We start from the raw sequence: 72,089 nt of genomic DNA, 5'->3' as shown, positions 1-72,089 counted from the left end.
AAAAAAATTTAATTCAAAAATTAATTAATAAAAATTTTGATTAATTAGTATAATTGGATTGATCTAATCTAATTAGATTATGATTAGGTCAAGAGCCTGGGTTCACTACTGGCTAGATTTAGAATCCAAAGGGTCACATACTTTGAGATTTGATCTTGTTCTAATTTTATTTGAACTTATTGTAAGTTTTAAGGGTTAATTTGATATGCTAACACATTGTGTTAACGTAAGCTCTCAATTTGGTTAGTTCAAAGTGTTTGAGCTAGACTTAACCTATTGCCTTGAACCTAATTGGATTAGATCCATATTTAATTAGTTTCTTGTCTTTACATGGAAGTATTTCATGTGTGAAAGAGGTTCTTCTTTTAATACATCTCTTTATTTCCCACTTTATTTATTTCTTTCACACACCATTAATATATGATATTTATGGGTGTAGAAGAGAAATTTTTTTACACTTGGAACTCCTCCACACCATTTATTCTTGTATGAGGATTTGTTTCCCCATGTGAGAAGGTAGAGCACCAAGAGTTGGCACCCCTTAGGAGACCCATGCACCTCTTCATTTCTTATTTATAGGGGACACCTCCTATGGATTTTGGAGCAAATGTCCTGACATTTGGGCATGGGATAAGTGAGGATTAAGCAAAAACATTTTGAAAAAAATTAAGAAAAAAAAGAGAGAGAAAAATAGAAAGAGAGAAAAGAAGAGAGAAAAAGGCAAGTGAGGACTGCTTGATCTAAGATTTGATTTTTTCATATGTTGGAGTATAAAATCAAACTCTAGATGGTGAGATCTCTTGAGAAGAAGTTCTTAGCATGATCCTAGTAGAGGAATCAAAGGCAAATAGGTAGTGGTGTGATTCATTCTTGGAGAAAGATATCGAAAGCATTCTTGTGAAGAAAGGCTGTAGCACTATTTTGGTTGAGAAGGATATTGATCATCTTTCGTGTGGATCACCGTTGGAGGGTTTCTACTTTGGAGGCTTATGGAGATTATTTTGCCATTTGATCATCTTCTTTAGGAAGTATAATTTCTATCCTATTGCATATTTGAATGGTTTGATTGAAGTCTACAAGGTGATTCTAGGGTTTAGATTTCGGTATGCTAGTTTTAAGTGTTAAAACTCTTTCTATGCATGTTAAAAAATTTTAAAATCTATATTTCACTACATGATCGAAACCCAACAATGGTATTAGAGCCACTCTTGTTAGATTCAATCAAACAAGTGCTATTATTGTAGTATAGATGTGATCTGATTTATATGATGTTGAAATATTCTATCAATTTCTTACATCGATCTTAAAATCAAAATTATTTTTTGACTATGATTCAAGTATGATTTTAAATTTTAATTATTAAATTTTAAATTTATCATAATTTAAAATTTTATGATTCATGATAGATTGATATTTGAATCCATTTTATTAGGGAGTATTGTTTCTAGCCTATTATTGACTTGGTCAAGCCTAATATGATTAGGATTTGGAAGTTGATTCAATTTATTGACTCAAATTAAATTTGCAATGTGAATTGGACCAAAGGGTTGAGTCCAGATTATAGTCAAATGATATTAGCTCAAGTGTTGAATCAAAGTACACCCTTGCATGATTCTAGTAATCATAATTTTTGGCATAGTTATATGAATGATATTACAACTTGAATAGCATCTTATATAGCATGATATGATATGTGAAAATTATTTTTATTCTTTTTATATGCATATTACATATGATGTAAGTGTTAGAATGTGTTAGAAATCAATTTAAAATCCTCATTAAAAAGTTATATTAAGTTGTAGTGTCAGGATTCACTTGCTAACCGAATGTCGGATTCATTGATCAATTGGTGTGTAGAAAAGTGTTAAAGATGATTATTTAATTAAGTCTGTTTGCTTATCTGACCAAGTTGTTAGTGTCTAAGAAAAGCATTGGAGAGCCTCTCACCTACTTACCTAGCCAATCTGGTCTATTGAGTTTCGAGTTTGGATTACTTAGTGATATAGACATTGCTTGTGCCTTCCTTCATGCTAAGCCAATATTATGTCAAGAACTATAGTGAGTTTGTTGTGCTACCACAAGATTATGGAGATTGATGTGGGGTTGTCTTAGTGCATATTTGATGCTTACAGCATTTTGAATATATTGCTATGTTGTGCAACCATAAGGGCAGCATCATTCATATATGATTGTATGAAAATAAAGGGTCTAACTTAACTAAAATATTATAGTTTATTATGCAACCATAAAGATATGAATGTTTTAGAGGTAGGAAGATGTTGAGAGTTATATGAGATACAATTGGAAAGGAGTTTTCTACCTTTGAAGTTATGATTGTTTGTTGTTCAACTACAAGACCTATTGTGAGAAATTAGGATCTCAACCCTACTAAGAAAACCAATAGGGTTTTTCATTTATCATAGGAGAGGGCTATGGTATTCAATAAAATAATGGGAGTAATAATTAGATAAAAGACCTAATCTAGTTGTGCATGTCATCATAAGTTGTCCGCTTATATTGGTTCCTTGTTATTATAGATTAATATGCATAATGGCATCCTTACTTTCACTGCTAGGCATACTTGATGCCAATAAGTTGACCGAACCTAATTATGTAGACTGATTGAGAAATCTGAGAATTATTTTCACACAGAAGAAAATCTTCCATATTCTGGATACCCCTACACATGATATGATCGATGAAGATGTAACTAAAGAGGAAAGAGTCATATACAAGATATGACAAGATAACAGTATGACTGTCAAATGTGTTATGCTTGCCTCTATGAGCAATGAGCTTTCGAGGCAATATGAAGGTATGGATGTTCCTTCCATACTTCTTAATCTAAAGAAATTATATGGAGAACAAAGTCAGATTGCTAGATATGAGATATTTAAATAATTGTTTCGTGCTAGGATGAGTGAAGGCACATCCGTGCAAACTCATGTCCTGAAGATGATTGATCTGATCACTCGTTTGGGATAGTTGGATCTTGCAATGGATGGTGAGTTTAGTCAGGATCTGATTCTTCAATCGCTCTCTAATTCTTTTTCACAGTTTATCATAAACTATCATATGAATAAACTAAACTCCAGCCTACCTAAGCTGCTCAATATGTTGAAGATAGCAGAGAGCCATTTCAAGGGTGAAAAGGCTCTAGTTCTTCTTGTGGATAAGATCTCTAAGAAGAAGGGCAAGAAGGATTCTAAAAAAGTATTGAATCCTAAGGCTAGCATCTCCAAAAAGAAGGCGAAGAAAGTCTCCGCCAAGGGTACTTATTATCAGTGTGGCAAAGAAGGGCATTGGAAGAGGAACTGCAAGGACTACCTTGTAAATTTGAAGCATAAGAAAGCAAATGTTGCTAAAGATTTGTATATGATACAAACAAACTTATCATTAAGTACTTCAACTTTAGATTTTTGGATATTGGATACCATCCATGATTCACATCTTTGTTAATCACTGCAAGGTCTGTAAGATATAAGGAGTTTGAATGAAGGTGACTTCATGCTGTTCGGTACTAGTGGAGAGTCCATCCAGACTGAAGCTATAGGAATCAAGCTATTGAAGTTACCTGTTGCCCAGCTATGCAACCCAAGAGGGGGGGGGGTGAATTGGGTTTCTAAAAATTTTAAACTTAACTTATGACTTACAACAAATATTTAACAATAGCAAAATAAATGAGGAGAGTATAGTTGATTCAAGGCTAATGGTTGAATGCAAGAATGCAAGAGAATAAAGAAATTCTAAAGAAGAGCAATTAGGCACAACACAAACAAAAGGATTTATAGTGGTTCGGTGCCAACCTTGCACCTACATCCACTCTCCAAGCTCCTACTTGAGAATTTCAATCCACTAACTTGTATTCAACCTGAATACACTCGTCGAAAACTCCGACTCTAGCTATCCCAAGCTAGTCCACTTATTTTTCGGGTACAAACCAACCCAATACACTCTGATTCAAGGTTTGGATCAACCTTCTCTTATTTTGGAATCCTTCCAAAATAAAAACAATAACTCAAACAGAGTATAACAATCAATAGCTCAGAAAATACAAAAGAAGCTCCTTTAATGAGCGAATGAGGCTTTAAATACACTTTACTCAAAGAGAAGAAGACTCTTTTCGATTTCTTCAAGGTGGTTGGAGACTTGAATATGCACTTGAGGAGTTGGTGAGCTTGGATTAAAGGCTTCTTGAATGCTTTGAGTAAGCTCTTGCTTAGGGCTGAAAAGTTAGCTTGAAATTCTCTTTTCAAAATCTCTCTTCTTGATTCTTCTTCATGATTCTCACCTTTTTGTCCCTTTTATAGCTTTAAGAAATGGTGGAGAATAATCTGGGCTGAAATAGAGCCGTTAGACCACATTAAATGAGCATTAAAAGCACTTAAAATGGGTTAAAAACTAGCTGTTGTGGAATATTCCCGTCACAGGGGTCGACTCATGGGTCGACTCATGGGTCGACCTCTGTGGAAAAACAACAGAAAACAACTAGAAGACAAGGTTCTGTAATTTTTGATCTAAAAACAGCAGAGGTCGACTTATGGGTCGACTCATGCCTGGGGGGTCGACCCACAGACTGTGCCAAGCCTGTGCCAGCCAAAAAATCTGCATGCCATTCAGCTCATGGTGCCATGAGTCGACTCATGGGTCGACTCAAATTTTTAAACATGGATATCTTTCAAAATACAAGTCCAAAAATAATAAAATTTTCATCAATAGATCACAAATCTTTTATTCTATCACTTGATGCTTTCAAATCAGGGTTTTGGTAAAATTACAATTTTGTCCCTAAAAAGCAATAAGTCTTTTTCAAGCGAAAATCATTAGTACCCCTTCAAATATTTTGTAATCATCAAAATCAATCCAAGGAGCAATAATCTCCTCCTTTTTTATGATGACAAAATACTTGAGCAAAAGCATATATATGAAATATTAAGCATGAATTTCAAAGGAATAAGATGCATCATAGGTAGTTTGAAGACAAATAGAAAATTTGCTACCAAATTGAAAATTACTTATAAGTGCATTTGCTTGAAAAGAAGATTGATTCTTTGGCACGTGATACATGTGCCCATTTGCTTGTGTTTCTCATTTGCCTAACAATTTACCTATTGCTTAATAATTTGAAAATTTGCTCATTTGCTCATTTGAAAATATTTGCTTATTTAATTATGTGATTTTGGTATCAGAGCAAAATTTTTTGTTATCAGAGTAAAGCAGAATTTGCCTAAGAATTTTAAAAATTTGCTCTTTGCTCATTTGAAACTATCTTATTTGCTCATTTGCTTGTTTCTCAATTGCTTAACATTTTGAAAATTTGCTCATTATTTAAATTTGATATCAGAGCATGCCTTAAAAATTTGCTCATTTGATTATTTAAATTTGGTATCAGAGCATGCCTAAGAATTTAAAAATTTTCTCATATGCTTAACATTTGGCTCAATTTGCTTTTGATTCTTTTATCAATTGCTCAATTTGCTTTTGATTCTTTTAGCAATTTCTTTTATCAATTGCTCAATTTGCTTTTGATTCTTTTATCAATTTGCTTTTGATTCTTTATTTTCTCTCCCTTTTTGACAACATAACAAAGATTGTTTACTCCCCCTTTTCTGAATATATTTTTTCTATTTCTTTCTTTTGATGGAATTAATTTTACTAATGTTACTTCTTTAGTTTTTTTGTTTGTTCCTTAATTGCGTATTGTTTTACTCCCCCTAAATACAACAAACATAAAAGATATACCATTGGATATCATAGATATGAACTTGCAATTCATAGTATTTTAAGCATGCACATAATTGAAAGTAACTCAATTTGAAGGTCATTCATTAAAAGTCAAAGAGTAGATATATATCTAATCAAAAAGTACTGATACCATATAGTTGTTCCAATACATATACCAAAATGCAGAAGTCAATCAGTCAACATCATTACATGGCTCAAAAGATAGATCCTAGAAAAAGACTAAAGACAAGACTAACTACAAGGATCTAGTAGAGCTCATGACTGGATGGATCAGAGTCAGATGTATCGGAGATAGGGTGGGGAGATGAAGGATCACGACCAAGGGCTCATCCTCTACCCCATCTGCCTCTGCCACGAGTGGAGGTGCCGGCACGAGTGGGCGGGTGAGATGATCCTGAAGGCTGAGAAGCAACAGACTGAACTGCAAGAGAGAGTCTGATGGTGTCCAGAAGGTTCAGAGCTCTCGAAACAGACTGTAGCAGTGTAGTGAACTGGGTGGATGCATGCTCACTAGAGCCTCTGATCTTTCTCCTCAGAAATCAAATCCACTCTCCAAAACTCCTCTAAGTCTAGCTGCCTCCGTAGATAGGTCTGAGACCTCAGTGATGCACTCCTATGGCTATGGATGTGCCAGAGCTAACACTTGCCCTTACAGGTCAAGTACTCTCTCAGTCAGTCTCAATATATAACCCTCAAGCTGCTAAATGCGAACTGATTGATCTGAAATCATCTGAAAGATAGTGGAGATGTGAGGATCAAAATCTGATCAGATACATCATGTGATGTGGATCCCTGTGCAAAAGCTGAAGTGCCCCACTATTGAGAAAGTAAGGAAGCCACACGCTGAGAGATCATCTCAATCTGATCATCAGCCAATCTAATCTCTGAGGGATGTGCTCTGCTGTCTGGCTGCTAGACTGGAGTGTGCCTCCTAGTAGACTCTGATGGGCCAGTCTCAGGATCTGAAATGAACTGAATGTCTGGAGATGCTGCCCTGATATCATGGAGAGGTGATGAAAGACCTTCTTCCTCAGCTCTGTCCTCAACTCTCTCTTCTACACCCTTAGTCCAACCACCATTAGTCCTAGTAAATCTCATGCGGTGCAGAGTATGTTGGTTGATGGTGTCAGAGTGAGAAAGCCTAGATGCTGCCTCTCCCTCAAAACTAACTCCAAACCTCCTGAATACCAAAGTGAGGGCCATACCGAAAGGCAGATGTGCCTTGGATCTATTCAGGGTTTCCCTCATGACTTCTATCATTAATGCTGGGAGGTTTAAGGGGGTTTGGGTAATCACATAAAACATGATGCAGATGTCTCGGCCTGAGAGGAGGATATGTCTACCACTTCTTGGGAAGAAAAGCTTTGTTACCAGTTGATGTAGTATCCTCATCTCAATGGAAAGGATCTTGGCCTCTAGTTTATTTAGACTTTTCGAGAAGGTTCCTCCTAAAATCACATTAATTCCTTCTTCCTTGATTGGGAGTTCCATGTTTGAGTATCCCTCACAGGGTAAATGAAGAATCTCTCCCAAAAGTATAGGATCTAAACAGATATCAATACCCTTAACAGTGGATGTTACTGTTCCATTGCCATAGCTCAAGTTCAGATAAAATTCCCTAACCAAATCCACATAGGTAATTTCTTTAAGTGAGTAGTAAAATCTCCAACCTTGATCTTTGATTTTTGAACCAATGGAGAACCCCTCTTTTTCAAAAAATCTGAAGTCTACATTTTTCCCGAGTTCTACCTTTCTAACAGATAAGGAAATTTTACTGGGGCTTAATGGAGACCGAGAAGAACCTGGAGCAGATGCCGAAACAGGAATGGAAGCAGATGAGATCTGAGAAGCTTGTCTCTTCCTGCGCACGCTCTCTTCCAACTTGCGGACCGACTTCCTTCTTTGTGGGAGCTTCATTTTTGGAGCCATTTCCACACCAGAGCAAGCAAGGGGTCTTGGGAGGTCAAATGTGTGAAGAGATAGAGGGATTTTAGGGGATGGATAGGGATTTTGGAGGAAAAAAACTACAATTTGGAGGAGAAGGGTGGAAGCTAGGGCACGCTCCAACCGCTCCAATCAAGGGAGGAAAATGGGAAGAGCTCGGTTCCCAAGGGATGATTTGAGGTGGAGGGGGTGATGGGAGAAGGATCTTGGGGATAGACCTTGAATTTGGGAGAGGAAGAAGACGGTGGAATGGGTTGGCTCATTGAATGGGATTTTAATCAAAAAGAGAAGAACTCGTGGGATTTTGGCCAAAACTGCAAGTTTGCCATTGGGTCGACCCTAGGGGGTCGACTCATGGTTCACAGAAATTCAGAAAAATTGATGAACAAATTCTGAAAAATTTGAAACTCTGCGAGAAGGATATTTGCTCAATGAACAGTTATGAGAATAATAATTTTGAGCTTTTAAGCCCAAGAAAAATGATGAGAATTGAGTTCAAGGAGTTTTTGACATTGATCCCTTGTGATTGAAGAGACATTTAAGCAGATGGATCAAGGATTCCTAGTTCTCTCCTAATTTTACAGAATCTATCTTCACTTAGGGCCTTTGTAAAGATGTCGGCTAATTATTTTTCAGTACAAACATAGTCTAGAATTATATCTTTATTTTGAACATATTCTCTTATAAAATGATACCTGATTTCAATATGTTTAGACCTAGAATGCTGAATTGGATTTTTAGTAAGATTTATGGCACTAGTGTTATCACATCTTATGGGTGTTTCATTAAGTTTGATACCAAAATCTTCGAGTTATTGCTTAATCCACAAGATTTGAGCACAACAACTTCCGGCTGCAATGTATTTGGCCTCGGTCGTAGACAATGCTACCGAATTTTATTTTATGCTAAACCAGGAGATTAGGTTAACTCCAAAAATTGGCAAGTTCCACTAGTACTTTTTCTATCTAATCTACATCCAGCAAAATCAGCATCTGAATATCCTATTAAATCAATTAATGAGTCTTTAGAGTACCATAATCCTAGAGTTTGAGTACCATTTAAATATCTAAGGATTCTTTTAACAGCATTCAAGTGAGATACTTTAGGATTAGATTGAAATCGAGCACAAAGACAAATACTAAACATGATATTAGGTCTACTTGCAGTTAAATATAGTAGAGAGCCAATCATATCTCTATAATATTTTAAGTCTACACTTTTACCTTCTTCATCCTTGTCAAGCTTACATGAAGGGCTCATGGGTGTGCCAATTACTTTGGAGTTCTCCATTCCAAATCTTTTGAGTAATTTTCTTATGTACTTGCTTTGGGTGATGGAGATACCTTCCTTTGTTTGTTTGATTTAGAGTCCGAGGAAGAATATAAGTTCTCCCATCATGCTCATCTCGAACTCTCTCTGCATGAGCTTTGCAAAATCTTGACAAAGAGATTCATTAGTAGACCCAAAAATAATGTCATCAACATATATTTGTATAACTAATATATCATCTTGATTTCTTTTAATGAAAAGAGTTGTGTCTACATTACCTCTTAAAAACTATTATTTAGTAAAAATTTGCTTAGCCTATCATACCAAGCCCTGGGTGCTTGTTTCAAACAATATAGAGCTTTATTTAATTTAAAAACATGATTAGGAAAAGCATGATTTTCAAAACCTGGAGGTTGTTCTACATAGACTTCTTCAGCAATATATCCATTCAAAAAGGTACTTTTGACATCCATTTGAAATAATTTAAATTTCATAAAGCAAGCATATGCAAGCAGAAGTCTAATTGCCTCTAATCTAGCAACAGGTGCAAAGGTCTCATCAAAATCAATTCCTTCTTCTTGATTATAACCTTTAGCAACCAATCTTGCTTTATTTCTTATTATATTTCCATGTTCATCTAATTTATTTCTAAAAACTCATTTTGTGCCAATTATTGAATAATTTTTTGATCTTGATACTAAAGTCCATACATTATTTCTTTCAAATTGATTAAGTTCCTCTTGCATTGCATTAATCCAATTATAATCATTTTCAGCTTCTTCAATGGTTTTAGGTTCAAGATGAGAGACAAAAGCACAATGATTGAATACATCTTTAAGTGAAGAATGAGTTTTTACCCCATGCGTAGGATCACCAATAATTAGCTCCTTAGGGTGATTGTGAACATACCTCCATTCTTTGGGTAGGTCATTTGTACCTTGAGATTGTTCTTGATGTTCTTCACCTCCCTCATCCTGTTTGTCTTCATGTTCCTCATCATCTTGAATTATTGAATCTTTCAGAGTGATCTCCTTCATTCCTTCTATAAGAGGATCTGTATCATCAACACCTTCATTCTTCCTTGAAGGAAGATCGTTAGATTCATCAAAGATAATATGTATTGACTCCTCTACTACTAAGGTTCTTTTGTTAAAAACCCTAAAAGCTTTACTAGTGGAGGAGTAACCAAGAAAAATTGCTTCATCTGATTTTGCATCAAATTTTTTAAGTCTTTCTTTACCATTATTTAATACAAAACATCGGCAACCAAAAATATAAAAATATGCAATATTAGGTTTTCTTTCTTTCCAAAGCTCATAGGGGGTTTTCTTTAAAATTTGTTTAATCAAGGCATGATTTAAAATGTAACATGCTGTGTTAATAGCTTCCGCCCAAAAGTATCTTGGAAGGTTGCTTTCACATAGCATGGTACGGGCTATTTCTTCTAGGGTTCTATTTTTTCTTTCTACTATCCCATTTTGTTGTGGTGTCCTAGGTGTAGAGAAATTGTGACCTATTCCTTTTTCATCACAAAATTTTTCAAAGTCTTGATTTTTAAATTCGGTTCCATGATCACTTCAAATATTTTGAATTGAAATCCTTTCTCATTTATGACTTTTCGGTAAAATCTAGTGAAAACTTAAAAAGTTTCATCTTTGTGTGCTAAAAAGAAAACTCATGTAAAATGAGAGAAATCATCAATTATTACAAAACCATATCATTTTCCTCCTAGACTAGTAGTTCTAGTAGGTCCAAATAAATCCATGTGCAATAGCTCTAAAGGTCTAGAGGTTGAAACAATATTTTTAAATTTAAATGAAACTCTTGTTTGTTTACCTAGTTGGCATGCATCACAAATTCTATCCTTTTCAAAATTTAATTTTGGCAAACCAAGAACTAATTCCTTCTTAATTAATTTTGAAAGTGAATGCATGCTAATATATGCAAGCCTACGATGCCAAAGCCAACTAGTCTCATTAATCTTGGTATTCAAAGATACTAAGCATTGCATGTTTATCTTGGATAGATCATTCAAATCTATTATATAAATATTACCATGTCTATGTCCAACAAATTTAATGCCTTCATTAATAGGACTAGTTACAATGCAAACAGAAGATTCAAAAATAACTTTATATCCTTTATCACAAAATTGACTAATACTTAGTAAATTATGCTTTAAACCATCTACTAACAAAATATTTTCAATGTATTTGGAGGGAGTGATACCAATGTTATCTATACCGATGATCTTTCCTTTGCCATTGTCTCCAAAGGTGACCATCCCTCCATTCTTAGCATCAAGTGTGATGAATTGGGATTCATCATCAGTCATGTATCTCGAGCATCCGCTATCAAGATACCATTTCCTATTTCCTCCTTGGGATGCTAGACACACCTGCAGGCAAAAGTCAAGTTTTTGTTTTAGGTACCCAAGCTTTCTTGGGTCTTTTTTGGTTAGTCATAATGGTTCCTTTTGGAACTCATATTTTCTTTACATTTGAGTTTGCAGATTTGTTAGAGAAGCAAGTGTATGACTTGTGTCCTACTCTACCACATTTGAAGCAAGTAATATTAGACAACTTGTTACTTGAAGAGTTTACATAGATATTTTTCAGATACTTTTGTTTCTTCAAGGGTTTATAGCCAAGTCCAGCCTTATCATACACGGCCTTTTGATTTTCAAGAATCATATTAAGTTTATTAGAACTCAAGGTGAATTTTTTAACTATTGGTTTTAGCTTGGTAATTTCATTCTTTAAATTTTGATTTTCTTGAATCAGGGTAGATTTTTCAATTGAAATGCTCTCATTTTGTTTCAGTAAAGATTAATTTTTTGATTTTAGATCTTTGTTCTTTATCCCTAGTTTCTTTAGTTCATCAATTAAATCATAAAAAGCTTCATGCAGTTCTTCAAATGTAAAGTCACTAGGAGTTTTGGAATTTACCTCATTTTCATGTGCCATAAGGCACAAGTTGGCTTGTTCAGTTGAGTCTTCCTCTTCGGAGCTTGAGTCATCACTCCCACTCCAAGTGGCCATCATGGCCTTCTTCTTATACTTCTTGGGATCCTTCTTCAGTTGTGGGCATTCGAACTTGAAGTGTCCCGGTTTCTTGCACTCATAGCAGATAAGGGGTTGGTCTTTATCTTTTTCTTTGCTCTATTCTCCTTTTGTGAGTGGCCTCTTCTTCATTCCTTATTTTCTTTTTCTCAAAAACTTCTTGAACCTTCGGGTAATGAGTGCCATCTCTTCATCCTGTTCTTCATTTTCGATGTCATCAGTTTCTTCATCTGGTTGAGCTGTGGATTTGAGGGCGATTGTTCTCTTCTTTTTGACTTCTTCCTCTTGATGTTGTTTCATGCTCAGCTCATGTGTCATCAATGATCCAAGAAGCTCTTCCAAGGGTAGAATGTTCAAGTCCTTGGCTTCTTGGATGGCGGTCACTTTGGCTTCCCAAGTTTTTGGTAAGACCTGAGAATCTTTCTTACAAGCTCACTATTAGAATACGACTTACCAAGACTCTTTAAACCATTTATAATATCAGTAAAGCGAGTAAACATTTCAGTTATGGACTCATCATGCTCCATTTTAAACAATTCATATTTATGCACGAGCATGTTAATTTTGGACTCCTTTACTTGATTGGTTCCTTCATGGGTTACTTCTAACCTATCCCATATTTCTTTAGCAGACAAGCAAGTTGAAATGCGATTAAATTCATTAGCATCAAGAGCATAATATAGAACATTCATAGCTTTAGCATTTAATTGGGCCATTTTCTTATCAACCTCATCCCACTCTTTTTTGGGTTTGGTTGATTCCACACCATCAATAATTTTAGTGGGTGTGTGAGGGCCGTTCACATGATACTCCACATATCATAGTCAAGTGCTTGAATGAAGATTTTCATCGAGCTTTTCAATAGGTGTAATTGGACCCATTGAAAAGTGGAGGTCGGTTAGTGGACTGCTCCTCGGCTAGAGAAGTGCCGACTTGAGTTGCCATAGATCTTTGATTCTTTGATTGGTTAGATCAAAGTAGGGCTAGAGCACCGGGCTCTGATACCACTTGTTGCCCAGCTATGCAACCCAAGAGGGGGGGTGAATTGGGTTTCTAAAAATTTTAAACTTAACTTATGACTTACAACAAATGTTTAACAATAGCTAAATAAATGAGGAGAGTATAGTTGATTCAAGGTTAATGGTTGAATGCAAGAATGCAAGAGAATAAAAAAATTCTAAAGAAGAGCAATTAGGCACAACACAAACAAAAAGATTTATAGTGGTTCGGTGCCAACCTTGCACCTACATCCACTCCCCAAGCTCCTACTTGAAAATTTCAATCCACTAACTTGTATTCAACCTGAATACACTCGTCAAAAACTCCGACTCTAGCTATCCCAAGCTAGTCTACTTATTTTTCGGATACAAGCCAACCCAATACACTTCGATTCAAGGTTCGGATCAACCTTCCCTTATTTTGGAATCCTTTCAAAATAAAAATAATAACTTAAACAGAGTATAACAATTAATAGCTCAGAAAATACAAAAGAAGCTCCTTTAATGAGCGAATGAGGCTTTAAATACACTTTACTCAAAGAGAAGAAGACTCTTTTCGATTTTCTCAAGGTGGTTGGAGACTTGAATGTGCACTTGAGGAGTTGGTGAGCTTGGATTAAAGGCTTCTTGAATGCTTTGAGTAAGCTCTTGCTTAGGGCTGAAAAGTTAGCTTGAAATCTTCTTTTCAAAATCTCTCTTCTTGATTCTTCTTCATGATTCCTACCTTTTTGTCCCTTTTATAGCTTTAAGAAATGGTGGAGAACAATCTGGGTTGAAATAGAGCCGTTAGATCATATTAAATGAGCATTAAAAGTACTTAAAATAGATTAAAAACTAGCCGTTGCAGAATATTTTCATCATAGGGGTCGACTCATGGATCGACTCATGCTCATGGGTCGACCTCTGTGGAAAAATAATAGAAAACAACCAGAAGACAAGGTTCTGTAATTTTTGGCCTAAAAATATCAGAGGTCGACTCATGGGTCGACTCATGCCTGGGGGGTCGACCCCATGGGGTCGACTCACAGACTGTGCCAAGCTTGTGCCAGCCAAAAAATCTGCGTGCCAATCAGCTCATGGTGCCATGAGTCGACTCATGGGTCGACTCAAATTTTCAAACATGGATATCTTTCAAAATATAAGTCCAAAAATAATAAAATTTTCACCAATGGATCACAAATCTTTTGTTCTATCACTTGATGCTTTCAAATCAGGATTTTGATAAAATTATGATTTTGCCCCTGAAAAGTAATAAGTCTTTTTCAAGTGAAAATCATTAGTACCCCTTCAAATACTTTGTAATCATCAAAATCAATCTAAGGAGCAACATTACCTTCAGACAAAATTTTAAAATTGAAGAACTATTATTAAGTGTCTAACATTATTAGAAATATTATTTTTGTACCTATATTACTGGAACAAGATTTTGAAATAAGAGGAAAGGGCTATAGTTACTCTATTTATTTTTCTAATGAATGTTATGGAAATATTTTTATTGATAATGGTTTTTTATTCTTGTCACTTAATGATAATGTTTTTCATATTAATCAAATGAAGAAAAAAAGAGAGAAGATATAAATGTCATATACCTCTAGCACTGTTGACTTGGTCATATCAATGAGTCAAGGACTAACATGTTATATAAAGAAAAATTCTTTGATCTTTATGATTTTGAATCATATGAAACTTGTGAATCTTATCTCATGGATAAGATGATCAAGACTCTATTTACTAGACATAAAAATAGGGTGAGTGATATTTTAGGCTGAGTACATATTGATGTTTGTGGTCCAATATCGACTCAGGCTAGAGATGGATACTCCTACTATTGGGATGCGCAAGGGTTTCATGCGTGCATTTCAAAATTTTTGCAGTAAAAAAATATTAGATTAAACTATTTAATCTATAAATATATGCATAAGATCTAATCTTAAAACTCTTATAAATAGATCTATGATATGAATTTATATACATAAAAATTTGAATTTAAAATAACAAGCATGTGAACAAAAATTAGTATATTGTGATAGATCTAATCTACCACAGTAAGGGATCCAAACCCAATATATGAGTATGGATAGTTGAACTCTATGATTAAAAATATAGATCTAAAAGTCTTCTCTGATCGTTCGTAGCAGTACAAGCATCTGACCTCTACGGATGGTCCACATGAAGCCCTCAGATCGATTAGCCCTCTGTGGGAGTGCTAGCTAGCACAGTCGGCTTTTGATGATGGATTTGATTTGATGTTCTTCTTCGATCACCTCAAATTTTTTTGAAGTCGAAGATAAATCAGAGGAGGATACTAGATGGTGAAGAAAAATTAGATGAAGATTCTCTTCTTTTTGATTTTTTCTCACCCAGAAATCCTAGAACAATTCTATGTCTCTCACCCGAGAGGAGATTAATCTCCTCCTTTGCACATGCCATGATGGTATGAACCCACCCCAAAACTCATGACTTAAGAAAGATGTTCGGCCCCTCTTTTCCTTTGGTATCTCATGGTAAAAATTAGAGACTTGTTGGCACACAAAAATATAAGCTTTTTAAGGTTGCCGGCATCATCAGATTAGATAAGATAAGAGCTAGAGTTTGATGCAATTCAAATCATTTTAAATTTTAATTTAATCTCAACTTTTTTTTACCCTTATCTGACCTAAAGAGGGACCTACCAGAGGATTTTGGGTATGGAAAATATATGGGAGCTCTTCCTTTTTGTTGCACAAATCAGGATCCTTCACAAGGTGCTGGCATGTGGGAGGATAAGGATAAAGTTTTAGGTTTAAATTCAAACCTTTTGTATCCAACATAAAACAAACCTAATCCAATCCAAAGAGGGTGACAAAAAGGGTGTTAGCTTCTAATTTTTTCATGCACAAACTGATTTTGTGTGATGAGAAAAGATGTGAGTCTTTCTGGGTGGCGCAAGGGAGAGAGTCCCATTCATTTGGGACTCTAGGGTTTAACCAATTGAATTTTTTTTAAACCTAATCCAATTAGATCCAAATAAAATTTGATGAATCTAATCTAATTAGACTCCTATAATCTCAATTAAATTTAATTAAATCAATAAATTAATTAAGTCATAGATCCGATCAAATCAGGATCATTTCTCCCTTACCGATTAGGTCATCTCATAACGTAATAAGACTTGATCTGATTGAATTCAATTTAATTAGACTTGATCCAGACTCTAATGCTCAATCAAATTGAGCTAATTAGTGATCTAATTACTAACTAATCCTTTATTAGTGATAGTTTCAGTCCAATGGGACTCTTCATCAGAGTCCTAGTCTAGTGGGACTCTTTAGATCAACCATCCGATCGGAGAGAAATTTTTAATGTGTGTGTAACCCCGTAGGTTCAAACTTAAATCAGTAGCACATAATTGATTTCTATACCAATCGAAGTAACTATCAAACAATGATACTCAATGTCCGGATAGGCCGAATGTATACAAAGCAACACTCAAGAACTTACTTGGATGCAGTTACCATATAATTCATCCCTTTGACCTTTGATGCTAGGATGACTTAGAGTTTAAACTGTCAACTCTTAACAGTATATCCATTATGTATCTCAACTTAATAAATCTTGTGACTCCTCATAAGAACTGCTTTGGTTAAGATCTTACAAAATTGAAACACAAAGCATTCTCTTCAATCCCTTGGAGTGGTCAATTCCATCTTAACTCATGCACCGACTTCATAAGTATTTGACTGTATCCAAAATTTTTTTGATCCTGAATTAAAAATTCAGATAGTCTAATATTAAAGCATAGTGAGTTACTTGTAAGTTACCATGGTGATCTCAGATCGAAGGGATACTTATACCCATATCCCTTCGGAGTAACTCTTGATAGCAGAGTGCTCCAGAGTTGGTCATGTTCAGTGAAATGTACTCTACATTTCACTTGCATGCCATAACAGCATCTCTATGCTCCTTGATTAAGAGGACAACCAACTTATATGGCATATAATGATCTATACTTGATATATCTATCATCCCAATAATAGCATATCATTTAGTCATGAACACATTTGAGAATTAAATGATAAATCCTCTTTTATCGATTTAAAATAGTTCTAAAGACTTTCATCATAACATAGTAGTTCGATATAGAAGATGTACAAGCTTATGATAAAAAATATCAAATAAATATTTTATTAATATTTAATTTATATATAATTATATCAAATAGTACAATCGTCAACAAGCTGATGATTGATTTTGGGACATATTTTTCAATAACTCCCACTTGTACTAAAGTCAATCGGTACAGTATCGTATACCCATCTTCATTTTATGATCTTCAAACTCCTTTACCATTAGGGCTTTAGCGAATGGGTCAGTCAGATTCTCTTTTCCATCGATCTTCTGAAGGTCGAGTCATTTTGATCCATGATCTCTCAGACAAAGTGGTAGCGATGCAGAATATGACTTCGTCTGATGATGTGCCTTCGGCTCCTTTACCTGAGCTATGGCTCCAATACTATCGTAATAAAGTAGAACTAGACCATCAATGGAGAGTGCTACTCCAAGCTTAGGGATGAATTTTCTTAGCTACACAGCTTCCTTTGCAGTATCAGATACCACGATATACTCTGCCTCACATATTGAGTCGGCCACTGTATGCCGCTTGAAACTTTTTCAGCAGACAGCTCTATCATTTAAGATAAAGATATACCTCGATACGCTCTTACTCTCATCATGATTTAATTAAAAACTAAAATCAGTATATCCCATGAGTTTCATGTCAGATTCTTCATAAACGAGCCATTGGTCTTTAGTATTTCTCAAATACTTAAGGATGGTTTTTGTAATCTTCTAATCATTCTCACCCAGATCTGATTGGTATCTGCTCACTACTCCTAGTGAGTATGCTATATTTAGTCTCGACTATTGGATGTGTGCCCTAGAAGCCAATCTTGGCTGACACATATTTTTCTTTAGGATATGTTTTGTACTTGTTGGGCAATCTTAATAACAAATCATGTTTATGTGTCCATGATTTGTCTTAAAAATTAACAAAGATGATTTTGTATATTCTCAAGATGTTGAGAATTTGAGACATACATCATTGGTGGTTAATTTCTAAATACTCCTGATCGAAGGATCATCATGGAGGACAGTGATCAATCCATTCGAGATTGGTGCATGGATCACCTCCCTTTAGGATAGATGAGTCTATTGAAGCATGATCCCAGCTCCTCCCATGGACCTTGGGTGTAGCAAAACTAGCAACGAATAAATCTGGAGACTTCTGGACTCGATTGAAGGCCCTTGATGAAATCAGCCTGGTTGCTGTCTTCTTCATCAGCCTTTCGTTCCAGATGAAGAACGCCTCTAAGATCACCTCTAAAAAATTCAAGATCTGGTACCCAACCAGATCAGGCCTGGACCGAGGTCTTTCAATTTGTAGATCTCGAATCAGGGTATTCTAGATAGGAAAGAAGGTAGATAGAACCAGACCTTGTAGATCTATCCTGCTGCAGCCTTTCCTGTAGATCTGTTGATGGAGATCTCACCCGTGCCTCAAACGACCTCAGATCAACTCCAGATCTAAAAGAAACTTGTACCAACCTCATAGCAAGAGATTTCAAGTCTTAGACCTGATGTTTGGGTGGCTGCAAGAGAGGGAGAGGCAATATGATTGGCGGCACAAAGGGGGAGGGGCCCAAAACCGTAGCGCCTCCCCTGCTTTTCCTGCATTCTATGGACATGGCGGCAAGAAACCCTAGGGTTTCTTGCTCCTGGGGTGTGGAGAATAGCTGAAGAGAGAGGAAGAAGAGAAAGAGAGAGACTTAGGAGAAAGGGTTTTCGTATTCCTTGGCTTAATCAAACCTATACAGTGCATGTATATATAAACACAGGGTCAAGTGATCCAAACCCAAAACTCCCTTGACCAACTCTATGGGAGATTAGGTTAACCCAAGCCCATGTACACCCATGACTCGACCTAATCTCACCTATCCTGGGCCTAGACCTAACCCATAAAGAGTTGGTCCCTTGAGGCCCACATAACCTAGACCTCAAGAACCCAAAAGGCCCACAGCCTTTCAACCTAGGGCCCAACTAGCCCTAGAGCCTCCATGAAGCCCTCATGAATGATGGACCTTGGCCTTAGCCTTGGTCTCCTGGGCCTTGGGCACACCACCTGGATCACAATAATCTCCACCTTGATGTCCCAAGGCCTCAACCAGCTTCACTTTATCCATTAGCCGAATCAGCTCAACACATCTCTGAAAGCTGTCCCGTGGAAGTACCTTCGTAAGTGCATCAGCTGGGTTCTCCTTGGTGTGTACCTTTACCAGCTCCACCTCACCATCCTCCACAAGCTCCCTGATCTGATGATACCGAATGTCGATGTGCTTTGTCCTTGCATGATAGACTGAGTTCTGTGCTAATAGAAGTGCACTCTAGCTGTCACAGTGCACCCTAATGGCCTCCTGAGTAAGGCCCATCTCCGTCAACAAACTCTTCAACCAAATTGCCTCCTTAGCTGCTTCTGTCAGTCCGATGTACTCCACCTCTGTAGTGGATAGGGCCGTGATAGGCTGCAGACTCGATCTCCAAGAAATAGGATCTCCATACAGGCTAAAGATGAAGCCTGTCGTAGACCTCCGGGTATCCACATCTCCACCGAAGTCTGCATCTACATAACCACCAATCAGCCCCTGAGCCTCTCTGGACATGTCAGAGTGTCCCACTGCACCTCCTCGCTGTCCGTAGCAGATGCCAACTCCAACTGAACCCGCCAGGTATCTGAATATCCACTTCAGAGCTCTCCAGTGCTCCCTGCCAGGCTGCGCCATGAACCTGCTAATCTGACTCACTGCATGAGCGATGTCTGGCCTACAACAAACCATCGCATACATCAAGCTCCCAACTCTTGAAGCATAAGGAATCATCTCCATCTCCTGAGCCTCCATCTCAGTCTGTGACACCATGATCTTTGAGAGTCTGAAGTGACCGGCAAGTAGCAGCTCCACCAGCTTTGCTCCCTTCATCCCGAACCTCTCTAAGACCTTCTGTATGTAGCCCCCCTGAGATAGATGCAGCACCCTCCGGGCTCGATCTCTGAAAATCTTCATGCCTAGGATCTTCCTTGCAGGGCCCAAATCCTTCATCTCAAACTCCCGAGATAAGGATGCCTTCAGATCCTGCACAACCTTCCTACTCTTGCATGCTATAAGCATGTCATCCACATACAAGAGTAGGAAACCCTAGAACCATCCTCAAGAGACTGAACATAAACACAGGGATCAAACTCACACCTGGAAAGTCCAATGCTGCGCACATAGGAGTTGAACCGCTTGTACCATTGCCTCGACGACTGCTTCAGCCCGTACAGTGACTTTTGCAATAAACAAACCTTTCCCTCTGATCTTGGATCCCTGAAATCGGGTGGCTGCTCTATGTAAATCCTCTCCTCCAAATGCCCATGGAGGAACGCCATCTTGACATCCATTTGCTCCAGCTCTAAATCCTGAGCTGCTACAATACTCAGCAACACTCTGATGGAAGTATGTCTGACGATGGGAGAGAAGACCTCGCTGAAGTTGATGCCTTCCTTCTGAGAGTATCCCTTGGCCACTAATCTCACCTTGAATATGATACCTCCTTGCTCTAAAGGCCCTTCCTTGCGACTGTAGACCCATTTGCAGCCAATGGGCCTCTTCCCTTGTGGCAACTGCACCAATCACCACGTCTGGTTCTGGTGGAGAGACTGCATCTCCTCGAACATCGCCTGGACCCACCGCTCTCTATCCTGGCTCTCAATAGCCTCTTGATACATATATGGGTCTCCATTTGCTGTCACCAGGGCATATGACAGCGTCTCCTCGAAGCCATATCGGTCCGGTTGCCTGATGGTCCTCTTGGGCTTGTGTAGGGCAACACCGATATTAGTCCTCGATCCAGCTCGCTCCTGCTGGACCTCTTCGCCTCGATCATCTGTCTGAGTCCTCTCCACCTGTGGAGACACCTTAGATAGGTGCTCCACTGAATATCATGTCCTCTAGTAGTACCTGCAAGAGGCAAAATCAAAGAGGTAAGCTGTCCAGCAGCACCCTGCTGGACCTCCTCCTGCTCTTGCTGCTCCTCCATGCCTGCTCGCCTTCGTAGGACTGACTCCTCATCAAAAGTCACATCCCGACTAATGATGACCTTCTTTTCCAAGGGATCCCACAGTCTGTATCCCTTAACTCCTCACGGATAGCCTAGAAATACTGTCTTGCGTGATCTGGCGTCTAGCTTGCTCCGCTCACCAGCTCCAATGTGCATATAGGCCGTGCACCCAAATACCCGTAGATGGCCCAGCCCAACTGTCCTCCCAGACCACACCTCCTCTGGAAGCCTGCCATCCAACCTGGTGTGAGGTGACTGATTGACCAAGTAACCTGCTGCGTCAACTGTGTCAACCCAGAACGCCTTTGGAAGCCCTGCCTGCAGCCTCATGCATCATGCCTTTTTCAGAAGTATTCTATTCATCCTCTCGGCCACCCCATTCTACTGTGGAGTCCCCTTAACTAATAAGTGTCTCCTGATCCCACACTCCTCACAGTAATCCTGGAACTTTCTGCTGGTGTACTCCCCGCCATTGTCTGACCTCAGACACTTCACGCTCCTCCCCTGCTCCTTCTCCACCTCAGCTCTCCAAATCTTGAACTTGGTGAAAACCTCTGACTTTTCTCTCATGAAGTAAATCCAGAGTTTTCTTTAGAAATTATCAATCAGGGTCATGAAGTATCTGGCTCCATTCCTAGCTGAAACTGGGGCTAGTCCCCACACATCCGTGTGTACTAACTCTAGAGGGGCTGCACTGTCGGTTGTACTGATGTTGAACTGAACTCTCCTCTGCTTTTCCATCTGGCAATGCTCACAGATCTCTCCGGTAGCACCATCCTCTAGATCAGAGATAAGTCCTCTCCTGCTCAACTCCCTCAGCCCCTTGTCATCCTTGTGGCCTAGGCGGTAGTGCCACATCCTGTAAGCCCCCTGCTGGTCCTGTGCTATAGCTGCTGCATCAGACTATCCGGTCACCACAGATCCCTCCATGTGATAGAGATTATTGTCCAACCTCCTGCCTCTCATCACCACCATAGCTCCATTGGAGATGTTTAATACTCCACTTCTAGCCCTACTGCTGAAGCTGTATCCACTGCGCTCCAAGTAGCCTAGTGACACCAGATTCTTTTCCAGCTCTGGGATGTGCTTTACATTTGTCAATGTCCTCACAATCCCGTCAAACATCCTCACCCTGACTGTCCCTATCCCAGCCAATTGCAAGGATGATTGTCGCCTAGAGTCACTGATCCCTCATCTGTCTTGGTGTATGTTGCAAACCAAGACCTGTGTGGTGTGTAGTGATGTGAGCACGCAGAGTCTAGTGTCCACTCCTCTGTGTAATGCCTGTGATCATCTGATACCACAAGTAGATCATCCTCCACCTGCTGCCCAGCAACTGCACTCACTGATTCTGAGCCATTTCTTTCTCCCTTCTTGCTCTTCCATAGTGGACATTCTCGCTTGAAGTGCCCGAACTCATTGCACTTGAAGCATTTCATCTCTTTCTTTCCCTTCCTAGACTTGGACCGCCCCCTGGACTTGCTTCTACCTCTGCCTCTACCTGTCCTCTTCCCTACTGCCAAACCCTCCTGGGGAGCCCGATCTCTGGTCAACTTTTTTCTTTGCTCATTAGACCTCAGCACCAAGACCATATCCTTATATTCCAAAGTCTCCTTGCCGTAGAGCAGTGTAGTCACCAAAGAGTCATATGATCCTGACAGCAAACACAAAAGCAACAGGGACTTGTCCTCCTCATCCAGCTTCACCCCGATATTCATCAACTCCGTGCACAACTGGTCGAACCTCTGAATGTGGCCAATCACATCAGATCCCTCTTGCATCCGAAGACTGTACAACCTCTTCTTCAGTATTAGCTTGTTGCATATATTCTTCTCCATATATATGGTGTGCAACTTTGACCAAAGGCCCTTCGAGGTCTTTTCTTCCAGCACCGAATACAACACCGCATCCACCAAACATCCTCTGATCACCGAGCATGCTTTCTTCTCCAACGATGCCCACTGTCTATCTGTCATTCCCTCAGGCTTCTCATCCAAAGCCTGATCCAGATCTGCTTGCACCAGAAGATCCTCCACCTGGATTTTCCACATGAAAAAATTTCTCTTGCCATCAAACTTCTCAAAATTGACCTTCATATTGCTGCCCATGACTGGATCCAAGCCAAACAAGTAATATAAAATCAAGAAGTGTAGAATATACCTTGATGGTACTTTGCTGAAAATTTTCAGCACTTGAGATCTTCAACTTCTCATGCTTGGAACCACTTCCTCACCACCATGGCTCTGATACCAACTATTGGAGCATGATCCTGGCTCCTCCCATGGATCTTGGGTCTAGCAGAACCAGCAACAAATAAATTTGGAGACTTCTGGACTCGATCGAAGGCCCTTGACAAAATCAGCCTAGTTGCTGTCTTCTTCGTCAGCCTTTCGTTCCAGATGAAGAACGCCTCTAAAATCACCTCTAAAAAATCCAAGATCTGGTACCCAACTAGATCAGGCCTGGACCAAGGTCTTCTATTTATAGATCTCAAATTGGGGTATTCTAGATAGGGAAGAAGATAGATAGAATCAGATCTTGTAGATCTGTCCTGCTGCAGCCTTTCCTGTACATCTGTTGATGGAGATCTCATCCGTACCTCAAACGACCTCAGATCAACTCCAGATCTGAGAGAAACTTGTACCAACCTCATAGCAAGAGATTTCAAGTCTTGTACCTGGTGTTTGGGTGGTTGCAAGAGAGGGAGAGGCAATATGGTTGGCGGCACAAAGGGGGAGGGGCTCAAAACCCTAGCGCCTCCCCTATTTTTCCTGCCTTCTATGGACTTGGCGGCAAGAAACCCTAGGGTTTCTTGCTCCTGGGGTGTGGAGAATAGCTGAAGAGAGAGGAAGAAGAGAGAGAGAGACTTAGGAGAAAGGGTTTTCGTATTCCTTGGCTTAATCAAACCTATACAGTGCATGTATATATAAACATAGGGTCAAGTGATCCAAACCCAAAACTCCCTTGACCAACTCTATGGGAGATTAGGTTAACCCAAGCCTATGTACACCCATGACTCAACCTAATCTCACCTATCCTGGGCCCAGATCTGGCCCATAAAGAGTTGGTCCCTTGAGGCCCACATAACCTAGATCTCAAGAACCCGAAAGGCCCACAGCCGTTCAACCTAGGGCCCAACTAGCCCTAGAGCCTCCATGAAGCCCTCATGAATGATGGACCTTGGCCTTAGCCTTGGTCCCTTGGGCCTTGGGCACACCACCTGGATCACAACAGAGTCTTGAGTCTGTGATGTAGAGACACTGGCGTGAGAGTATAGGTGGTTGTTAGAGAATAACTTGCACTAAACGTGACCAACACGAGAAATCACTTGGATGTCTACTCACTCGTCAGTGATTTTCTCGATACTGTAATGGTGTGATTGATCCTTTGACCTGCAGTGTGTTGGCTATTCACAGTGAGGCTATATAGTTTGACTGCATATTTTTTTGGTCTCTAGCCATATGGATCCTTGCTGTGTATGTTGGCTATGTAGGTTCAGGTTTGCTGTTTGAAGTAGGATATATGATTGATCCTTTGACCTGCGGTGTGTTGGCTATTCACAGTGAGGCTATATAGTTTGACTGCATGTTTCTTTGGTCTCTAGCCATATAGATCCTTGCTGTGTATGTTGGCTATGTAGGTTCAGGTTTGCTATTTGGAGTAGATATACCAAGATAGAATCTATCGACTTTGGTAGAAAAAGAGAAATCCTATGCGATTCATAAGACTGAGTTCAGAAAAATCTCTAGTCAGAGTAAGTGTGAATATTGGAAAAGAATTTTTATAAAATTCATAAATGAACTCAAATCGAATCAATCTAGCATATGACTGACGATAGGATTTGATGAGTTCTTCATGACCTTCATCAAGTCGGGACTCTCGATAGACAGATTGCATCACACGATAATTGCACCTAGGGGTTCACCTTTTTATTTTGCTGGATTGTCACTACTAGACATCGCTGGTAGATTGTGAGAACTCACTAAGATCATTTTCAGATCAACGATCTTTGTTGAGGTGAGTTGGAATCGTTTCAGTCCATCGAAAAGAGTTTCGATGATACTGTGATGGAGATTATGGTATGTCTCACTACCAGACAGAATAGAATCTGAGGGATCACACACAAAAGGAGCCTGACTTGATCAGTGGCTTATATTTTATTTGAATTATCAATTAGATTGATAGTTTAAATTTTAGAAATTGCTAATTTGTAAGTGTTACAGTTTTGACAGCTGCTAATTGATAGCGCAGGGACTTCATTGCAAGTATTATAATTTTTTTGAAACTGATTAAATTATAAATTAAGTTTTAATTAATTTAAATTAGATTTAATTTAATTAAATTTAATTTATTTAATATTAATTGGGTTCAATTATTCAAATCAGATTTGGATTTCAAACCTTATTGGATCAGGCGTGACAGTGTTTTTGAATTCGACTCGTTTCGGACTCGATTTGAATCTGATTGAGGCTTTATTTGAACTAGATGAACCATGACTCAGAGAGCTTAAGTTTTCTAAGACTCTCTCTTTAAAAATCACTCCAAAAGAAAAAGTGGGATGTTATTTTTCTCATTCTTCTTTCTTCATGCGCATGAAAGGAGAGGGGGCGCCCATAGTTGGCACGCCTTATCTGGAAGTCTTTTTCATCCAATTTTTTTTTATTTGAATTTGATTTAAAATAAGATAGAAATCTCTCAGATTGAGGCATGGAAGCATTTTTTTGTGTGACAAAAAAATTGGAGAAAGTTGGGACGTACGCTAATTATGAGAAAGATTTCTTTCTTACAATACATCCTTATCCCAAAGCCCTTTCTACCCTTTGATTTGTTTTGAACGGCTTAGATCAAATGGGATTTGATCTCTAGGGCATTAAGAAAGATTTTGGGGCATGAGATATGGGAGGTGTGCACAAAAACTAAAAGGAAGAGAGATGGCGTGCGCTACAGAGAAGAAGCTCTTCTTTCTTACATTAAAAGTCTCCTTCCCAACACCTCCTTTCTTTCTCCCCTTCACATCTCCATGCCTAGATCTGATAGAGATCAGATCTAAGAAGAGAAAAGAGAAAGAAGAAGAGAAGAAGAAGGGTTCTTCTTCTCTTCATGGTGATCTGGTTCAGATCTTGTGAGATCTGTGCGAAAGAGTTCGCGCAGCGATCTGCTTCTTCAAGATCTAAAAGAAGAGATCAAGATCCATGGATGAGGAGCAAGATCTGGAAGGTGCTAGCACACAAGTGATCTCAATACTTCAATCAGATAGCTCCATATGGATACCAGTAGAGGTTGGATGCATGCATAGCTAGGATCAGAACCTCGGACATCTGTAGGATCTAAGGTATGGAGATTCGATCTCCGTTTTATTTTTTCTAATAGTTTATTTTTCTATTTAAAATATTAGATCATAGGTATATGCTTGTATCAAGATTTTTACTATGATTTTTAGATCTTCTTTGATACATAAATAAATTAAAATTATTTTAATTTATTTATTTTTACTGCATAGATATCTAGAAAAAGTTTTGAACTACACGTACGAAACTGTAAGCATCTTCTAACAGTGGTATCAGAACATAGGTTCTGATACAAATATGAAACCCCCTTAGATCTGACATCTGGTTTGTAAAAATTAGATTTGAACGTTAATAAGATGATCACATCGTTATGAAATAAGGTTGCCCTGGCATAACCCCTGTTATGCTGAACGATTGTCCTAGAATGATGTAGAACATCGATTAAAGTTAGATTTGATTTTTATGCATGCTGTAATATGATTATAGATTTATTTTAAATTTAAAATTATTTTAAATCTAAAATAAATCATGAGTTATTCAGATCTAAAATTAGTTTCAGATCTCAAAATTTTAATTAGGGTGTAATTTGGATCTAGTATGGTTGCTGAAATTTTCTTACATGCATAGATTCAAAGTTATGGTTCAAATGTTTGATATGTGAAAGATATCTTGATATAATTTTTTAATTGATTACATATGTGATATGTTAGATTAAATTTTTAGTATCTTAGTAATCAAATTAGGATAGTCACCATGGCCATCCGGTCATAAGATGATGAAGGGATCAAAGTCTCTCTCTTGCCCATTCGATGGGTTCTCTCTTATGATATGTAAGGATGCCGACTGTGATATTTTCTATGTAGATGAATAATAAATAAAAAATTATAATTATTAAATTTTTTAATTTAAATCAGATTATATATATATTTTTATATATTTTAGATCGTAAAATATTATATTTGATATATTATTTGACATCCGATCTAAAACTTAATTTCTGCAAAACTCTAGATCCAAAATCCTAAGCTTTGTTTGCATAAGAGCATGAAACTGTGACTAGTATGCCTGTGGAGTCGACTCGATTTTCAATTGAGTTGACTCGAGTGCTTGATGGGTTGACTCATTTTTGTTGGGGTCGACTCAAGACCTTGGTAGGTCAGCTCATTTGCTGATGAACTGACTCAATTGTACATTCTAGGTCTATAGATTTCTATTTATCTTAGTGTATACTAACTCACTATGATAAATTGATTCGTGTATCAAGAAGAATCGATTCGACTATGCAACCAATCATTTTGTATGGGATACAATATAAATGGTTTAGATTAGAAAATATTTTAAGATCTAAACCCAAATCCATGTACATAATGCACTTAATTAAGAATTAAGATTTAAAATTATAAGATCTAAATTTCAATGCATAAAATATGGGCTTTGGGTATGAATTGAACAAATTAGGTTTAGAGACTAAACTACAACTAGGGTCATTGATTAGATCAGGTTAGAATCCTTTTCAATTTTGAGCAGTTAATCGAACCTAATCAAGAGTTGATTGGGATTAGATCAAAGGGGCTCAAAATTGAATTTAGTTGTAGTTGATCAAAGGTTAATCTAATTAAATCAAGATCAAATTTGGCTTAGTGGTTCGAGCTCGGGTTTATAGGTTAATTTAATTAATTCTAATCAATCAATTTGGTGTCTAAGGCAAGTATTAGATGGTGGTTATTTAATTGGTTTTGTTGTCTGACCTAGCCAATTCATTGGTGTCTAAAGAAAGCAACGGAGGGACCCCAATTCATCTTTACTTATCTGGCCATCTTGGAAGATTATATTTTGTATTAGGTTACTTGTTGACTCGAGTTCACCCATGCTGATTAGGTTGGTCAGACATGAAATGTGTTGACCTAAACTAGATTAGTCATTACATCAGATATATGTGACTAATTAGAAGAGACCTGAACCCAAATCTCCTCACTGAATATTAAGTCTATTGATCTTCTACCATTGTAGAGATGCGGGTGCCTTTTTCGATGTTAATCATTCTCGACTAGTTACAGTAGTTTGGTTGCATTGAAAAAGCACAACCACTCTATTGGTATCAGATGCCTCGAGATAAAGATGGGGTTGGGCCCAATAACTGTTAGGTGAGGGACCCAATGATGGTTTTGCACTCGCTGGTGAATGGTGGGTCGGACTTAACTAAAGAATATACCAATAACTATTAGGTAAGGCCATAGGACTTAGAGATCAAGTCACTGCAATATGCTTGGAGAAGCATCTGAATAAAGAGTTATCCATGTATTGATATACGTATCACCAATAACTATTAGGTGAGGTGCCGTACATCGATGGGACCGTAGCACCCACTAGAACCTATTATCGTGTTAGGATTTTTGTTTCTCCACCCGAGGAGTGTGAGAGACTCAAAAAATTAGTGAGAGTCTTTTGTTTGTTTTTAAAGTTCCTAGAACAAACTTTACAAGTACAATCTTCTTATTAAATCTTTACTCTCTATGATCAATTTTTTTAGCTTCCAACACTCTAGCTCGAATCCTAGATATCTACTACTTAATTAAAATTGATTACATATTCTGGCTCAAAAATTTAAGAATAGTTCTTAGCTTTTAGAAATTAAGTCATATTCTTGATCAGGTTAACCCAATATCATCAGCTTATCGAATTCATAATCAACGAGCTATACCTGAGAAATAGTTGGACATTAATAATTAGGTTAGATGCTATAAATTAGATTTCATAGTCGATGAGATCCAATATATGCATAAAGACATGTAGACTGTCAATGACATGTTGATTCATCTACAATATTTATGAGATGATGAGAGTTGCATAATGCATAAGATCGTAATGAGCAGTTTGTCCATGATCGATGATCAAGGACATTGAAGAGCTTGAAAAGCTCGATATGACCATGCATAAAAAATTGTTAATAAATTTGATTCTGTAATTTTTGATTCATATGGATAGTTTATGAAACTATTATATGAATAAATATTATAGCACCTTAACTGAATTGATCGATATGCTAGTAACTAAGAGATCTTGAAAAATTCAAAGGTACATACCTGGAGAACCAAAGAAATATTGATATATTTTTGAAAAGTATGTCAAATTGCTCCAAATTAATCTTATGATTTTCTCTTTTTCATTAGACTCTAGTGCATATTACGCACTTTAACATAAGATCTAAGGAAAGAAGAGGACCGAGGTAAGGTGAAGTGACTTTTTTTTTGAGTTGGCAATGGTGCAAAAGTTGCACTAGGCAGTGGGCACTTAATCTCAGAGATTACTGTTTAGATTTGGTTCTTGATCGTTTGTATAGTGATGCATTTAAAAAAATTATTTGAGCAAAACAGTGAATGCCATTGGGTCAGAGAGATCCAAAATCAAATAACCTAAAGTATATAGATGGTTCGTTTAGCTAGATCACGTATGAGAAGAAATGATCTGCCGATTGGAGAAAATAGATCTTTGGGCTTATTGACTATTAAGTCATATCTAGTCTGTGAATCATCTCTTTGAGGATTAATGACCAAGCTATCCTTTATGGGTTAAAAGAATAAGATCACTGAAATACTTATCCTAGTACACATACGATGTGTATGGTCCATTTGATAAGCTAGACTAGGAGGTTATCACTACTTCATTATCCTTACTAATGAGCAGTCATGGTATAAATATGTATGTAAGATACAAATTTGAAAGACTTTGAATGGTTCAAAGAATTTAGATATGAAGTAAAAAAGATAAATAAAAAAAATTCCTAAAGGTACTTCGATCGGATCGAGGATGTAATACCAAATAAAAAATTTGTTGATTATCTAAAAAAAATGGCATAGTTTCATGATGGAATTCTCCTTGTACACCTCAGCTCAACAGTATATCTATGAGAAGTGATGGCACTATATGAGATATGGTCCAGTCCATCATGAATATCACTAGCTCAATTATTATTCCTTTAGGAATAAGATTTAATTTCTAAAATTTAAATTAGATTTCTTCTAAAGTTGGTTTCACCGCTCCATATGAGATATGATATGATGGACAAATTAGAGGATAGATTTGTGAAAACTCATTTATAGGGTATCCTAAAAGGTGTTTGAGATATCATTTTCTCTTTCCAGTAGTTTACAATGTGATTGTGAGCAATCATACTATTTTCTTGAAAACAGTGAGAGGATGAACTCAAAGAGAAAGTCTCTAAAGAACAATGAGTCACAAGACCTATACAATCTATTTAAGATGAAACAGTATATGTAGTACCTCCTTCGTCGCTGATCTAGTAGGATCTCCTATCATTAAGAAAAGTACTTGATATTCTTACAAAGGATTCAGAGAAAGTATTTCTCGAGGGAGATTGAGAACATAAGGATGATCCCAAAACCTACAATGACATGATATAAGGAATCATGTATTACATGAAGGTTAGTGGGAGGGTCCCATACGACATCGGTTATGATGTGGTTACATATAGAATTTTTTTTTCAAAGATCTAGGTCAAACATTCAAAAAATAAAAGGTCTATAAAGATAGATCCTAAAAGGATGTTTGATTTTCACAGATAAGGATATGGAAGAGGTGCTGAAAGGGTTCAGCATTAAAACCTCCAAGAGAGATCCATTATCCTCTTGGGCATAGGTATATGCCATGCTATGTACTCGACTTGCTATATCTTGCTGTGAAAGTCACGAGTAGATATTAGTCGAATCCAGACTGGGAGCATTGAATTGCTATGAAAATATCCCTAAGTATTGGAGAAGCACTAAGGGATTATTTCTCATCTTTGAATAAGGGTTAGAGCTAACAGTAGGAGGATACACTGATGCTGGTGGAAGAATATCTACATCAGCATGTATTCTTGAGTTATATTGATTTGATTTATTAGAAGGGTTCCAAATAATCAATCAATGGAAGCTGAATATGCTATAGATGGCAAGATGCATTCTGGTTCTTATGATAGTTGCAGACTTAGATATCATACCATTGGATGCTATGACATTGTATTGCAAAGATAATGATCCATAGCCCTCGTTGAGAAGCCAATGTCTCATCAGAAGTTCATGCACATAGAACAGATATACACGATTACCTCAAGAGAAATACATGGAGATGAAGAGAGTAGACTCCACATGATTGTAGTAGGCCCAAGTCTTTTAGCCAGCTAAACACTGAAGCTTATCTTCAGAAGATGGGGCTCAGGGACATGACAGATTGGCTTTAGTGCAAGTGGGAGTTTGTTGGATGTGTGTCCTAGAAGCCAATCTTGGCTGACACATACTTTTCTCTAGGACTTGTTTTGTACTTGTTGGGCAGTCTTAATAACCAATCATGTTTATGTGTTCATGATTTATCCTAAAAATTAACAAAGATGATTTTGTATATTCTTAAGGTGTTGAGAATTTGAAACATACATCATTGGTAGTTAATTTCTAAATACTCTCGATCGAAGGATCGTCATGGAGGATAGTGATCAATCCATTTGATATCGATGTACGGATCACCTCCTTTTAGGATAAATGAGTCTCGAGTCTGTGGTGAGAGACACTAGGGTGAGAGTGCAAGTGGTTGTTAGAGAACAACTTGCACTGAGCGTGATCAATATAAAAACTACCTGGATGTCTACTCACTCGTCAGTAGTTTTCTTGATGCTGCAGTGGTGTGACTGATCTTTTGACCTATGGTGTGTTGGCTATTCACAGCGAGGCTATATAGTTTGATTGCACATGTTCTTGGTCCTTAGCCATATGGGTCCTTGCTGTGTATGTTGGCTTTGTAGGTTTAGGTTCGCTGTTTGGAGTAGGATACACCTAGATGAAATCTATCGACCTTGGTAAAAAAGGAGAAGTCTTATGTGATTCATAAGATTGAGTTCAGAAAAATCTCTGGCTAGAGTAAGTGTGAATGTTAGAAAAAAATTTCCATGAGATTCATAAATGAACTCGAGTCGAGCCAATCTAGCATATGACTGACGATGAAATTTGACGAGTTCTCCATGACCTCCATCAAGTCGGAACTGTCGATAGAGAGATTTTATTACACGATAACTACACCTAGGGATTCACTTTTTTATTCTGCTGGATTGCCACTATATGTTGCTAGACATCACTGGTGGATCGTGAGAACTCACTAAGATCATTTTCAGATCAACGATCTTTGTTGAGGTGAGTTAGAATCGTTTCAGTCCATCGAAAAGAATTTTGATGATATTGTGATGGAGATCACGGTATGTCTCACTATCAGACAGAACAGAACCTGAGGGGTCATACACAAAAAGAGCTTGACCTAATCAGTGGCTTAGATTTTATTTGAACTATCAATTGGATTGATAGTTTTAATTTTAGAAACTGCTAATTTGTAAGTGTTACAGTTTTGACAGCTGCTAATTATTAGCATAGGGACTTAATTGCAAGTGTTGTAATTTTTTTGAAACTGATTAAATTATAAATTAAGTCTTAATTAATTTAAATCAAATTTAATTTAATTATACTTAATTTAATTTAATATTAATTAGGTTCAATTATCTAAATCAAATTTAGATTTCAAGCCTGATTGGATCAGGTTTGACAGTCTTTTCGAATTCGACTCATTTCGGACTCGATTTGAATCCGATTGAGGCTCTATTTGAACTAGATGAACCATGACTCAGAGAGCCCAAGTTTTTTAAGACTCTTTCTTTAAAAATTATACTAAAAAAAGTAGGGTGTTATTTTTCTCATCCTTCTTTCTTCTCGTGCATGAAAGGAGAGGGGGCACCAATAGTTGGTGCCCCACCTTATCTAGAAGTATTTTTCATCTATTTTTTTTTTATTTGAATTTGATTCAAAATAGGATAGAAATATCTTAAATTAGGGCATGAAAGTATTTTTTTGTATGATAAAAAAATTAGGAAAAGTTGGGACGTGCGCTAATTATGAGAAAGATTTCTTTCTTACAATACATCCTTTGAGATTGGCGCCCCACCTTATCTAGAAGTCTTTTTCATCTAATTTTTTTTTATTTGAATTTGATTTAAAATAAGATAAAAATCCCTTAGATTAGGGCATGGAAGCATTTTTTTGTATGATAAAAAATTAGGGAGAGTTGGGATGTGCGCTAATTGTGAGAAAGATTTCTTTCTTACAATACATCCTTATCTCAAAGCCCTTTCTATCCTTTGATTTGTTTTGAATGGCTTAGATCAAATGGGATTTGATCTCTAGGGCATTAATAAAGGTTTTGGGGCATAAGATATGGGGGGTGTGCACAAAAACCAAAAGGAGGAGAGATGGCGTGTGCTACAGAGAAGAAGCTCTTCTTTCTTACATTAAAAATCACCTTCCCAATGCCTCCCTTCTTTCTCCCCATCACATCTCCATGTCTAGATCTGATAGAGATCAGATCTAAGAAGAGAAAAGAGAGAGAAGAAGAGAAGAAGAAGGGTTCTTCTTCTCTTCATGGTGATTTGGTTCAGATTCTGTCGGATTTGCGTGAAAGAGTTCGCACAGCGATCTGCTTCTTCAAGATCTGGAAAAAGAGATCAAGATCCATGGATGAGGAGTGAGATTTACAAGGTGCTAGCACATCAATGATCTTAATACTTTGATCAGACGCTCCATGTGGATACCAATAGAGGCTGGACGCATGTGTGGCTACGATCAGAACCCGGGACATCCACAGGATCCGAGGTATGGAGATTCGATCTCCATTTTATTTTTTCTAACAATTTATCTTTTTATTTCAGATATCAGATCATGGGTATATATTTGTATCAAGATTCTTACTATGATTTTCAGATCTAATCTGATACGTGAATAAATTAAAATTATTTTAATTTATTTATTTTCACTGCATAGATGTCTAGAAAAAGTTTTGAACTACACGTACAAAACCGTAAGCATCTTCTAACACGTACATGTCACCGCGTATATTATAGAACCCACTACCGAGGTATATTAGATTTTACTCATATGCTCTCTCTTTTGAGGGGTTGTCAGATAATCCTTCTTGGAAAGAAAAATTTCATGGCCTATCGGAAGGTAGCTTTTCTTAAAATTCTTCATGCTGAACCATTTCAGTATGGTATCTATGTACATAGATTAAGAGAGTCCGAGCAGCCTCTTAGACTATTCCTATAGATCTTCATCTCTAGGATGTAGGCTACTTCTCCCAGATCTTTCATGAAGAATTGTGACGACAGCCATACTTTTATTCCCTGTAATATAAAGACATCATTTCTAATAAGAGAATATCATCCACATACAAAATAAGAAATATAATCACTGAACTATTAGTCCAGTTATATATGCAGGATTCTTCTCTATTCTTAACGAAGCCATATGTTTTGATCATCTTATCAAAATATATATTCCAACTCTAAGATGCTTATTTTAATCCATAATGGATCTCTGAAGCTTGCACACCTTAGACTCGTCTATGGATGTGAACTCTTCAAGTTGTATCATATACATCTCTTCATTCAGCTCTCCATTTAGAAAAATTATATTCACATCCATTTGCCAGACTTCATAGTCCAGATATGTTGCTATCGCAAGTATGATACGAATGGACTTAAGAATTACCACAGGAGAAAATATCTCATCATAGTCAATACCATAATGTTGATGATATCTTTTGGTAATTAGATGAGTTTTATAGGTCTCCACCTTTCCATCTATATCTTTTTTTCTTTTAAAAACCCACTTACATCCTATGGGTTTTATTCCTTTAGGTGGATCAATCAATGTCCACACATTGTTGATCTTCATGGACTCCATTTTATATTTCATGACTTCTAGCCATTTCTCAAAGTCAGATCTCTATATTGCATCCATATAGATGACTGGATCCTCGTTATTCTCATCAAGCTCAATAGGATTCCCATCCTGGATCAAGAAATCTAAGTATCTATCTGGCTGATGCAGTACTCTATCAAATCATCTTAAAGATATTTATACATTGAGCTCTGAGTTTAATCTAATCAAATCTGATTCAGATTCAGTCACCGATGTTAGTTCTTCTACCTATCGAATTTCATCAAGCTCGACTTTGGAGGCAGTTATTCCTTCACTAAGAAATTTTTTTTCTAAAAAGTATACCTTACTGCTGATAAATACCTTTTGTTCAGTAGTGAGGTAAAAATAATATCCTCTCATTTTTTTAGGATACCTTATAAAATTATACTTATTGAACCTTGGTCCAAGCTTGTCGATTTGTAATCATTTGACATAAGCCGGACACTCCCAGATCTTAAGGTAAGTGAGGTTTGGCCTACACTCTGACCATATCTCATATGAAGTTTTACCAACTGACTTACTCAGAATATTATTGAGCATAAAATAGACTGTCTCAAATGTATATTCCCAAAAGGAGATCGACAGATTTGCAAACCCCATCATGGATCGAATCATGTCCAACAAGGTTCGGTTTCTCCTTTTTGAGATGCCATTATGCTGTGGTGTCTTTGGAGGGATCATGCAAGAGAATTTCATTCTTTCCTAGATATGTCAAAAATTCATTGAAAAGATATTACCTCCTCGATTAGATTGAAGAATTTTAATACCTTTTTCAGTTTGTTTCTTTACTTCATTATGGATTATTTGAATATTTTAAATAATTCTGACGTGTTTCATCAAGTAGACATACCCATATCTAGATAGGTCATCTGTGAATGTAATGAAATAGCTATTCCCTTCTCTGGCACTAACGTTCATAGGTCCACATACATCACTATGATTAGATCTAAAATTTGACTAGCTCGTTCACCTTTGCCAGTAAAAGATGACTTTGTCATCTTCCCAAGAAGACAAGACTCACAGATAGGTAATGATTTACAATCATTAATATTGAAGATATCCTCTTGTGCTCACCTGTTTATCCTACTCTTGTTAATGTGATCGAGTCTGCAATGCAAAAGGTAGGCATCTGTGATATTATCTAACTTTGAATATTTATTTGAAGTGTATATGATACTCACCGGTTGTGATAAAATATAGATACCATTTCTTAATTATCCTCACATTATTGTAACATCATTCATAATGATATCACAGTAATCATTTTTTATTGATAAACTATAACCATCTTTGACCAAAAGGCCAATAGAGATTATATTCATCAAGAAAGATTGACAATAGTGACAAGTAAAATAAAATCAACCACAAATGACAAGTAAGCAAGTATAAAGCATAATGAATGAATAAAGAGATGCAAATACAACAAACACAAGAGATTTATAGTGATTCGATGCCAACCTTGCACCTACATCCACTCCCCAAGTCTCTATTTGGGAATTCAATCTACTAAAAAGATTTCAAGATACAACACGTCGGATAACACCGACCCTTGCTATCCAAGTAAGAATACTTATTTTTTGGGTACAAGCCAATCCACTAACACTTTGATTTCATATTTGGATCAACCTATCTGAGTTTTGAAACCCTCCAAAACTTAAAACCCAAAATACAATAGCAAGTGAATAGTGTATAGAAATTTTAGTACAACAGCCCCTTAAATGAGCACAATAAATGCAATAAAAATATAATACTTAAGAAGAAGAAGCCTTTGCTAAACACCCTCAATTGATTGGCACACTTGAATGCAGCTGGAGAGTGATTAGTGAGCTGATTGAATGCTTCTTTCCTCTCTTTTAGAGATTTCTTTCACTTTCACGAATATGAGCTTGAATGCATAAGTCGGTTGATTTTCCACCTCTAGAGAGTATTTATAACCTCCATTTGGACTTGAGAGTGTCTTAGTGTCAGTTAAAAGTCATTGGAGAGTGTTTAATACATATTAAATACACAAGCAGGCCGAAAACCAACCGTTACGAGGTTCGTCCAGAATGGGACGTCCCATGGGTCGTCCCATTGCGATTGGAAAGTCCCATGGGTCGCCTCATTTGAATAGTCTGAAAAATAGACTCTCTGTTTTGATCTCAGGGTCTCAGGGTCGTCCCACTATATGCCACAAGCCAAAAATAGAGCATGCCAGCTACCCAATGAAAGGGGATGACCCAGTTGGGTCGCTCCATTTTGTTCCAATCCGATTTTTCATATATTTAAAGTTTGAAACTTACCAAAATACTATCATATGCTCTAAAATAAATTTAAATGTGTTTGACACTTTAAAAAGACTTCAAAAACTTCTCTAACTTGCAGTAGCATCACTTGATGGAGTTTTTCAAACTCAATAATTTAGATTACCTAAAACATCACTAAAATATTCTCCAAAGATAAGAAACTCATTAGTAGTCCCTTCAAATGGTTTGTGATCATCAAAATCAAATTTTGAAGCAACAATCTTTTCCTTTTTGATGATGATAAAATATTTGAGTGTTTATAAAGAAAGAGATCCATAAAGCTCAAGGGATTGAGTTTGTAAAGCACTTGCAAGAACATGTCAAAGATTAAGCATAGAATATCATGAGATACATATTATCAGCAAGTTATGATGTTTTAAATCATACATTCTCATTTTACTAAAAATTATTTGTGAAGGTATTAAGATTTTTCAAAATTTATTTCTAATCAGCAAAATTCTTTTCTTTCTTATATGAAAAAAATGAAAGTAACCATTTTGACTATTTTGAAAAAATTCTCTCCCTTTCTTATATAAAAAGTGGTCAAACTATAAAAACTTTTCTTATATTTGTTATCAGAGCAAAAATAGTTCAAAAAAATTTTTTTCTCTTCCTTATTTTTAGCATCAGAGCAATATGTATATAAAAAGAATCTTTCTTTCTCTCTTCTTTATTTTGGTATCAAAGCAAAGAATAAAAAATAGATGTATTAGAGTATTTTGCAAATCAAAAATAGATGTATCAAAGCATTTTGATATCAAGGCAAAGATGAAAGTATCAGAGTAAGAACAAAAAATAGATATATCATAGTATTTTGCAAAAATATCAAAATAGAAGTAAAGATAGATGTATCAGAGCAAAAAATGGATGTATTGAAGGAACGAAAACTACTTTTCCTCATAGGATCTTCCAGATTTTATCAAATCTGGGGTGAATAATTTTTTTAAAAAATTTATCCTCCATATTTTAGATCTAATTCTGTAGATCTAATTTTATTATCTGATATTTAAAATCTAAAATTAAATCTAAATCTATGATGAAAGAAGAAGTACCTCTAGGGTAATCTGATTATCCTATAGATGATCTCTGCACAGTCTGAGGTTCTGATGTAGCCATGCAAGCGCCTGGCCTCTACTGGTATCCACTCAGGTAGGATCTAGAACTTCTTCTCCTCATGAATCTATACTTCAAAAATTAGATCTTTATCTGATTTGAAAGTACTTCAGAACTCCTTTTGAAGCTGGAGCAGCAGCCTATCGAAGATATCCTGCAGCCTTCTGTTCCGGCATCACCACGCCTTGGATCTTTGCCAGATGGACGTCCAACTCTTTGGACGTGAAGAGGGGAGGAAGGAGAGCAGGGAGGATGTAGAGAAGAGGGGAGGGGGTGGCAGCTATTGGGTTTTGTGTATAAAATAATTTCTTTCATGAAACCCTAGGCACAGCAGGGTTTATATAGACCCTGTATGCTGCACAGTGCCACATAATTCAACCAATCAAAAAATTCTAATAAATTTTGGAAAAATTTTGATTGGTGGAGTGATATCATCTGATCACATCAGATAAGAACCCCACCCTCTCTCCTAAGTTGGCACCAACATTGGATAAGCTCAATCAAGGTGGCGCCAAAGAGTCCATATTTATCAGGACTCTTTGGTTCTTATCCATTTGGGGTGCCCACTTTAATCCAATTGGGCTCATGCCATAATCTGATTATGGCATCCAATTCAATTAGATTTTGGCATGTGGACACTCCACAAAAATCCTCCAATGAGTCCTTTCAGTTTAAGACCCATATGTTAAATTTTGACAGATGTCCTAAAATAAAATTGGTAGGTACTAGGAATTAGCAGGTGTTATTTTAAATTCATCTCATGAATTAAGATAAGCCTTTTCTAAGCTGGACAAGCTTTATTTAGATTTAAAAAAATCTTTCAAAGATTATCTGGATGAGTCAAATCATATTTGGCTTAGTAGAGACAGAAAAGATTACACGAGGAGAAAGTTATGCTCAATCGTGTGCTAGCACGATTTCCTTGAACCTAATTGGATCTAATCCAAATCAATTGGGTTAGCCCAATTGATGACATCCAAACTCTAACCCTTATTTGTGTGATCCAGTTAGATTCAATTTGTATGGTAATGAGACATGTCGTGATCTCATCATCGACATCATCGAAACTCCTTTCGATGGATCAGAACTCTTCTGATTCAGATAATTAGAATGATCGATCATCAATATCATTCTAATTGCTCCCAAAATCCACCAGTGACACCTAGCAGTATATGATGGCAACCCATCAGAACTGAAGATGAACCTCTCGGTGCAGTTACCTGTGTGATTGAGTTCCTCTATCATGAGTCCCGATTGAATTAGGGTTAAGGTGAACTCGTCAAACCCTACATCAATCATATGAGTTAATCGATCGATCTGAGTCTGATGTGAAACCTTAATAAAATTTTTTTTTCTATTATTTCACTTTGCCATGGCCATGGGCTTAAGGACTCGATCTTTCAATTATCATAGGACTACTCCTCTCATCTACTGAGGTTGATAGAACCCATCTTGGTGTGACCTAGTTCCTACAATGAATATGCTACAGCCAACATACACCTCAAGATTTCGAATGGCTAAGAGATCGAGTTATGGTGTAGTCAAACTATAACACACTCAAGGTGAACTGTCGATGCACCACAGGTCAAAGAACTAGACACACAACTGCAGCATCGAGCTAGTCATCGATGAGAAGGTAGACTTCCTTATGACTGCTCGATATGGTCACGCTCAGTACTCTCATTCTCAATGAATACCTATACTCTCACTCTGGTGTCTCCACACTGTAGACTCAAGACACATCTACCCTAAGAAAGTGATCGTACACCAACCTTCTGGATTGATCACCATCCTTGTAATGATCCTATGGTCAGGAGCTGTTTATGAGTTAGTTATGTAAATTCATGCCTTAAATTTTCAACTCTTGAAAATATGAATTTACATTTCCACTAACTCAAAGGATGTATCACAGACACAATGTACACAATGTGATAGAAGAATAATCCTTTTATTCATTTATAGTCAAAATTACAAATTTGCCTTTAGATCTGTACAGGAATGTGTCAGCCGATCTGGCATCTAGGGCACACATCTAACAAACTCCCACTTGACCAAATGCCAATTGGCTACATATCTAAGTCCCATCTTCTCAAGGTGGGCTTCGATCTTTTGCTGGCCCAATGGCTTAGTCAGCGGGTCTGCCACATTATCTGTGGAGTTGACTCTCTTGACCTCGACATAACCCTTTTCGAGGTAATCATGGATCAAATGGAATCGCCGCTCGATGTGCTTGGACTTCTGGTGAGACCTTGGCTCCTTAGCTAGGGTTATGGTGTCATTATTATCGCAGTAAAAAGGTATGGCATCTGATGACATCACTCCAAGCTCTGTGGCAAACTTCTTGTAACAGAATGCCTCTTTCGTAGCTTCCGATGCAGCAATATACTCTGCCTCCATGGTGGAATCAGCAATCACCATCTGCTTGGAACTCTTCCAGCTAACTGCACCACCATTGCAAATGAATAGACTCCCAGATGTCGACTTTCAATCATCTATATCAGACTAAAGTCTGAGTCTGTATATCCCTGAATCTGGAGTTCTCCATTCCCAAAGACTAGAAACATATCCTTAGTTCTTCTCAAGTACTTAAGGATATATTTCACAGAAGTCCAGTGCTCTTCATCTGGATTTGACTGATATCTGCTTGTGACACTCACAGTATGGGCTATATCAGGTCGTGTACATAGCATGGCATACATAAGGTTCCCTATTACTGAAGCATAAGGGATCTTGCTCATACGTTCAATCTCCTCAGGTGTGCTAGGGCACATCTTCTTGGAGAGATGAATGTCATGTTTAAAAAGTAATAAACCTCTTTTGGAATTTTTCATGCTAAATCTTTTTAGAACCTCCTCTATGTACATCTTCTGTGAAAGTCCGAGCATCCTATTTGGTCTATCTCTATAGACCTTAATACCCAGTATAAAGGATGCCTCTCCTAGATCTTTCATAGAGAACTCTTTAGACAACCATACTTTGACTGAGGTCAACATGGGAATGTCATTCCTAATTAGGAGGATGTCATCTATGTACAATATGAGGAAGACAACTGTGCTCCCACTGACCTTTTTGAACACACATGGTTCCTTCTCATTCTTGATGAAACTAAATATTTTGATGACATCATTGAAACGAGTATTCCAACTCCGAGATGCTTGCTTAAGTCCATAAATAGACCTTTGCAGCTTGCAGATCTTATGATCATCATCACTGGATGTGAAACCAAGCAGCTATTCCATATAGATATCTTTCTCAAGATGTCCATTTAAGAATATCATTTTCACGTCCATCTGCCATATTTCATAATCGAAATAGGCTGCAACAGCAAGCAATGTGCGGATGGATTTTAGCATGGCTACGGGCGAAAAGGTATCCTGATAGTCAATGCCTTCGCGCTAACTATAACTTTTTGCTACGAGCCTAGCCTTGAATGTCTTCACATTCCCATTTGTACCTATCTTTCTCTTGAAGATCCATTTACATCCAATAGGTACAATACCTTCAGGTGGATCTACCAAGGTCCAGACTTGGTTTGAGTGCATCGAGTCAATTTCTGATCTCATTGCCTCTAACCATTTCTCAGAGTCGATATCTGATATCGCCTCGTCATAGGTCTTGGGGTCATCACCATGAGCCCCATTTCCTATGAGGAATATTTTCTCTACTTCCTTTTGTATGGTACCTAAGTACCTTTCAGGAGGACAAAAAATCCTAGTCGATCTACGAGGTGGAAGAGGTTGTATTGAGATTGGTTCTGATTGATTAGGTTCCTCAGGTTCTTAAGCTCATTGGTCTTGGGAGACATTCTCCTTGAGCTTAACTATTCTTTCGATGCCACCATCTTGAATAAACTATTTTTCAAGAAAAATAGTATTTCGACTCACAATCACATTGTGGTCTTCCAGAATATAGAAATAGTATCCTAATGACTCTTTAGGATATCCTATGAATCGAGCTCTAAAAGACCTAAACTCTAACTTGTCCGTCTGCTATCTCTTGACATGAGGCGGACAACCCCAAATTCTGAGATGATTCAGACTTGGCTTCTTACCATGTCATATCTCATACGGTGTGGTAGGAATGATTTTAGAGGAAATCCTATTCAATTCATAAATTGCTGTCATGAGACAATGTCCCCAAAGAAACTCAGGGAGGTCTGTGAAGCTCATCATGGAACAGACCATATCTAATAGGATCTGATTTCTCCATTCTGAAACCTCATTGAGTTGAGGCATTTCAGATGGAGTCCATTGAGAGACTATGCCATTGTCCTTAAGATAGTCTAGGAACTCTTGACTAAGGTATTCACCTCCTCGATCTGATCGAAGAACCTTAATGGGCTTTCCTATTTGTTTTTCTATCTCATGTCTGAATTCTTTGAACCTTTCAAAAGCTTCAGACTTGTGTTTCATTTGAAACATATACCCGTACCTAGATATATCATCGATAAAGGTAATGAAGTAGATATAGTTGCCTCTAACCGGTACATCAAATAGGCCGCACACATCCGTATGTACTAGGGCAAGTAGGTCTGTGGCCCTTTCCCCATGTCCCACAAAAGGAAGCTTGGTCATTTTGCTTTGAAGGCATGATTCACAAACTGGATATGGCTCGAAAGTCAACGGACTCAATAGCTCGGATTTCTCTAATTTGTTAACCCTGTCTTTCACTATATGACCTAGCCTTAGGTGCCACAGATACCTATCATTTAGACTATCTCTAGGCCTTTTAATTCCTATGGCATTCATATTTTGCTCAATATTAAATACAGATACATCAATATGTAGCTGATAGAGATCGTTAATAAGAAAACCATCTGCAACTTTATTATTTTCATAAAAAATATTATAATGGTCCTTATGAAAGCTAATCACATAGCCTTCTTGTGCTAAACATGAAACAGAAATCAAATTCCTGCTTGCTGCAGGTACATAATAACAATCTCTAAGAAATAAATCTAATCCTAACAGTAATCACAGAGGGTAGGTTCCCACGGCCACAGCAGCAACTCTTGCTTCATTCCCGACGCATAGGATCATCTCCCCATCCCTCACCTCCTGCTCTCCTCAAGATCTTGTATAGAAGTGCACAAATGAGCACTAGAACCAGAGTCAAGCACCCAACTGGATGCAGAAGAAACCATAAGATTAGACTCTAAAATGAGCATACCTCTAGAAGGACCATCCTTCTCGTTCTTCAGGGTGGCCAGGTACTGAGGACAGTTCCACTTCCAATGGCCGTCTGAATGGCAGTGAAAATATTTTTCCTTATCAGCAGCCTTCTTTTTCGGTTCTATCTTCTTCTTCTTGCCATCCACCTTCTGCTTCTTCGCAGACCTCTTTTTCTTTCCAAAAGACTTTCTTTTGGAAGAAGTCTGCTCCACAGTAAGAATTGAGCCTTTTGAACCCTTCATTGAAAGCTCAGTCGTAACCAGCATGTTCATTAACTCGGCCAAGGTACACTACATCTTATGCATATGAAAGTTCATGATGAACTGACCATATGCATCGGACAAAGACTGAAGGATCACATCAATCTGAAAATCCTTGTCTAAGATGATACCGAGCTGCTCAAGATCCTTGATCATTGTCAAATAATGATCTTGGACTGACTGCCCATCATGCATCTTGGCCTTAAAAAATCTTTGACAGACTTGATACTTGGCCGTGCGACTCTGTTCACCAAACAACTCTTGCAAGTGAGCCAACATTTGGTGGGTAGTCAAAATGTTCTCATGTTGGCACTGCAAGTCATCAGACATTGCACCCAACATGTAGTACCTTGCTTTGTTATCATCATCCATCCACCTTTTCAGAGATGCTCTCTATTCAGTAGTCAGACGTGTTGGTATGGCAGGTGGGTCCTCGTCCAAGACATGAGTCAGTTTTTTAAACCCAAAATAATTCTATAGTTTCTCAACCAGTCTTTGAAATTAGATCCAGTCAATCTGTAGGTGTCTAGTATTTTGGTTAGGAGGTTGGACGCAAACATGTTTCCTGTAGAGAGTCAAGAGTTTCTAGTTAGATTTTGTAATCAGACTTACCCAATTTATTTATGGATTTTATTTTTAAACAAATTAGCTCCCACTATTTTCTCAGATCCCTACACTCCCTAGGTAGAGATGTGAAAATCTCTGTGATTAGTGATTTTTAGTGGGTGGTGCGGTCTCACCGACTGGCTCACCACCTCACCTAACAGTTATTGGTGATGGGTCAACTGATGAGTGGATGACTCTTGTCCAATAATTCTCTAATCATGGTGCACCCAAAACTTGGTCTCTAATTCATGAAGCTCACCGTGTCTGGGATATTGCTCCAATCTTTAGTTAAGTCAAACCCACCATTTGCACGAACTAGATTCTTGATTGGGTCCCTCACCATATCTAAAATATTGAGCCCAACCCATCCTCTAATCCGTACATCCAATGCCTAATGGATATGGTTGCATCTTCCCGATGCAACTAAGCCACTGTAACCAGTCGAGAATAATCAACCCCAGAAAGGGCCCGCACATCCACAATGGTGGAAGACCTAGACTTAATATTTTTTAGGGAGATTTGATTTAGGTCTCATTAAACTTGACTTGACATAATCATAACAATTATGACTAACCTAGTGGCATGGATTAGCTCGAATTGTTAGCCACCTCTAATCAGAACTGAGTCGACACATATGGCCAGATAAATGAGACCGGTGGGAGGGATATGCCATTAACTCGATAAGAATGCATTCGAGTCGAGTAGCTCCCAATTCAAAACTAGTCGATCGTATCTGTCCAACTTACCTTAGATATCAAATTATCGAACCAGAACTAATTGGGTTAGTCTACAATCCAGGCTCTAACCACTGAGCCAAATTAGGTCTTAACTTGATCGAGTCATATCTAAATATGATTCGACCTTGACCCAGACTTAATCCTATTAGGCTGGTCAATTATTAGCTTTCATGATCCCACCTAACCAACTCTTGATTCAGTTTGATCAACCGCTAGACCTAATTGAGCTACCCAAGCCCGAATCTAATTTTATGAAAATATCTTAGATATAAAATTTTCAATTTTAGATCTAACTTAATTTTATAAGCTTAATTCATTAATTAAGTTTAAGTTCATAAATAAAACATATAAAATAAATCCTAAGGTTTCAAGATGTAGAGTTTTGCAGAAAAGTAAGTTTTGATTTCTGATTAAGAATGAACGCGTGGCACCCTTACACATCATATGAACACCCCATTAAATGGAAAGAGAGGGTCTTAAAATCCTACTTTATTCTTATGATCGGACGGCCATGAGGAACACCTTAATCAGAAATATAAATTTAACTACAAAACTAGTTAGATCTAAATTAACATATCACATATACAATTTAAGATCTAACTAATACATGCTTTGCATACATCTCATGTATCAAAAATTAATCTAATTAATATGCTTTCAGATCTAATACATCACATGTAATATCTAAAAAACAAGATTTAAATTGAACTATTCAAAATTAAATCTATTTTAGACAAGTTACTAGAATAATTCTACAACTAGTCTAGGCATACTGCAGATCAATTTTATAAAAAAATTAAAATTATATTTTTTATTTTTTGATCTAATTATAACACTTATAGTATCAAAAAAATAAAAAATAAATTAGATTTAATTCATACTTTAATCTCATTAAAATATAAAACTTAAGACCATTCATGGATTCAACTAATCCTAGTCTAGTCATGCATCTTATGCATGTTAGATCTTCTTAGATATAATTTTAAATATTTTAATTTTAGATCTATCATATCTGATGTGATATTTAAAATTTTTTAATATCAAATAAATTAAAATTAAAATCAGATCTAAAATAGATCTGAAATAGAGCCAACAACCTAGCTCTGATACCACTTGAAGGGAGGAAAACCACTTTTCCTCGTAGGATCTTCCAGATTTCATCAAATCTGAGGTAGAATAATTTTTTAAAAAAATTTATCCTATATATTTTAGATCTAATTCTTTAGATCTAATTTTATTATCTTAAATTTAAAATCTAAAATTAAATCTAAATCTATGATGAAAGAAGAAGTACCTCAAGGGTAATCTGATTATCCTGTAGATGATCTCTGCACAGTCTGAGGTTCTGATGTAGCCACGCAAGCACCTGGCCTCTACCAGTATCCACTCAGGTAGGATCTGGAACATCTTCTCCTTGTGAATCTATGCTCCAAAAAGCAGATCTTTATCTAATTTTAAAGTACTTCATGTTGGGAATAGTGTTCCAAAGCCAATCGTCAGCCTGTTGATGGTTGTGCTCATTCTTGTATTAGTATATGAATTATAAATTAATAAAGTTATTTTGATATTTTTCATCATAAATTGTTTCATCTTCTAATGAACTCCTGTGTTGTGGTGAAGTCCTTTGGACTATTTAGACTCGATAAAGGAGGATTTATCGTTTAGTCCTTAAACTTGTTCGTGACCAAATGATACGTTGTTACCAAGGACAATAACGTTTATCAAGCATAGGTTGTTGTGTGCCATATAGGTTGGTTATCCTCTTAACCAATGAGTGTGGAGACACTGGTATGGCATACAGGTGAGATGTAAGGGTACATCTGCACTGAACATGACCGACTCCGGAGCTATTTCTATTGTCAAGATTTGCTCCGATGAGATATGGGTATAACTGTCCCTCCGACCTGAGACCACCACGGTGACTTGTAAGCAACTCACTGCACTTAGGCATTGGACTATCTGAATTTCTAATTCAGTGACGGAAGGCTACTGGATGTAGTCAAGTACTTGACTTGTTGGTGCGTGTGTCAAGATGGGATTGACCACTCCAGTTCAGGAGCTGTGTGCAGTCATATTTCAATTTAGCAAAATTTTGGCTAGGATAGTCCTAGTGAAGAGTCACAGGACTATTTGAGTTGAGCACGATTCGGATGATCTAATCAGGGGTGACAGTTTAACCCTGAGTCGTCCTATACACAGGGGTCAAAAGGGATGAATTATACAGTAACCATATTCACATAGGTTCTGAGTATTGTGATTGTAACTATTCGAGCTATCCAGACATCGGGTATCATTGCTAGATGGGCACTTCGATTAGTACAAGAATTGGTTTTTGTGCTACCGACTTAGGTTCGAATCTGCGGGGTCACACACATTAGAGGTTCCTATCTGATCTGATGGCTGATGAAGAGTCCTAATGCTCGTGGACTATGAGTCCTACATGTCTGAGACTCTGTGATCGAGAATCAAGATTCTTTGATCATGAGTCCCATACATTTTGGGTACCGGGGTCAAGAGTCTCACTAGTTTGGGACTCTTCGATCAAGATTTCATATTGATGGACTTTGATATCCGATTGCCCATCTAATTTGGATTCAGTATTTATGAGAGGTTTAATTAGTAATTTGATCATTAATTAACTCAATTTAATTGAGTAATTATTTTTGGATCAAGTCCAATTGAATTGGATTCAGTTGGGTTTGACCCGATTAGGTTAAGTGTTGACCTAATCGTCGAAGTGGTTTGGTCCTGACTTGATCAGAGGTTGGACTTAGTCAATTCTTGATTTGATTAAGATTTTATTGAGCCTAATTAAGATTAATTAAGTTGGATTTAATTTATTTTAATTGTGCTTAACCTATTTTGATTAGGTTGGCTCAATTTGGTTCAAACCACCTTGACTTTTCTCCCTATGCCACCTCACTTCTTCAGCACCCATTTGAATTCATGAGAAGCAACTTCTCATGAATTTTCTCCCACACAGAAGGCATCTCATCCCACACTTGTGTGCCAAATTTTGGATAAACTTGATTTGTTAGCCATTCAAATTCAAAGGGTGTTTGAATTTAAATAGATAACTTATCCCTTGCGCCTTCTTGCCTTATCCATCTTGTGCGCCACTTATCATACATGAGAAAGAGTTTCTCATGAAACTTCTCCATGCACAAGAGAAGCCATGCCTCCTATCTTCTCATGCGTAGAGTGGATAGGAATGAGTTGGTTGGCATTTGAATTCAAATTCGATTTGAATTCAAATGAGCAACCACTTATCTTTATCCTCTCACACGGTAAAAATGCTGCAAAGATGCGGTCTTGCATCATTTTAAAAAGGAGATAAGAGAGGGCGTGCGTACAGATGATCAAAGAAAAAAGGGTGGCATGAGAGAGGTTTCTGGCATGAGAAAAGAAAAGAAAAGAAGAGAAAAAAGGAGAGAGAAGTGGGCGCACTCTTTTCTTGTGTACCCTAGGATTTTGGCTTAGGGTTCGGGAAGTGAGAATGTGAGCTACGAGTGTTGTGAGCCCACCAAACTTTAGGGAGAGCATCATCAACCTCTCTACCATCTTTGCTGATGATCCAGAGCATTCAAAAAGTCAGCAGACATCGATCGAAGGAGTTCGATCAACATCGACCATCAAAAAGGTGCAGTCACGAACTAGCATTCGTAAGGAGCCGATCAAATCGGGAGCTTCGTGTGGACGATCCACAGAGGTCAGACATATTGTGTGGCTGCATTACGATGATCAGACCCTCCCGACGATGATCAGATTATGACGATCGATTACCCACACAAAGGTAATGTGTTTTGAACATATAACAGTAAATTATTTACTGTTCAAATTTGAATTTCAAATTTAAATACATGCATGCTATATATCATATTTAGATCCTAGTGTAGGGTAAACACATGTTAATTAATTAATTAATTAATAATTTTTATAGTAAAATAGTGATTTTGAAAAAGTTTTAAAATTATCATTTTACCCCTGCACGCGCGCACTCCTCCGCTTTCTGCGTGCATGGCTCCTGCGCACGTTCCCCCACGTTGAGCTGTGCCCTGCCCGAGCAATCACATCCGTGCCCGCAAGCAGTGCCGCACCTGCATCCATGCAGTGCCGCGCCTGTGCCCGAGCTATGCCACGCCCATGCCCGCAGACAGAGCCGAGTCCTTCCGACCGAACCCAGGCCGAGGTGCGCCTAGCTTGCGCACCCATGCCACGCATCATCGCCATGTCGTGCGCTCCTTCGTTGTGCCATCCCGAAGATGTGCACCCTCCCTGCGCACAATGCTGCGTCGAGCCCCACCGCGTAGCAAGGCATGGCACGGTGCCGCCTGCGCTTGTGCCAAGCCCGTGTCCAAGGCTTCAGCCCTGAGACAAACCTCACCCACTTGATGAAGCCAACGTCCCTGTTGGCCGGGAAGCTAAAAACTCATGTACCTACTGCTCGAATTGCCAGAGGGAAGTCTTCTTCTCCCAGCTGGTCTCATTGTCTGGAACTCCACTCCACTTCACCAAGTACTCCACCCTCCTATTCTTCTTGCTTTGCCCCAAGACCCGACGATCAAGTATTTTCTCCACCTCGCATGTGTACTCCATTTTGACTGTCGGAGGGGCACGCTTCATCTGTCGCCGTGAAGGCACTCCTTCACCACCGTCTTGGTAAAATGGCTTCAAGAAGCTCACATGGAAAGTCGGATGGATCTTCAATCTGGCGGGCAGCTGTAATCGGTATGCCACTGCACCAACCTTCTTGACGATCTCAAATGGCCCGTCGTACTTGGGAACTAGACCCCGATGCACCGTCTTGCTACTGATTTTCTTCCAAATCTGGGGAGTCAGCTTTAGCAATACCTGATCCCCAACCTGGAACTCCCGACCACGCCTTCCTCGATCCGCATATTTCTTCATGCATCAAGCTGCTTTGTAAAGACTGTCTTGCGCTGCTTCGAAAAGCTCCTGCTTCGATCGTGCATATCGGTAGGCTGTTGGGCACCTACCCTGTGATCTACTCCTGGCAACTTCATGAAAAGTTAAGGGCTGATGCCCCATTGCTAACTCAAAAGGGCTCATACCTGTGGCCGAAGACTTGTGCAGGTTGTAGCAAAACTGCGCTGAGTCCATCAATTCCAGCCAATTCTTTTGGTTGGCTGTGACAAAGTGCCGCAGATACTCCTCAAGTAGGCCGTTGACCGTCTCCGTCTGGCCATCCGTTTGAGGATGATTGGCGGTGGAAAACTTCAGATTGGTCCCCATCAAGCTGAAGAGTGCCGTCCAAAACCGCCCTGTGAAGCGCGCATCACGGTCGCTCACAATGTCCTCCGGTAAGCCGAAGTACTTGACCACCTATTTGTAGAAGAGCTCTACAGCCACCTCTGCTGAGCATGCTTTTGGGGTCGGGATGAACACCCCATATTTGGAGAATCGGTCCACCACAACCATGACCGATGCCATTCCATCCACCAAAGGAAAACCGCTGATGAAGTCCATGCTGACTGACACCCACGGCTTCTCTGGGATGGGCAGTGGCTGAAGCAATCTTGCTGCACGCCGCCTCTCCACCTTGTCTTGTTGGCACACAAGACATGTCTTGACATATGCTCGACATCCTGCTCCATGCGCGGCCAATAATAACTACGCTCCACCAAAGCCAGCATCCGTTCGCGACCCGGATGACCAGCCCACGTGCTGTCGTGGCATTCCTTCAAGATTTCCTCCCGTAATCCTGCACCAAGAGGGACATATAATCTGTTACCTCTAGAGTGCAGCAGATCTGATTCCAACCAATAACGCCACACCAAGCCATCCCGACTTGCTGTACCAAGCATTGATATTCTGGATCAGATGGCGCTTGCTCCTTGACTCGCTGCAGTAGATCTCCCTGGATTTGCACCATTGCTGCAGCAGTCACCTCTTCGGTTTGGCGCCGACTCAATGCATCGGCCACCTGGTTTTGCCTACTAGGCTGATGCTCCCAAGCAAAGTCATACTCCTCACTTTACTTTAGAACTCCTTCTGAAGTTGGAGCAGCAGCTTGTCGAAGATGTCCTGTAGTCTTCTGTTCCAGGCATCACCACGCCTTGGATCTTTACCAGATGGATGTCCAACTCTTTGGATGTGAAGAGGGGAGTAAGGAGAGCAGGGAAGACATGGAGAAGAGGGGAGGAGGTGGCAGCTATTGGGTTTTGTGTATAAAATAATTTCTTCCACGAAACCCTAGGCGCAGCAGGATTTATATAGACCCTGTATGCTGCACAGTGCCACATCATTCAACCAATCAGAAAATTCCAATAAATTTTGAAAAAAATTTGATTGATGGAGTGATGTCATTTGATCACATCAGATAAGAATCTCATCCTCTCTCCTAAGTTGGCCCAACATTGGATAAGCTCAATCAAGGTGATGCCAAAGAGTCCATGTTTATCAGGACTCTTTGGTTCTTATCCATTTGAGGCGCCCACTTTAATCCAATTGGGCTTATGCCATAATCTGATTATGGCACTCAATTCAATTGAGTTTTGGCATGTGGATACTCCACAAAAATCCTCCAATGAGCCTTCTTCAGTTTAAGACCCATATGTCAATTTTTGACAGATGTCCTAAAATGAAATTGGCAGGTGCTAGGAATTAGTAGGTGTTGTCTTAAATTCATCTCATGAATTAAGACAAGCCTTTTTTGAGCTGGACAAGCTTAATTTAGGCTGAGAGAAATCTTTCTAAGGTTCTCTGGATGAGTCAAATCATATTTGACTCAGTAGAGACAGAAAAGATTACACGAGGAGAAAGTTAGGCTCAATCGTGTGCTAGCATGATTTCTTTGAACCTAATTGGATCTAATCCAAATCAATTGGGTTAGCCCAATTGATGACATCCAGACCCTAATTCTTATTTGTGTGACCCAGTTAGGTTCAATTTCGTATGGTAATGAGACATGTCATGATCTCATCATCGACATCATCGAAACTCCTTTCGATGGACCAGAACTCTTCTGATTCAGACAATTAGAATGATCCATCATCAATATCATTCTAATTGCTCCCAAAATCCACTAGTGACACCTAACACTATGTGGTGGCAACCCATTAGAACTGAAGATGAACCTCTCGATGCAGTTACCTGTGTGATTGAGTTCCTCTATCATGAGTCCCAACTGAATTAGGGTTAAGGTGAACTCGTCAAACCCAACATCAGTCATATGAGTTAATCGATCGATCCGAGTCTGATGTGAAATCTTAATAAAAAATTTTTTTCTATTATTTTACTCTGCCATGGCCATGGGCTTAAGGACTCGATCTTTCAATTATCATAGGACTACTCCTCTCATCTACTGAGGTTGATAGATCCCATCTTGGTGCAACCTAGTTCCTACAATGAATATGCTACAGCCAACATACACCTCAAGATTTTGAATGGCTAAGAGATCGAGTTATGGTGTAGTCAAACTATAACACACTCAAGGTGAACTGTCGATGCACCTCAGGTCAAAGAACTAGACACACAACTGCAGCATCGAGCTAGTCATCGACGAGAAGGTAGACTTCTTTATGACTGCTCAATATGGTCATGCTCAGTACTCTCATTCTTAATGAATACCTATACTCTTGCTCCGGTGTCTCCACACTGTAGACTCAAGACACATCTATCCTAAGAAAGCGATCATACACCAACCTTCCAAATCGATCACCATCCTCGTGATGATCTTATGGTCAGGAGCTGTTTATGAGTTAGTTATGTAAATTCATGCCTTAAATTTTCAACTCCTGAAAATATGAATTTACATTCCTACTAACTCAAAGGATGTATCACAGACACAATGTACACAATGTGATAGAAGAATAATCCTTTTATTCATTTATAGTCAAAATTATAAATTTATCTTTAGATCTGTACAGGAATATGTCAGCCGATTTGGCATCTAGGGCACACATCTAACATGTATTAGAGCAAAATTCAAAAAGTTTCACAAAAATTCAAGATAGACTACTTTCTCTCCCTTTTTGACATCATCAAAAATGGACTAAAGAGAGTAAGATTTTTAATGAGCTATGATGGTACATCAGGTATCAGAGTAATTTTAAATGTAATAGATATTCATTCATTCACATATAAATAGAGGTTGGCCATATAAAGTAATGATAATAGTAACCTCATACATTAATTACAACAAAATAAGAGGTTACAAGGTCAAGTACATTCATTCATTACAATGATCAAGTCATAATATATATCTATGAGCATAAGCCTCTCATACATTCAACTACTAAAATAAAATACAACAAATAAGTAGTATGTAACCTAAAATTGCTACTATAAAATGATTAGATCAGGGAGCATGGGCATCGAGCTCAAGATCAAAACAACTAAAATAGAATCAGCTTCAGCCTCGACTAGATGGTCTAGTTCGAGTAGAAGATGTCGGAGGACAAAAGGCGATAGGCTGAACAAAAGTGAGCTCACTGGATATAGAGGGTCTGGACTGAAGCTGAGTCCTAATGGCATCTAGTTGGGATAGGACTCCTCTCATTGAAACTCTGAGCCCCTCAAGATCATAGGAAACAAAGTCCTTCGAGTCTGATATTAATCCAGATCAGCTCAAGTGTTGATCGAAGCAAGCAATGGAGTCTCTCAACCTCTTAAGCTAGATCAGCTAACTGAGGTGAAGAGCTGTTCGATGTGCTCGCTCCTGCTGATAGTAAATCCAATATCAGACTGATTTTTCTCTCAATATCAAAGATCCTGCCATTAAACCTGAGCATGGAGCTCTCTACACTCTCCAGTCTCTGGAGCTCAGATCAGATAAAAGCTGTACCAGTGAGGAAATGTGTGGCACTACTGAGAGATCTGAGGAAGAGGCAGAAAAAGAACTCGATTGAGGTGGATGATACTGCTGTTGTTGCTACACCTGCTGGAGGATTTGCTGCTGATACTGCTGAAACTGATGGAGCTGCTGAAGGACCTACTTCTGGAACTGCTGCTGCTGGATGGAGAGAATACCTACTACTCACTTAGCTAACAATTTCGTCTCATCCTCCCCCATACTAAAAGAAGATGGCATGGCACGGCTCGTAGATGGGGGTGCATTGACTGAGGGTCCTGCCTCAGGCTCTGATACAAAGTGAACATCAGGGCTCTGCCTGGGCTCAGGTGGTGATGAGGGACCCTCCCCCTCAGTATGCTCCTCCTCCTCCTCCTCCTCCTTGATTGCAGCTCCTCATCCCTTGGTCCAATGACCATCCACTCTGATAAATCCCATACATCGAAGAGAGTGTTGATCGAAGCAAGCAATGGAGTCTCTCAACCTCTTGAGCTAGATCAGCTAACTGAGATGAAGAGCTGTTCGATGTGCTCGCTCCTGCTGATAGTGAATCCAATATCAGACTGATTTTCCTCTCAATATCAAAGATCCTGCCATTAAACCTGAGCATGGAGCTCTCTACACTCTCCAGTCTCTGGAGCTCAGATCAGATAAAAGCTGTACCAGTGCGAAAATGTGTGGCACTACTGAGAGATCTGAGGAAGAGGCAGAAAAAGAACTCGATTAAGGTGGATGATACTGCTGTTGTTGCTACACATGCTGGAGGATTTGCTGCTGATACTGCTGAAACTGATGGAGCTGCTGAAGGACCTACTTCTGGAGCTGCTGCTGCTGGATGGAGAGAATACCTACTACTCGCTTAGCTAACAATTTCGTCTCATCCTCCCCCATAATAAAAGAAGATGGCATGGCACGGCTCGTAGATGGGGGTGCATTGACTGAGGGTCCTGCCTCAGGCTCCGATACAAAGTGAACATCAGGGCTCTGCCTGGGCTCAGGTGGTGATGAGGGACCCTCCCCCTCAGTATGCTCCTCCTCCTCCTCCTCCTCCTTGATTGCAGCTCCTCGTCCCTTGGTCCAATGACCATCCACTCTGATAAATCCCATGCATCGAAGAGAGTGGTCGTTGTAGATGTTAGTATTCGATAATCTGCAAATAACCTCCCCCTCAAAGCTTACTCCAGACTCCCTAAATATCACTGTAAGATCCATACTATAGGGCAAGAGAGCCTTGGATCTATTCAAGGCTTCCCTCATGGTATCAATCATTAGGAATGGCAGATTTAGTGGAGATTCAGAGACTACATGGTGCATCAAACAAATGCCTCAACCAGTCATCAAATCATATCTACCCTCTCTGGGGAAGAAAATCTTAAAAATCATGGGGTGGAGCAATCTCATCTCCACACTCAAATCTTTAGTCTCAATTTTCATGAACCCCTCCACATCCTCTCTTCCTAAGATGGTCCTGAGCCTGATGTCTTTCCTTGAAAGCTCATCGAGGCAACTACCTTCACAGGGCATCTGAAAAAGTCTATCCAGCCTTGAAGCATTTAGTATAATTTAGACACCTTTAACTATTGATCTTAGAACCCCACCAGTGAAAACTAGATTAGAATAAAACTCCTTGATCAGATCAATGTATACGGGCTCAGACAAACTACAAAAAAATCTTCACCCTTGTTTGATTAATTTTTCATCAATAGTAAATCCATTACTTCTTAAGAACTGAAAATCAATATTTCTTCCTAAGGTAACCTTTCTTGCAGACAGAGAGATCTTACTTGGGGTTATGGGAGGAGAGGCTTGAATTGAAACTTGAGTAGTCTTCTTCCTTTTTTCTTCAGCCTCCAAAAATCTCATTGACTTGCTTCTCTGTGGCAACCATATATTGGGGGCTATTGTCCCAATGAGAGTAAGAGAATCGATCAAGAGAATAAAGGGGGATGAAGGATGGATGGAAATGAAGAGAAGTAAGGGATTTTGAGGTGATTGTCTTAGATTTTGGAGATTAGGACTTAAGGTTTTGATAGAGAGCAAGAAGGAGAGGGTTTTGCTCAAAGATATGCCGAGAGGATGTGTTTACCCTAGATTTTGAGGTAGAAATCAAAGATTTTTAGGTGGATAAGGGGATGGATTTAGGAAATTGTGGCCAGTGGAGAGTTTGGAGAAGGATTTCGATTTGAGATGAGAAAAGAAGGAAGAAGCATAGAAAATGAGTCGCCCAACTTAGGTTTTAAGAGCAAAATTTAAATGGGTCGGCTCACACAAAATCCATTTGCCAGAATAATTGGGATGCCCCATGGGTCGTCCCATCCAAAAAAAATCAGGCAATGAAAAAATAATTCAAAAATAAGAAAAAAATTAAAATAAAAAAAATAAAAATACTTGTATCGACTTGAGATGATCATATAGAGTTCAAGTAAATTTTGATAGAAAATTTCAATGAAAAAAAATTCAAGATCATATTTGAATAACACTGATAATTTTTTTAATTGACTTAAAATAATCTCAATAAAAAGATAGATGTCTATCAAAATTAAAAGATGATGAAGTCAAAAGATTTTGGATAGATTTTGAAAGTGAAATTATGATTGAAGATCAAGCAGAAAGATCTAAGATACCTAATTCTCTTCTAATTTTATAAAATTTATTTTTATTTAATACTTTGATAAAAATGTCAGTTAATTATTTTTCAGTATTTATGTATTCAAGTGCTACATCATTATTTTGAATATGTTCTCTTATAAAATAATATCTAATTTCAATATATTTTGACCTAGAGTGTTGGATTGGATTTTTGATCAAATTAATGGTACTAGTATTATCACATCTTATGAAAATATTTTTAAGTTCAATTCTAAAATCTATGAGCTATTGCTTAATCCATAAGATTTGAGTATAGTAACTTTCGACTATAATATACTCGGTTTCAACCATAGACAATGCCACCGAATTTTACTTCTTGCTAAACCAAGAGATTAAGTTCACTTCTAGAAATTGGCAAGTTTCACTAGTACTTTTTCTATCTAACCTATATCCAACAAAATCTACATCTGAGTAACTTATTAAATCCATAGAAGATTGCTTAGAGAATCAAAGTCCTAAGTTTTATGTTCTTTTAAGTATTTAAAATTTTTTTTAATAGCATTTAAGTGAGATTCCTTAGGATTTGATTGAAATCTAGCATACATACATCGAACATTATATCAGGTCTACTGATAGTAAGATATAACAAAGATCCTATCATGCTTCTATAAAGCTTTGAGTCAATATTCCTGTCATGTTCATCTTTATCTAATTTGCAGGACGGGATCATAGGAGTACTTACACTTTTGGAGCTCTCTATTTCAATTTTTTTTAATAGTTCTCTTATATATTTACTTGGGATAATGGAGATCCCTTCCTTCATTTGCTTGATCTGGAGTCTGAGGAAGAAGGTGAGTTCTCCCATCATGCTCCTCTTGAACTCTCCCTGCATGAGCTTGGCAAATTCTTGGTATAAAGCTTCATTAGTAGATCCAAATATAATATCATCAACATATATTTGTATAACTAGAATTTTTTCATCTTTTCTTTTTATAAAAAGAGTTGTATTTACTTTTTCTCTTGAAAAATTATTTTCTAATAAGAACTTACTATTGGGAATAGTATCCCAAAGCCAATCGTCAGCCTGTTGACGGTTGTGCTCTTTCTTGTATTAGTATATGAATTATAAATTAATAAAAATTATTTTGATATTTTTCATCATAAATTATTTCATCTTCTAATGAACTCCTGTGTTATGGTGACGTCCTTAGGACTATTTAGACTCGACAAAGCAGGATTTGTCGTTTAGTCCTTAAACCTGTTCACGACCAAATGATACGTTGTTACCAAAGACAACAATGTTTATCAAGCATAGGTCATTGTCTGCCATATGGGTTGGTTGTCCTCTTAACCAAAGAGTGTGGAGACATTGATATGGCATACAGGTGAGATGTAAGGGTACATCTGCACTGTACGTGATCGACTCTGGAGCTTTTTTTGCTGTCAAGATTTACTCCGATGGGATATGGGTATAACTATCCCTCCGACCTGAGACTGCCACAGTGACTTGCAAGCAACTCACTTCACTTAGGCACTGAACTACCTGAATTTCTAATTTAGTGACAGAAGGCTATTGGGTATAGTCAAGTACTTGACTTGTCGCTGCATGTGTCAAGATGGGATTGACCACTCCAGTTCAGGAGCTGTGTACAGTCGTGTTTCAATTTAGCAAAACCTTGGCCAGGGTAGTCTTAGTGAAGAGTCACAGAACTATTTGAGTTGAGCACGATTCGAATGATCTGATCAGGGTTGACAGTTTAACCCTGAGTTGTCCTATACACAGGGGTCAAAAGGGATGAATTATATAGTAACCATATTCGCGTAGGTTCTGAATGTTGCGATTGTGACTATTCAACCTATCCAGACATCGGGTACCATTACTAGATGGTCACTTCGATTAGTACAGGAATTAGTTCCTGTGCTATCGGCTTAGGTTCGAACCTGCGGGGTCACACACATTAGAGGTTCCTATCTGATCCGATGGCTGGTGAAGAGTCCCACTGGACTGGGACTCTTTGACCAAGAGTCCTAATGCTCAGGGACTCTAAGTCCTACATGTCTAGAACTCTGTTATCGAGAATCAGGATTCTCTGATCATGAGTTTCACACATTTTGGATACCGGGGTCAAGAGTCCCACTGGTTTGGGACTCTTCAATCAAGATTTCATATCGATGGACTTTGATGCCTGATTGTCCATCGGATTTGGACTCAATATTTATGAGAACTTTAATTAGTGATTTGATCACTAATTAACTTAATTTGATTGAGTAATTATTTTTGGATCAACTCCAATTGAATTGGATTCAGTTGGGTTTGACCCGATTAGGTTAAGAGTTGACCTAATCGCCGAGGTGGTTTGATCCCTGATCTGATCAGGGGTTGGACTTAGTCAATTCTTGATTTGATTAAGATTTTATTGAGCCTAATTAAGTCTAATTGTGTTGGGTTTAACTTAGTCTAATTGTGCCTAACCTATTTTAATAAGGTTGGTTCAATTAGGTTGATTTAATATTTGAAACCACTTTGACTTATCTCCCTGCGCCACCTCACCCACCTGCACCTATTTGAATTCATGAGAAACAAGTTCTTGTGAATTTTCTCTCACACAGAAGCCTTCCCACGCCCTCCCTTGTATGCCACTTGTGTGGATAATGATAAGGTTGGTTGGCCATTCAAATTCAAATAATGTTTGAATTTGAATGGGCAACTAATCCATGCGCCACCTTATCCTTTTATGCGCCCCATTCTCTACACGAGAAAAAGTTTCTCGTGCAAACTCTCTATGCACAAAGAACCCACGCCCCTTCTCTTCTCATACCTTGAGTGGATAAGGATAGGTTGGTTGGCATTTGAATTCAAATTCGATTTGAATTCAAGTGAGCAACCACCTAGCTTTATCCTCTCATGCGGTGAAAACACTGAAAAGATGCGGTCTTGCACTATTTTATAAAGAAAGAGAAGCTGGGGCATGCGATATCTGATCCTAGAGAGAAAGGGTGGCGTGAGAAAAGCCTTCTGCATGAGAAAAGAAAGGAAAAGAAGAGAAAAGAAAAGAAACAGAAAGGGCACAGGGTTTTTTTGAGAGTACCCTAGGGTTTCTATCTAGGGTTCGGGAAGTGAGAAGGTGAGCTACGAGTGTCGTGAGTCCACCAAACTTTAGGGAGAGCTTCATCAACCTTTCTACTATCTTTGTTTATGATCCAGAGCATCCGAGAAGTCGACAGACACCGATCGAAGGAGTTCGATCAGCATTGGCCATCGAAAGGGTTCTGCAATGAACTAGCATTCGTGAGGAGCCGATCAGATCGAAAGCTTCATGTGGATGATCTACAGAGGCCAGACATACTGTGTGGTTATATTGCAATAATTAGACCTTTCCGACGGTGATCAAACTGCAACAATCGACAACCTGCATGAAGGTAATGTGTTCTGAACACATAACAGTAAAATGTTTACTGTAGAATTCAAAATTCTAAATTTAAATGTATGCTATATATATCATATTTAGATCTTTGTGTAGAGTTAATACATGTTAATTAATTAGATTAATTAATAATTTTTACTGTAAAATTATAATTTTAAAAAAGTTTCAAAATTATCATTTTACCCCTGCACTAAAATTCACTTCAAATGGTATCAGAGCGGGTTCTAAAATATGATATACATTTGCATGCATAGATTAAGTAGTAATCCAAAAGTTAAATTTGAAATTTGAATTTAGATTTTAAAATTCAAAATTTAAAATTTGAATTTTAAATTTTAAAATTCAAAATTCAAAAATTTGAAATTTAAAATTTGAAATTTGAAATTTGTTTGAAAATTCAAATTTGAAATTCAAAATTTAAAATTCAAAATTTAAAATTCAAAATTTTAAAATTTGAAATTTGAAATTTGTTTGAAATTTAAAATTTGAAATTTAAATTTTGAAATTGGTATATTTAGATATACTTGATCCAAGTAGCAAGTAGTCTAATTGAGTTGGTTGCCATGGTCATCCGGTCATAGGAGAAAAGTAGGGTTTAAAGGCCCTCTCCTCCCATTCGATGGGGTTCTTCTATGGTGGTAGGGGTGCCGAGCGATTATATCCCATGCAGATGAAGCAGCGAAAGGACTTAATTGTAAAGGTTCAATTGTAAAATTTATCATGAATGTGTCAAATTAGATCTAAAAAAATATTCATGATTTATTTTGATTGAGTTATTTTCTGTTATGTAATTAGCAATAGGATTGCTGTTTATGAAATGTGCTGATCAGTTTGTAAAATGAGTCAACACATTTGGTGAATAGAAAATAAAACCTTTCAAATTTAAAAATTATTTTTGAAATGCCAAACCCTGACCCATCAGCCCAAATACTTAATTAAAAGAATTAAGTGTTGTCTAGTTGGTCTAGAATTATGAATTAAGATCTAAGACAATTGCATAAACTTGTGGGTCAATGGGTTAGATGGATTAGGTCCATAATTGGGTTAGAACTAAGGTTAGCTTAAAGAAATGGACTAAATTAGAGTAATTGGTCAAATCTAATCAAAAGTTGAATTAGATTAGGTCAAGGACACTCTAGACTCAAATCCAATAGTTGTAGTTGAATGGGTCCATGTCTTTAACTAGACCAAGATAACTTAATTCATGGCTACGCGGTAGAACCCTATTTACTAAGTTGATCAAATTAAAACTAATGAACCGGTTGGTGTCTAAGGTAAGTTCGACAGTCTGACCAGTGGTTTTTAACTGGGAGCTACTCGCATTGATTCGATCTCTGACGAGTTAATGGCATATCCCTTCCACTGATCTCACTTACCTGGCCAACTTGGTGAGTTAGGTTTTGATTAGATCACTTGATGATTAGGGCTCACCCATGTCATTAGGTAAATCAGTGTGACTGATATAGGTGCTCCTAATGCTGGCTTTAATTAAATCTTTTTTAATCTGACTTAGTGAAGTCAGTGGGAGGATTGAAATTGACTAGTTAATTTTTTCTCTTCTATCCTTTAATAAAATCTTTCAAAATTATTAGGTCCCTAAAAATGATTAAGTTATAGTGATAACTAAGTCATAGCCTCCCATTAAGTGAGTGATAATGAGTCCATTAGTTTAATAATCACTGGAGGCCCAAAGGCCTGGTGCTTATTGACTAATGGAATTATCATTCATAATATGATCATTTGGTTGAGTCTTTCTGATGGTGGCCAGGTTGGCCAACCAAAGTCGGGCCTGATCATTTATTGGTCAGATTCACCAAAGCAAATCATGTTAATGGTTGGACCTAACCAGATCTTTTCAGTGGAGGCCAAAGCCTACTGATTAGGTTCTGGGATAAAATTAATTACTAGAAGTTGTTTAGAGAAATAACTGGTTATGAACCTACCCATAGATGCACATGGGTTGACCAACCAAAGTTGGGCTCGTGTGTAGTCTGTGTGGATTCTAGTACCCACTAAGGAATTAAAGTAATTCCTCGAATTGGAGGTTGAGGCTACCAGTTCATAAAAATACTGGAAGAAACTTTAGACTAAAGTCCAAATCTTTAGTATTAATAATTTATATACTAATAAAGGTCTGATTTTCTTTTATGTAGCTATGGCCACTATCCTATCACTCCGATGTTATTAGATAATGACAAGCTCATGGGACCTAATTTCGATAGCTGGTATCAAAAATTGAAACTCATCCTTGAGCATGAGCGGATCCTTTATGTAGTAACGGATCCGGCATCTGAGGAGCCAGCCCCGAACGCTAGAGGGATGGTCCAAGATACTTACCAAGAAGTGGCTTAACGATCGCACCACCGTTCGATGCATAATGCTGGCGGCAATGAATGATGAGTTCAGTCGTAGGTTCGAAAATACCCAACCATAGGTGATGCTTTAAATGTTGAACGACTCTTTTGGCACGCTTGACGATGTTGAAAGGTACAAAACTAGTTGTACCATTTTCAATGCTCGGATGAGGGATGGGGCCTCAGTCACTGATCATGTACTGTACATGATCGAAATGATTGAACACCTAAGTAAACTGGGCTTTCCCTTGCACGTGTAGCTCGGTAAGGATGCGATCCTTAATTCTTTGCCCAAGTCCTTCTTCCCCTTCCTTACTCATTTTCGGATGACAAAGCCTGCAGTGAACTACCACGGCTTGTTGGGGTTGCTGCAAAACTTTGAGAAGGACCACCAGCTCCATAAGGAGTCAGTGAATGTTGTGGGAGGGTCTTCTTCTAGTCATCGACCCTTTAAGAAAGGGAAGAAGAATAAGAAGAAGAAGAATAAAAAGGTGCAGCCGCATGCTGGGACGTCTGCACAGGGTCAGACCAAAAAGTGCAAGCCCGACCAGAGCCAGGCGGAGTGCTTCTTTTGCAAGAAGTAGGGATACTGAAAAAGGAACTGTCCTCTATACATTGCCTCCCTGGACCCGAACAAGCTGAAGAAGAAGCAAGGTAATTATATGATAACACCATGCAACTTTTCCATCAGTGATACTACTGCCTAGATATTGGATACCAGAAGCCTTTATCATATCTGTAATTCGATGCAGGGTCTGCGGGTCAGTAGGAGATTTGATGAAGGCGAGAGGTTCCTGAACATTGGAGATGGAAGCAAAGTTTCAGTTCTAGCTTTAGGAATCATGAACCTTGTAATCAACTCTCGTAATATAATTTTGAGTGAATATCACTATTGTCTAAGTTTTTTATTAAATATTATTTCTGTAGGCCTTTTGATCATGTACAGTTATGAATTTTTAATAAAAGAAATGTTTACAATATCATTTTGAATGGTGTTACAATATTTGTTGGACAACTAAATAATAAAATTTACTTACTATCATAGCCTGTTAATATGGTTCAAACCTCCGATAAACACCCTAGAATAGATAATATGTCAGAAGTCTTCCTTTGGCACTGTAGGCTAGGTCATATCAATAAGAACAGGATAAACAGGTTGGCTCAAGAAGGAATTCTTGAAGTTGGTGATTGTGAATCACTTCCAACCTGTAAGTTCTGTCTTCTTGGAAAGATGACCAAATCACCTTTTACTGAAAAAGATGAGTGAGCCAGTGAACTCTTGGGTCTGATACATTCTGATGTATGTGGACCCATGAGCTCAAGTGCAAGAGGTGGATATTTCTACTTCATAACCTTCACAGATGACCTATCGAGGTATGGGTATGTATACTTAATGAAGCATAAGTCAGAGTCATTTGAAATGTTCAAACTATTCTGAAGTGAGGTAGAAAAATAAATTGGGAAGTGTATTAAAACTCTTCGATTTGATCGAGGAGGTGAATATCTTTTCAATGAATTTCTGACATATCTTGGGGAGAATGGGATTCTCTCTCAATGGACTCCTCCTGGAACACCATAGCATAATGTTGTGTCTAAAAGGAGGAATCGGATCTTGTTGGACATGGTTCGATCCATGATGGGGTTTGCTAGTCTGCCAATCTTCCTCTAGGGATATGCACTCGAATCGGCTTGTTACCTTCTAAATAGGGTTCTGAGTAAGTCTGTAACCAAAATGTCTTATGAGATATGGATAGGACGTAAGCCAGTACTTTCGCACCTTAGGATTTGGGGGTGTCTGGCTTATGTTAAACGTTTAATTATGGACAAGCTTGGACCTAGGTCTGACAAGTGTTATTTCATAGGGTACCCAAAAGAGACCAAAGGGTATTATTTCTACCTAGCGGATGAGCAAAAGGTGTTTGTCAGCCTTAAGGCAATCTTTTTGGAAAAGAAGTTCCTTGGTGAAGGGACTGTTGCCTCTAAGGTCGAACTTGAGAAAGTTCGACAAGTAAAAAATCCGACACAGATTGCTGAACCTGAACCAAATTTGGTTAGATCAGATCCGGAGCCCATTGCTTCTGCACCCTTAAGGCGGTCTAGTAGAGTACCACGTCAACCGGATAGATACTATGATTTCTTAGTCTGAGACGACGATCCTGTCGAACTTGATGAAAATGATGAGGATCCGATTACCTACATGGATGCAATGCAGAGATCTGTCTCTCAGAAATGGCTAGAGACCATGAAATATGAAATGGAGTCCATGAAGGTCAATGATATGTGGATATTGGTGGACCCACCCGAAGGAGTAAAACCCATAGGGTGTAAGTGGGTCTTCAAGAGGAAGAGGGGTGCAGACAGAAAGGTGGAGACCTATAAAGCCCGTCTGGTTGTCAAGGGATATCATCAACGTTGTGGTATAGACTATGACGAGACGTTTTCTCCTGAGGCAATACTCAAATCTATTCGGATTATGCTTGCGATAGCTGCCCATCTAGACCATGAAATCTGACAGATGGATGTGAAGATAGCTTTCCTAAATGGAGAGCTGGATGAAGAGGTGTATATGATACAACCTGAAGGGTTCACATCCACAGATGAGTCTAAGGTGTGCAGGCTATAGAGGTCCATTTATGGACTTAAGCAGGCATTGCAAAGTTGGAACATATGTTTTGATAAGATGATCAAAACGTATGGCTTCGTTAAGAATGAAGAAAGCCCTGCATTTATAAGTGGGCTAATGGTCCAGTAGTGGTATTTCTTGTATTGTATGTGGATGACATTCTCTTAATCAGGAATGGTGTCCCTGCATTACAGGGAATAAAGATTTGACTGTCATCACAGTTCTCCATGAAGGATCTGGGAGAAGCTTCCTACATCCTAAGGATGAGGATCTATAGGGATAGATCTAAAAGGTTGCTTGGCTTATCCCAGTTCACGTACATTGATACTATGCTGAAGAGGTTCAGCATAGAGAATTTCAAGAAAGGCTATCTACCGATAGGCCATGAAATTTCTCTCTCAAAGAGGGATTGTCCGACAACACCTCAAGAGAGAGAGCATATGGGTAGAATTTCATATGCTTCGGTAGTGGGATCTATCATGTACGTCATGACATGTACACGATCAGATGTGGCATACTCACTAGGGTAGTGAGTAGATACCAATCTGATCCAGAGAAAAATCACTGGAAGGTTGTTAAAACCATCTTGAAGTATTTAAGAAATACTAAGGACCAGTGCCTTGTTTATGGTGAATCAGACTTGAGACTTATAGGGTTTACAGTTTCCAGTTTGATCACGATGATAGCAAGAGTGTGTCGGGATTTATTTTTACCCTTAATAGAGGGGCTGTTTGCTGGAAGAGTTCCAAGCAGCACACTGTGGCTGATTCAGTTTGCGAGGCAGAGTATGTCATTGCATCAGATGCTGCCAAAGAAGTGGTGTGGCAGAGAAAATTCATCATTAAGCTCGAAGTAGCACCCTCCCTTGTTGGTCCAGTTCTGCTCTATTGTGATAGCTCTGGAGCCATTACTCAGGCGAAGGACCCAAAGGCACACCAGTGGATGAAACATATTCTGCGCCGCTACCATCTTATCCAGGAAATCATGGATAGAGGTGACATCGACCTTCAGAAGATCGATGAAAAAAAGAATCTGACCGACCCATTCACTAAAGCCATTATGGTGAAGGAGTTTGACGACTTCAAGTCGAAGATGGACATTAGATACTGCACCGATTGGCTTTAGGCCAAGTGGGAGATTATTGGGAATAGTGTCCCAAAGCCAATCGTCAGCCTGTTGATGGTTGTTCTCTTTCTTGTATTAGTATATGAATTATAAATTAATAAAAGTTATTTTAGTATTTTTCATCACAAATTGTTTCATCTTCTAATGAACTCCTGTGTTGTGGTGAAGTCCTTAGGACTATTTAGACTCAACAAAGGAGGATTTGTCGTTTAGTCCTTAAACCTGTTCGTGACCAAATGATACGTTGTTACCAAGGACAACAACGTTTATCAAGCATAGGTTATTGTCTGCCATATGGGTTGGTTGTCCTCTTAACCAAGGAGTGTGGAGACACTGGTATGGCATACAAATGAGATGTAAGGGTACATCTGCACTGAACGTGACCGACTTTGGAGCTTTTTCTACTGTCAAGATTTGCTCCGATAGGATATGGGTATAACTGTCCCTCCGACTTGAGACTGCCACAGTGACATGCAAGTAACTCACTGCACTTAGGCACTGGACTACCTGAATTTCTAATTCAGTGACGGAAGGCTGCTGGGTGTAGTCAAGTACTTGACTTGTCGGTGCGTGTGTCAAGATGGGATTGACCACTCTAGTTCAGGAGCTGTGTACAGTCATATTTTAATTTAGCAAAATCTTGGCCAAGGTAGTCCTAGTGAGGAGTCACAGGACTGTTTGAGTTGAGCACGATTTGGATGATCTGATCAGGGTTGACAGTTTAACCCTGTGTCGTCCTATACACAGGGGTCAAAAGGGATGAATTATACAGTAACCATATTCGCGTAGGTTCTGATTGTTGTGATTGCGACTATTCGACCTATCTGAATGTCAGGTATCATTGCTAGATGGTCACTTCGATTAGTACAGGAATTGATTCCTGTGCTACCGGCTTAGGTTCGAAACCTGCGGGATCACACACATTAGAGGTTCCTATCTGATCTGATGGCTGGTGAAGAGTCCCACTGGACTGGGACTCTTCGACCAAGGGTCCTAATGCTCAGGGACTCTGAGTCCTACGTGTCTGGGACTCTGTGATCGAGAATCAGGATTCTCTGATCATGAGTTCCACACATTTTGGGTACCGAGGTCAAGAGTCAGACTGGTTTGGGACTCTTCGATCAAGGTTTCATATCGATGGACTTTGATGCCCGATTGCCCATCGGATTTGGACTCAGTATTTATTAGAGATTTAATTAGTGGTTTGATCACTAATTAACTTAATTTGATTGAGTAATTATTTTTGGATCAAGACCAATTGAATTAGATTCAGTTGGGTTTGACCCGATTAGGTTAAGAGTTGACCTAATCGTCGAGGTGGTTTGGTCCCTGATCTGATCAAGGGTTGGGCTTAGTCAATTTCTTATTTGATTAAAATTTTATTGAGCCTAATTAATCCTAATTGTATTGGGTTTAACTTAGTCTAATTGTGCCTAACCTATTTTAATAAGGTTGATTCAATTAGGTTGATTTAATATTTGAAACCACTTTGACTTATCTCCCTGCACCACCTCACCCACCTGCGCCTATTTGAATTCATGAGAAACAAGTTCTCATGAATTTTCTCCCACGCAGAAGTGTTCCCACGCCCTCCCTTGTGCGCCACTTGTGTGGATAATGATAAGGTTGGTTGGCCATTCAAATTCAAATAATGTTTGAATTTGAATGGGCAACTAATCCATGCGCCACCTTATCCTTTTATGCGCTCCATTCTCTACACGAGAAAAGGTTTCTCGTGTAAACTCTCCACACAAAAAGAACCCACGCCCCTTCTCTTCTCATGCCTTGAGTGGATAAGGATAGGTTGGTTGCCATTTGAATTCAAATTCGATTTGAATTCAAGTGAGCAACCACCTAGCTTTATCCTCTCATGCGGTGAAAATGCTGAAAAGATGCGGTCTTGCACTGTTTTAAAAAGAAAGAGAAGGTAGGGCATGCGATATCTGATCCTAGAGAGAAAGGGTGGCGTGAGAAAGGCCTTTTGCATGAGAAAAGAAAAGAAAAGAAGAGAAAAAAAAAGAAACAGAAAGGGTGCAGGGTTTTTCTACGAGTACCCTAGGATTTCTGCCTAGGGTTTGGGAAGTGAGAAGGTGAGCTACGAGTGTCGTAAGTCCACCAAACTTTAGGAAGAGCTTCATCAACCTCTCTACTATCTCTACTGATGATTTAGAGTATCCAAGGAGTCGGCAGACACCGATCGAAGGAGTTCGATCAGCATCGGCCATCAAAAGGGTTCTGCAACGAACTAGCATTCGTGAGGAGCCGATCAGATCGGAAGCTTCACATGGATGATCTGTGGAGGTCAGACATACTATGTGGCTGCATTACGATGATCAGACCTTTCCGACGGTGATCAGACTGCAGCGATCGACTACCTGTATGAAGGTAATGTGTTCTGAACACATAACAGTAAAACGTTTACTGTAGAATTCAAAATTTTAAATTTAAATGCATGCTATATATATCATATTTAGATCTTTGTATAGAGTTAATACATATTAATTAATTAAATTAATTAATAATTTTTATTGTAAAATTATAATTTTGAAAAATTTCAAAATTATCATTTTACCCCTGCACTGAAATTCACATATACTTCTTCAGCAATATAACCATTTAAAAAATTACTTTTAACATCCATTTGAAATAATTTAAAGTTCAAGAAATATGCATAAGCAAGCAGCATTCTTATGGCTTCTAGTCTAGCAACAAGTACAAATATTTCATCAAAATCAATTTTTTCCTATTGATTATATCTTTTAGCAACTAATCTAACTTTATTTCTGATTACATTACCATCTTCATCTAATTTATTCCTATATACCCATTTTGTTCTGATTATTGGATGATTTTTAGGTCTAGCAACAAGAGTCCATACATTATTTCTTTCAAACTGATTTAGCTCTTCTTGTATAGCAATTATCCAATTATGGTCCTGTTGGTGCAAAAATCCGCTTGCGCCAGAGAAGCTGGAGTCGAGGAAGTTGCGGTCACCGTCGGGACCTACAAAGGAAGTCTAAACCGAAGGTGGGGTTGCTCCGACAAGACCCTCCGACGCTCAAGTCAGTTCTCTGCCTCAACAAGAATGGAGTGCTCGAACGGAGAATTTAGCAGAGTTTTTAGATGAAAGATGAGAGCTTATAGAATAACGTATCTAGAGCCTCCTTTTATAGGCGGAGGGGGCAGTAGCCTGATAGCGACATCTGTAACCGTCTGGTAGTGGGCTGCCCAGGATCAGGCAGAGTTTGCTGCGAAGAGTAGTGGAGTGGACCCGTGGCTATCACCGGGGTGTGCCACGTGGAGTCTGCCGCAGGGAGTAGAGCGGCATCTGTTGTCGTGACTTGCCAGCGGATGGGAGAATCGCGTGGTATCCATCGCAGGAAGTGGAGCAGGATCGTGGCCGTTATTGTGGCCTGCCAGGGAGTAGTGGAGCTGCACGAGATCTGTCGTAGGAAGTGGAGCAGTGCTGTGACCGTTACTGCGGCCTGTCAGGGAGTGATGGAGCTGCGCGGAATCCACCACAGGAAGTGGAGCAGGATCGTGGCCGTTATTGTGGCCTACCAGGGAGTGCAGATCCATCGGCTGAAGTTCGGCAGCGGTCGAGCTGATGACGGAGTCTGGCTCCTGTAGGAGTCCGGGCGGAGTCCTCCTCGCGGTTGGAGTCGTGGGCGGGGTCCGGCTCCCGTGGGAGTCCGGGCGGAGTCCTCTCAGAGTTGAAGTCACGGGCGGAGCCCGGCTCCCGTAGGAGTCTGGGCGGAGTCCCCTGCAACTAAAGTCAGGTGCGAAGTCCGGCTCCCATAGGAGTCCGGACGGATCTTACCAGCAGTCGAAGTTGGCGACGGAGCCCGGCTCCCGTAGGAGTTCGGGCGGAGTCTACTTGCGGTTGAAGTTGTCGGTGGAGTCCAGCCCCCGTAGGAGTCCGGACGAAGTCTGTCTGCAGCCGTTGGACTCGAGGATGAAGCCCGGCTCCCGTAGGAGTCCGAGCGGAGTCTTCCTGCAATTAAAGTCAAAGGTGAAGTTCGGCTCCCGTAGGAGTCCGGACAAGGCTTACCGGCAGTTGATGTCGAGGACGGAGCCCGGCTCTTGTAGGAGTTCGGGCAGAGTCTACTTGCAGTTGAAGTCATCGGCGAAGTCCAGCTCCCGCAGGAGTCCGGATGAAGTCTGTCTGCAGCCATTGGAGTCGAGGACGAAGCCCGACTCCCATAGGAGTCCGGGCGGAGTCTTCCTGCAATTAAAGTCAAAGGCGAAGTCCGGCTCCCGTAGGAGTCTGGATGATTCTTACTGGCAGTCGAAGTTGGCGATGGAGCCCGGCTCCCGTAGGAGTCTGGGCGGAGTCTACTTGCGGTTGAAGTTGTCGGCAGAGTCCGACTCCCGTAGGAGTCCGGACGAAGTCTGTCTGCAGCCGTTGGAGTTGAGGATGAAGTCCGACTCCCGTAGGAGTCCGGGCGGAGTCTTCCTGCAATTAAAGTCAAAGGCGAAGTCTGAATCCCGTAGGAGTCCGGACAAGGCTTACCGGCAGTTGATGTCGAGGACGGAGCCCGGCTCCCGTAGGAGTTCGGGCGGAGTCTACTTGCAGTTGAAGTCATCGGCGGAGTCTGGCTCCCGCAGGAGTCCGGATGAAGTCTGTCGGCAGCCATTGGAGTCGAGGATGAAGTCCGGCTCTGGCTCCCGTAAGAGTCCGGGCGGAGTCTTCCTGCAATTAAAGTCAAAGGTGAAGTCCGGCTCCCGTAGGAGTCCGGACGGATCTTACCGGCAGTCGAAGTTGGCGATGGAGCCCGCTCCCGTAGGAGTCTGGGTGGAGTCCCCTGCAACTAAAGTCAGGTGCGAAGTCCGGCTCCCGTAGGAGTCTGGACGGATCTTACCGGCAGTCGAAGTTGGCGACGGAGCCCGGCTCCCGTAGGAGTTCGAGCGGAGTCTACATGCAGTTGAAGTTGTCGGCGGAGTCCGACTCCCGTTGGAGTCCGGACAAAGTCTATCTGCAGCCGTCGGAGTCGAGGATGAAGCTCGGCTCCCGTAGGAGTCCGAGCGGAGTCTTCCTGCAATTAAAGTTAAAGGAGAAGTCCGGCTCCCGTAGGAGTCCGGACAAGGCTTACCAGCAGTTGATGTTGAGGACGGAGCCCGGCTCCTGTAGGAGTTCGACGGAGTCTACTTGCAGTTGAAGTTGTCAGCGGAGTCCGATTCCCGTAGGAGTCCGGACAAGGCTTACCAGCAGTTGATGTTGAGGACGGAGCCCGACTCCCGTAGGAGTTCGAGCGGAGTCTACTTGCAGTTGAAGTTGTCGGCGGAGTCCGGCTTCCGTAGGAGTCCGGACAAAGTCTGTCTGCAGCCGTCGGAGTCGAGGATGAAGCTCGGCTCCCGTAGGAGTCCGGGCGGAGTCTTCCTGCAATTAAAGTTAAAGGAGAAGTTCGGCTCCGGTAGGAGTCCGGACAAGGCTTACCGACAGTTGATGTCGACGACGAAGCCCGGCTCCCGTAGGAGTCCGGGCGAAGTCCCCCTTGAGGTTGGAGCTGTGGACAGAGCCCATCTCCCGTGGGAGTCCGGGCGGAGCTCGCAAGGGCTAATCCTGTTGAGAACTTTGGCCGTGGGTATTTTGTACCCAACACTAGTCCCCCTACTTTCGAGTTTGAATTTCGAATGAAGGAAGTACAGAGAGATGGGCATGGCAGAAGTTCTCCCCCAAATCCTGCGCGTAACCGCCCTTGGATATGTCGGCATTTAATGTGCGCACGTCAGAGCCCTTTTTCCGGTTAAGGTGACCTGAAGA

At 39.0% G+C, this 72,089-nt stretch overlaps 1 protein-coding gene across 1 annotated transcript; it reads right to left on the bottom strand.

The window, feature by feature from the left end:
* Positions 1 to 49,834: 49,834 nt before the first annotated feature.
* Positions 49,835 to 50,305, bottom strand: LOC140855256 (uncharacterized). The gene has a single exon (XM_073251123.1). The coding sequence runs from the start codon at positions 50,303 to 50,305 to the stop codon at positions 49,835 to 49,837; it is 471 nt and encodes a 156-aa protein (XP_073107224.1).
* Positions 50,306 to 72,089: the final 21,784 nt, after the last annotated feature.

The sequence above is a fragment of the Elaeis guineensis genome, chromosome 2, assembly GCF_000442705.2.
Source record: "Elaeis guineensis isolate ETL-2024a chromosome 2, EG11, whole genome shotgun sequence".
NCBI classification, from domain to species: Eukaryota; Viridiplantae; Streptophyta; class Magnoliopsida; order Arecales; family Arecaceae; genus Elaeis; species Elaeis guineensis.
Note: the sequence above shows the minus strand (reverse complement) of the source record. Positions and strands in the feature narration are given on the sequence as shown.

Excerpts from the sequence above, each read along its gene's own strand:
- LOC140855256 (XM_073251123.1), bottom strand. The coding sequence starts at position 50,305 with ATGAAGAAATATGCGGATCGAGGAAGGCGTGGTCGGGAGTTCCAGGTT.